At 56.4% G+C, this 69,688-nt stretch overlaps 4 protein-coding genes across 5 annotated transcripts in view; 2 read left to right on the top strand and 2 right to left on the bottom strand.

Moving 5' to 3' along the window:
- The window catches only part of KDM1A (lysine demethylase 1A), a 39,353-nt gene extending 36,829 nt beyond the window's left edge, over positions 1-2,524 (top strand). The window contains 5 exon segments of the mRNA XM_038757603.1: positions 62-249; positions 359-473; positions 1,626-1,753; positions 1,856-2,002; positions 2,136-2,524. Coding sequence (XP_038613531.1) covers positions 62-249; positions 359-473; positions 1,626-1,753; positions 1,856-2,002; positions 2,136-2,321 — 764 coding nt within the window. The 3' untranslated portion in view covers positions 2,322-2,524.
- Positions 2,525-2,638: 114 nt separating this feature from the next.
- On the bottom strand, positions 2,639-37,810 carry LUZP1 (leucine zipper protein 1). 2 transcript variants are annotated; one of them, XR_005454309.1, is made up of 5 exons: positions 37,776-37,810; positions 17,840-17,926; positions 8,265-11,387; positions 4,960-5,147; positions 2,639-4,118 (listed from the first exon to the last, which is right to left on the bottom strand). XR_005454309.1 is itself a non-coding variant. In XM_038757602.1 (4 exons), the coding sequence occupies exons 3-4, from the start codon at positions 11,241-11,243 to the stop codon at positions 5,046-5,048; spliced, it is 3,081 nt and encodes a 1,026-aa protein (XP_038613530.1). In that variant the 5' UTR covers positions 11,244-11,387; positions 17,840-17,926; positions 37,776-37,810; the 3' UTR covers positions 2,639-5,045. The 2 variants fall into 2 exon arrangements, 1 of the variants encoding a protein (XP_038613530.1); XM_038757602.1 differs by having other exon boundaries at positions 2,639-5,147.
- Positions 37,811-55,307: 17,497 nt separating this feature from the next.
- On the top strand, positions 55,308-56,891 carry LOC119938755 (fibrous sheath CABYR-binding protein-like). Its single transcript, XM_038758657.1, has one exon. It carries the CDS (start codon positions 55,308-55,310, stop codon positions 56,889-56,891), a length of 1,584 nt encoding a protein of 527 aa, XP_038614585.1.
- A 9,973-nt stretch (positions 56,892-66,864) lies between these two features.
- Positions 66,865-68,960, bottom strand: HTR1D (5-hydroxytryptamine receptor 1D). The gene has a single exon (XM_038758306.1). It carries the CDS (start codon positions 68,538-68,540, stop codon positions 67,446-67,448), a length of 1,095 nt encoding a protein of 364 aa, XP_038614234.1. The 5' UTR covers positions 68,541-68,960; the 3' UTR covers positions 66,865-67,445.
- Between the last annotated feature and the right edge of the window lie 728 nt (positions 68,961-69,688).

Here is a 69,688-nt window from a genome sequence, read left to right as displayed (position 1 = left end):
CGGCCCCGCGCTCCTCAGCCGGTGCCTCCCCCCAAGCCCAGGCCCGCTCTCCTCCCCGCAGGATGCGAGGTCATCGCGGTCAACACGCGTTCCACCAGCCAGACCTTCATCTACAAGTGCGACGCGGTGCTGTGCACCCTGCCCCTGGGCGTGCTGAAGCAGCAGCCGCCGGCCGTGCAGTTTGTGCCGCCGCTGCCCGAGTGGAAGACCTCGGCCGTCCAGAGGATGGGCTTCGGGAACCTCAACAAGGTGGGGGCCCCGGCCGCTCATCGGGGTGGGGCGGGGCGGGGCGGGGCAGGGGGTGGGTCCCGGGGTGGCCCCACTGGAGCGGCCTGCGGCTCCGTCCCCTCCCTCCCAGGTGGTACTGTGCTTCGACCGCGTGTTCTGGGACCCCAGCGTCAATCTGTTCGGCCACGTGGGCAGCACCACGGCCAGCCGCGGGGAGCTCTTCCTCTTCTGGAACCTGTACAAAGGTAACCCTGTCCGGCCGCCCGGCCCCCACCTGGGCCCGCGCCCCCGGGGGTGGGCAGGTTGGGGGCCGTCAGCGAGGGGGGTGCGCGGAACAAGCGAGTGGAGGCTTGAGGCGGGCGGCGCTGAGGAGGAGGAGGAAAGCGTTGGGGAAGGCGGAAGATGAGGGAATGGGGCCCCCAACCATAAGCTCCCTTCCCCCCCCAACTCCCTCCGCCCTACCTCCTTCCCCTCCCCACAACACCGGTGTCTATTTGTACATATTTATTACTCCATTTATTTGAGAAGCAGCGTGGCTCAGTGGAAGGAGCCCACTGTTGGGTAGGGACTGTCTCTATATGTTGCCAGTTTGTACTTCCCAAGCGCTTAGTACAGTGCTCTGCACATAGCGCTCAATAAATACGATTGATGATGATGATGATGATGAAAGAGCCACTTAGACTGTGGCCTTTTAGACTTTAAAGACTTAAAGAGCCTTTTAGACTGTGAGCCCACTCTTTTAGACCGTGAGCCCACTATTGGGTAGGGACTGTCTCTAGATGTTGCCAACTTGGACCTCCCAAGCGCTTAGTACAGTGCTCTGCACACAGTAAGCGCTCAATAAATACGGTTGATGATGATGAAAGAGCCCAGGCTTTGGAGTCAGAGGTCAGGGGTTCAAATCCCGGCTCTGCCAATTGTCAGCTGGGTGACTTTGGGCAAGTCACTTCTCTGGGCCTCAGTTCCCTCATCTGTAAAATGGGGATTGTGAGCCCCGCCGTGGGACAACCTGATCACCTTGTAACCTCCCCAGCACTTAGAACAGTGCTTTACACATAGTAAGCGCTTAATAAATGCCATCATTATTATTATTATTATTTCCCGCATGCCCCGGGTGCCTTCCCTTCTGCTCTCCCACCTTCCCCCCGAACCCCCAGACCCATTTAGGGGGATCCCCGCCTGCTCCCCCAATAAGTTTGGACCTCACCCGCCTCTCCGGACGGCCCTCCGACACTGCCCTTGGGAGCCGCCGGGGCCAGGGGAAGGGGTGAGGCCGGACCCACGGCTGTCGCCCCCGGGCTCCCGCCGGACGTGAACCAGAGCGGGGCAGGAGTGAAGTGGCCACCCTGCCTGTCCGACGGCGGGGAGGTGCAGGCGGCTCCGGTTTCTTCCCGCAGCACCGATCCTCCTGGCCTTGGTGGCGGGGGAAGCCGCGGGCATCATGGAGAACATCAGCGACGATGTCATCGTCGGTCGCTGCCTGGCCATCCTCAAGGGCATTTTTGGCAGCAGCGCCGTGCCCCAGGTGACGTGCGGCGGCCGGAGGGGTCCGGGTGGGGTGGCGGGGTGGGCGGCGCTCCCTCCTCCGACGGCCCGGCGCGACCTCCGGCCGCCTCCCTCCTCGCAGCCCAAGGAGACGGTGGTGTCGCGCTGGCGGGCCGACCCCTGGGCCCGGGGATCCTACTCCTACGTGGCCGCGGGCTCCTCGGGGAACGACTACGACCTGATGGCCCAGCCCATCACACCGGGCCCCGCCATCCCCGGGGCCCCCCAGGTGAGAGCCTGTCCCCCTTCCCCCCCACCGCGGATGCTGGGGATGTTGAGGGCAGGTTGGGGGGAGGCGGCAGTGTGCTGAGCGCTCTGGGCTTCCACCCCAGCTTCTCATGCTCCTTCCGCCTCCCCCCCAGCCTATCCCCCGCCTGTTCTTCGCTGGCGAGCACACGATCCGTAACTACCCGGCCACCGTGCACGGGGCGTTGCTGAGTGGGCTGAGGGAGGCCGGCCGCATCGCCGACCAGTTCCTCGGCGCCATGTACACCCTCCCGCGCCAGCAGTCGGCCGGGGCCCCCGCCCAGCAGTCTCCCAGCCTGTGAGCGCGGCTGGCATGGGGCGGAAATGTCCCCCCACGGGGGGCCCAGGTGGGCAGCCGGACGGCCGGGGACAGCTGCGGGGGGAGAGGGGGCGGGCCCGGCCCCGCTCGGCTTCCCCGGGGTCAGCGGAAGGAGTCGCGACGGTCGGTGTTGTTTGGTGTGATGATGTTTTTTACGCTTGGGAAAGTAAAGGTTCCTACAAAAGACTGGACCTGTTTCCGTGCCCCAGAGCGGGGTCGAGCGGGCCTCCCGGCACCTCCTCCGCTGCCTGTCCACGTTACGCCGCCACCACCCCCCACGCTCACACACGACACAGCCCGTACAAATTAGAGCGCTTTATTGGTTACATACTGTGTGTGCCGTCGAGCAGGTCAGCACCAGGGCCGGAGGGGACATGCAGACGTCTGGGTTTCACCTCAACATGCGGCCACGGCCCCCCTCGCGGCCTGGTCCGAGTCCAGCTCGCCCCCGCCCCCGGCCTCCTGGCGATGTGCGGGGAGGGAGGGAGGGTCGGTGGGCCCGTGGGTCAGAGCCTCTCCGGCCGTCCGCTTCTTGCCCCGGCGGAGTCGCGGCCGCCAGTGGCCGGGGGCCGGAGCGGGAGAGCCAGTTGCCCCTTCCCGCCCACCAGCCTTTTAACAATACAAAAAAATATATTTTATTCTTTTAAAAATACATTCCATACAGTTCGGGCACGGCGCTGCCCGGCGAGGGGCCCCACGCCAGCCCGGGGGCAGGGAAGCGGCGACCCTCCGGCCCATCCTCATCCTCTCCCCGGCAGAGCAGCCATGCCATTTGGTCACTTTCTCACTCCCCGGGGATGGAGGATTCGGGCCCAGGGTCCCTGCTGTAGCCATCTCCGCTTCCCCCGGCCCCAACCGTCCCCTCCCCTGTGGGCCAAGAGGGCGGGTGAGGAGGGTGGGGGGCAGCGCCACAGTTCCTCCTCCGGCACCTCCCTCAGCCAGAGCGGGACCCAAACATCACTCATCTTAACTTTGAAATTTCCGGCTCCCCCGGGGCAGGCCCGCATCCGGATCCGAGCCAGGCCCCGCGGAGAAGGTGAGTGTTTAAAAGAAAAAGCGGCAGCCCGCTCTCTGAGTGTGCAAGGTAGGAGAGGCGGAGCCACCCCAAGCCCTCCTCCGCCCTCCGATCGGGCCCGATGAGGGAAGCGGGGCAGGAGGGCAGCACCCGTGGGCTCCGGCCCCGGGGTAGGCCGCGACTTGGCGGTGTCGGGTCGGGGGCGAGGTCACCCCACACCGGCCTCTCCAACTTCACCTGCCGTAGTGGTGGCGGTGGCAGCAGCAGTCTCTCCTGGGAGAGTCTGGGGCCCTGAGGGGCCCCTGAGGTGCCAGGTGAAAGGCAGGGGGAGGTTGCATGGTGACGGGGAGTGGAGGAAAGAGAGGGAGAAGGTGGGTCAGCTCCCGGCCAGGGGGATCCCCGGGGGTGTGGGAGAGCACAAGGGGCTTTGAACTAGCAGAACAAGAGGTGGGGAGGGCATTTGGGACGAGGCCCCCAGGTAGATGGGTTGCAGGGGCAAGCCTGCCCCTGAGTAAGAGAAACAAGCACGTGCCCGGTGCCACGGCAGCTCCCAGTGCCACTCTGGGTGACGGGAAGGGACGCAGGAGGGGCAGGGCGGGGAACCAGAGCGGCCCAGCCGGCGGGCCGGCCACGGCGGCCGGGACAGCTCGGGCAGGGCGGAGTTGGGCTAGACCAACAGGCGGTAGCTGCAGGAGCAGGAGGGAAGCGGGGCTGGGGGAGAGGAGGGGGCGGCTGGGAGATGAGCCAAGCGGAGCGGGAACAGGCCTGCAAGACAGACAACAGCCACGTTTGGGTCGGGACAGGACTGGGGGTGGGGAGCCGGGCGGCGGAGGGGGAGCCCTGTCCGCTCTCTGGGCTGGCACACAGGTCAACCTGCCTACTCTCTCCGCTATCGGCAAGTTCGACCCAAGGCCCGGATCTTTGTCCTCCTCGTCATCAAGGGTTTGGCAGCGGGCCCTACAAGGTGACTACCACGGGTAGGGCACCAAGCTGTGCCCGACGGGAGCGGAGCAGCGAAACGGGTCCGAGGGGAACCGCCGCGGAATTCTTCCCCCGAGGGGGTAGGGGTGGCATTCACGCAGCGACATTTGGCTGGGGGACTCCCACAGAACTGGGCGCAGGATGGGGGTAAGGGTCGGTCCCTGCCCTCACGGAGCTGATGGGCAGACGCAAGCCACCCGGCAAACGGGTTCAAATATGGAAGCAGAGATGCCCGTGGCAAAAGCCAACGTCACCAACTCCCTAAATGAGCCTGTCAAAAACGACGCATGGGCACATACGCAAACAAGGGGAAGGAGCTGGGAGAAGGCAGGTAGCCATCCCGGCGTGCCCAGGCCCCCAGAACAACTGGCCCTCGCAGCTGAGTAACGGCCGCCTGGACCAGTCCCTCTCTAGATGGGTGTCCCAGCCCCCCCAGACACGTCTCACCCCTCCGGTCGAGGCTGTCCCAGGTCTAGGGACGGAGTAGCTGTGGGGGCACAACGGACGGAAGGCCGAGCCTCCTCCGTACCCCGGCCCTGGCCCTGGGCAGCCCTAGGTCGGGGTCGGGGGGAACCTGGGGGAAGGGAGGCTGGGCCGGAGCGTGGGATGGAGCGGAGTGTCTCACCCCCGTCGGCTCAGTTGTCTTCGGGCCGACGCCTGGGTGGCCGTGCTCGCTCCTGGGCCCGCCCGGCCACGGGCTCCGGTGCTGGCTCACAGTTGTTGCAGGACGGCTTCTGGGGGGGGGGGCTCCGGGCGCTCCGCAGAGCGGTGCCTCCTCCGCCGGGGCCCGGGGGGTCCGTCTCCGCCTTCCTCCTGTGCCAACGGGACCAGAAGAGGAAGCTGTTAAGGACCGGGAGGAGAGCCAGGCATGGGTGATCCCCTTCCGGGCACCGGTGAGCCGGTCCACACTGGTTTCCCTTCATCATCATCATCATCATCAATCGTATTTATTGAGCGCTTACTATGTGCAGAGCACTGTACTAAGCGCTTGGGAAGTACAAATTGGCAACATATAGAGACGGTCCCTACCCAACAGTGGGCTCACAGTCTAAAAGGGGGAGACAGAGAACAAAACCAAACATACTAACAAAATAAAATAAATAGGATAGATATGTACAAGTAAAATAGAGTAATAAATATGTACAAACATATACATATATACAGGTGCAGTGGGGAAGGGAAGGAGGTAAGATGGGGGGGGATGGAGAGGGGGACGAGGGGGAGAGGAAGGAAGGGGCTCAGTCTGGGAAGGCCTCCTGGAGGAGGTGAGCTCTCAGCAGGGCCTTGAAGGGAGGAAGAGAGCTAGCTTGGCGGATGGGCAGAGGGAGGGCATTCCAGGCCCGGGGGAGGACGTGGGTCGGGGGTCGATGGCGGGACAGGCGAGAACGAGGTACAGTGAGGAGATTAGCGGCGGAGGAGCGGAGGGTGCGGGCTGGGCTGGAGAAGGAGAGAAGGGAGGTGAGGTAGGAGGGGGAGAGGGGATGGATGGACAGCCTTGAAGCCCAGGGTGAGGAGTTTCTGCCTGATGCGCAGATTGATTGGTAGCCACTGGAGATTTTTGAGGATTCCCTTGAAGCGGGCTTCAGCTTAGAACCGGAGTCGGCCCGGTTGCGTCTCCGTTGGGCCGCGGAAGGAACCGGCCCCACCCCGCCACAGCTGCGGGGCTGAGCCCTGGCCTGCCGAGACCGCTCCCGGACAGCAGTCAGCTCCCCATCCTCCAGGGCCGGCTGGTGCCACGGGCCTCTCGGGCCCAAGCTAGAGGAGCCTTTGGTTTCCCCGACGCTGACTGAGTCCTGGTCCCACCCGCTGCAGGGCTCGGCCCTGTCCATCCCTCTGCTCGTCGGCGGGAACGCTCGGAGACTCGGCCCCGGCAGCCGGGAAACTGACGCTCCATCACCCAGGCCCGAGTGGACCGAACCCCGCTACTCAGGGGCCGCCGGGAGGCCTGGCGGAGCAAGCAAGGCTCCGCCAGCTGGCACCGGAGGCGGGCTCAGCCTTGCCAGGCTAAAGCGTGGCTCCGGGTCTACCCACTGGGCCTCACCAGCCCTCAGCCAGAGGTCAGGCCACCGTTGCTAGGGCTGCAGCTGTCCTGGGCCCGTCCCACCCCCGGCCGAATCGGACCTCGGGGGTCACGGATGGGAAGGGAGCAGCCACTGGGAAGAACAGACGGGACAGGGATCGGGCCTGAACGGATGATCTTGTACCCGCCGCGGCGCTTGGCCCAGAGTAAGCACTTAACAAATCCTACAATCCTCATCACCCCGCGCCGGATCACGGGGGGCAGAAAGACACAGGTGAAGGGAAGCCCGTAAAAGTGAGAACACACTAGACCTCCAGCCCTAAGCAGCAGTGGCAGTGACTGAAGTCCGGCGGAAAACGGGGAGGGGAAGAGGGCCCCGGGCAGGGAGTCCGGGGACCAGGGTTCTAATCCCCTTTCTGCCCCTGCCCTGCTGGGTGATGCTTTTTTTTTTTTTTTTAACGGTGCCCGTTAAGCGCTTACTATGTGTCAAAACTGCTCTATGCGCTGGGATAGATACAAGCGCATCTGTTTGGACACAGTCCCTATCCCGCATGGGACTCACGGTCTAAGAGGGAGGCTAGGAGAACTGAGGCGCGGGAAAGTTAAGTGACTTGCCCAAGGTCACGAAGCTAGCGTTTGTCAGAGCCGGGATTAAAACTCAGGTCCTCTGCCAGGCCCGTGCTCTTTCCACTTGGCCACGCTGTTTCTCCTGGGGTAAGTTGCTCACCCTCTCGGGGTCTCGGTGTACAGCCACAACTGTAAAATGGGGCCGAGATTCCCCCCTCTCCCTGCCTCAGACTGAGCCCCAGTGCTTAGCACAATTGATAAGTGCTTGGCAGACACTGTTATTGAGCGGAAAAGGCACAGGAGAGGACACTACTGAGAGCTCAACTCCTCCAGGAGGCCTTCCCAGACTGAGCCCCTTCCTTCCTCTCCCCCTCGTCCCCCTCTCCATCCCCCCATCTTACCTCCTTCCCTTCCTCACAGCACCTGTCTATATGTATATATGTTTGTACATATTTATTACTCTATTTTACTTGTCCATATCTATTCTATTTATTTTATTTTGTTAGTATGTTTGGTTTTGTTCTCTGTCTCCCCCTTTTCGACTGTGCCCACTGTTGGGTAGGGACTGTCTCTATATGTTGCCAACTTGGACTTCCCAAGCACTTAGTACAGTGCTCTGCACACAGTAAGCGCTCAATAAATACGATTGATTGATTGACACAGCGGATTTCCGATTAGGCTGACGCTACTGACCGGAATTGGCCCCGGGGCATAGCCCCTGTGAACTGACCTCGTATCTACCCCGGCACTTGGAACAGTGCTCGGCACACGGTAGGCGCTTAACAAATACTACAATTACAATTATTATTATCGTTTGCTTCCGCCGAGGGGATCTCGACCCACTGAATCTCCTGTGGGACTCTCCCATCCTCCCCGCAGCCCCCAACTCCAGCCATAGGAAGGGTGCGGGGGCAAAGGCAGAGGTTGGGCGGATAAGAGAAGCAGCGTGGCTCAGTGGAAAGAGCCCGGGCTTTGGAGTCGGAGGTCGTGGGTTCAAATTCCGGCTCCGCCAATTGTCAGCTGTGTGACTTTGGGCACGTCACAACTTCTCTGTGCCTCAGTTCCCTCATCTGTAAAATGGGGATTAAGACCGTGAGCCCCACATGGGACAACCTGATCACCCTGTGTCCCCCCCCAGCGCTTAGAACAGTGCTTTGCACATAGTAAGCGCTTAAATACCCACTGTTGGGTAGGGACTGTCTCTATATGTTGCCAATTTGTACTTCCCAAGCGCTTAGTACAGTGCTCTGCACATAGTAAGCGCTCAATAAATACGATTGATGATGATGACGATGATACCATCATTATTATTATTATGAGACGCGGGCACGGAGAGAGCTCACCGTTGCTGGTGGGCGACTCCAGGCAGCCACAGGGGTGCCGTCCGAGATCCCGGGGCGGCCGGATGGCAGCTCGGACGCCGTGAGGCTGCTGTGGGCCCCGCGCGGGGAGACCTCGAGGGCGTCCCAGGGGCCGTCGGGCCCGGCCCGCTCCAGGTCGAAGCCGTCCGTGGTCGCCCGCTGGGCTCCCGGGGAGGCGACGTCCCACTTGGACTTCCAGGCGCTCCTGACGGTCACGTGGCGGCCGCCGTCAGCCGGGCCGCCTTCCGGGGGCGGCTGGTGGCTCTTCCACCGGATGGTCTCCGCGGGGGGCTGGCCGCCTCCGCCCTCGGGAGCCGAGTCGGAAGGCCTGAGGGTGAAACTGCTCCGGGAGACGACGGTTTCGGGCCTGGGGCGCGGGGAGGCGTCGCCGGGCCTCTCGGCCTCGGCCAGCTGCAGCGTGAGGTCCGTCTTGTGGATGGAGATCTCCACGGGGGCGTGGACGTGGCCAGCGGCGGCGGCGGAGGGCGGCTCGGCCGGGGCCACGCGGATGTTGCTGGTGGACGTGTGCCGTTCCCGGGGGCCTTCGCCGCCGCCGCCGTCGGACGGGTAGATGGTTATGCTGCTGGTCACCTTGCCGGCCCCGGGCCTCGGCCCGACCCGTGGCTTCTCGAGGGGCCCGTCGGCCACGCCGCCGCCGCCGCCGCCGCCCATCACCTCCTTGACGTCTTTCTCCACGATGACGGGCTGTATGTGGCCCCGGGACCACAGAGCCTCGCGTGGGCTGTAGGGCCTCCGGGCCTTACCGGGGGCGTCGGGACCCTCTGGAGGGCCAGAGGGGACCCTGGCGGGCCTGGCCACCACAGGCTCCGCCTCGGGGTCCCGGTCGCCGTCGGGCAGGGCGGCGGCCCGCGCGGCCCCGCGGGACCGTCCCGGGGCCCGGGCGCCGGGCTTTTTCGTGTCAGATTCGGGAGTGACCGTGGTGGTCACCAACGTGGCCGTGACCAGCAGCGCCGTGTCCTCCTCGGCGTCAGGTTTCTCCCGACTGCCCGGCCTGCTGACCCTGCAGCGCAGTGTCTGGTGCGGGCAACTGCCGCCTCCGCCGTCCGCTCCGGTCGCTGGGGACGGCCCTCCCGCCTCCCTCCCGGGAGGGGGACAGTCCGGGGGCTCACCTTCCTGGCCCCGGGGGTTCGGGGGCGCCCCGGGGTCGGCCTCGGGGCCGTGGCCGGGCCGCCTGCCCTTGGGCGCCGGGCCTTCGGAGAGCGGCCCCCCGGTCGGGGCCGGCGCCCCGGGGGCCGGGGAGCCGCCTCTGCTGCCCCCGAGCTCCAGGGCCGGGCCGGGGGCGGCTCGATGGGCCGGGAGGCTCCTAGGCAGCGGGGGCTCGGGGGACGGGCCCAGCGCCTCCACCCGGGTGGCCCGAACGGCCCTGGGGACGGCATCTGCCGCGGCCACCCTGCCGGGCCTCTCCTCGGGCACAAGATCGCCGAATACCCGCGCGGCCTTCTCCGCCCGCCCCTTGAGGCCACCCTCGGGCCCCGGCCTGGCCGGGCCGCGCCAGGCCCTGTGCTCATGGGCGGCCGGTGGGTAGCGGCTGAGTACGGGTGGCTGCTCTCGGGCCTTCTTCCCCTGGCCCTGGGCCGGGGCGGGCGGACAGGGGCCCGGCCCCGGCCGCTCCTCGGCCCTCCCGGGGTCCGGGCCCTTGGCGGCCCTGCGTCCGGTGGCACCGGGGCCGGGGCGGGCGCCTTGCGAAGGGGGCGGTTCGGCGTGCGGGGCCGGTTCGGCGTGCGGGGCCGGCTCCTTGGGGCGCGGCCTCTCCCGCCTGGGCTGCGGGGAGAGCTCCAGGGCCTTGGCCCTGGGGGGCGGGGGCTCGGCGGCCGGGCCCCGTCCCTTGGCGCGCTCGGGCCTCCCTCGGCCGGCCGGGGAGGGGTCGTCGTCGCCACCGCCGCCCGCCTCCCCGTTCTCCAGCTCCCTCCGGTTCTGCACCTGCAGCTTGATCTCCTCCAGCTGGCCGGCCAGGAGCCTGTTGCGGTTCTGCTCGCTGAGGAAGCTGTCGTGGAGGTCGTTGTTCTTGGTCCTCATCTTCTTCAGCTCCTCCTCCAGGGCCTCGTAGCGCTTGAGCTGCGCCGTCAGCCTCTCCACCTCCTGGCGCAGGGCCTGGACCTTGTTGTCCTCCTGGTTGCGGTTCTTGTCGTTCTCCGCCTGGTTCCTGGTCTCGTTCTCCACCTGCTTGAGGTAGTCGGCCAGGGCGCCCTTCCTCCGGGCCTCCTTGGCCGGGGGCGTGAGGCCGTCCTCGATCCTCAGCTCGCCCCTCTCCCGGAGGCCGGCGGCGATCCTGTGCTTCAGCTCCAGCTTCCGGGTGAGCTCCTCGATCCGCCGCGCGTGCTCCTTCTCCCTCTCGCTGAAGAGGCGGCGCTCGCTGACGAAGCCCAGGGTCAGGGCCTTGAGCCGGTCCAGCTCGGCGGCCAGGCTGCGCTCGGTCCGGCCCAGCCGGTCCTCCGAGGCCTCCAGCTCCCTGACTCGGAGGCGCAGGGCCTCCAGCTCCGCGGTGATCTTCTTGGTCAGGTTGCGCTCCTCGTGCAGGCTCAGGCACAGCTGGGTGCAGTCGTTCTTGCTGCGGCCGAAGGCCTCCTCCAGCTTCTCCAGCTGGGCCATGCGCCGCTGCAGGCGCTCCATCTCGCTGCGCAGCCCGCGGCTCTGGCCCTCCTCCTCCTCCAGCTTGGCCCGGAGCAGCTGGCACAGGCCCTCGGCCCTCTGCAGCTCCTCGTCCTTGCCCTCGATCCTCAGCACCCTCTTGCGCAGGGCCTCCACCTCGGCCAGCAGGCCCGAGTTGCTGCCCTCCGCCTGGGTCACCTTGTCCTGCAGCTCCAGCAGCTCCTCCTCCGCCTTCTGCAGGTTCTTGGTGGCCTCCTCCAACTCGTCCAGGCGGCGCCCCAGGCTCTGCACCTTGAAGCGCAGGTGGCGGCTGGTGGCCGCGTCCTTGTACCCCGACGCCACCTCGGCCATCTCGGCCCCGGGCGGCTCTGGGCTCCTGCCCCTCCTCCTCCTCCTCCTCCGCAGTCTGGCTCGGCGGGGATGGGCTTAGGCCGCCCTCTTCCCCCGCGGGGCCGCTATTCTGGGTCGCTCTGGGGGCCAGAGACGGTTGTCCACCTGCAGGGACAGACAGGGAAGGAGGGGACAGGGCTGGTTAGAACGTGGCTGCTGGACATTTCCTCCCCACCCTCCTCCTCCTCCTCCGTCACAGGAGACCTCCGCCCTCTCCCAACTTGCCTCTTGACCCTCACGGCCCTGGCGGACACCGGCCCTGCCATCTCCCGGCCCCAGGCTCCTCCCCCCGGGGCCCGGCCAGTGTGACCGCGGAGGGGCCGGGCCGCCCCTCCCCGTTCAGACCGTTGGCCCGGTGGTTGGGGGCTTCCTAGCCCTGAGCACTGCTGAGAGCTCACCTCCTCCAGGAGGCCTTCCCAGACTAAGCCCCTTCCTTCCTCTCCCCCTTGTCCCCCTCTCCATCCCCCCCATCTTACCTCCTTCCCTTCCCCACAGCACCTGTATATATGTATATATGTTTGTACATATTTTTTACTCTATTTATTTATTTATTTTATTTGTACATATCTATTCTATTTATTTTATTTTATTAGTATGTTTGGTTTTGTTCTCTTGTCTCCCCCTTTTAGACTGTGAGCCCACTGTTGGGTAGGGACCGTCTCTATATGTTGCCAATTTGTACTTCCCAAGCGCTTAGTACAGTGCTCTGCACATAGTAAGCTCTCAATAAATACGATTGATTGATTGATTGAGCACACCGGATGTGAAGGTGTGGGGGCCTCCTGGCCCCCTGTGTCACCGAGCCCCAGTTTCCCTGGAATGCTTGTACAGCTGAGGCTGCTCCTGCTCCTCCGCTGCCAGGAAGGTGAGGCCCGGGTGCCAGGCTCTGAGGAAGGAGGCCCTCACCCTGCCCCCCAGCAGGCATTCTTTTAGACTGTGAGCCCACTGTTGGGTAGGGACTGTCTCTATATGTTGCCAACTTGTACTTCCCAAGCGCTTAGTACAGTGCTCTGCACGCAGTAAGTGCTCAATAAATACGATTGATTGATCGGGTGGAGGGGGGGGAAGGCAGGCGAGCGGGGAGGTGGGAGCAGCCTCTGGGGCGAGGGGACAGAACGCCACTGTCCCGGTCCGCTGGGTGGCGGTGGGCAGGAGGGTGACCTCACCCATGCCCTCAACTCCCCCCTCGCCCCCTCCGGCAGTGCCTAGCTCCACCCCCTCTCCGGGCACAGGACCTGAGCTGCCCACTCTCTCCCACCCGAGCCGGAGTCGGGGTGAGCTCCGACCCGGCTGTCTCCGGGGGCCTCCGACCGTGCTCCGCTCTCAGCCTCCGGACCCCGGACACCCAGGCTCACCGTGGCCCCTAAGGCCAAACGGTTCTGACGGCAGGCAGCCCCTGCTGGAGAGGAGCCGGAGAGGAGGTGGGGAGTCGGGGAGCGGGGTTGGAGGGAGGGGCCAGTGCTTCCTCCCCACCTCTCCCCATCCCCACTGTGACATCCATCATCCCGGCGGGCTGGAGCCCGGGGCGGAGAGCTCGGGAGCCTGGCTGGGGTGGCCGGACAGCTTCGGCCTCCGGTCGATGGGATGGATGAGGCACCGGCGGCTTGGCGCATCCCCGGGCCGGGCTGGCAGGGCCTGTGACCAGCAGAGGGACCCCGTGCCCAGGTCATTCATTCATTCATTCATTTTCAATCATATTTATTGAGCGCTTACTGTGTGCAGAGCACTGTACTAAGCGCTTGGGAAAGTCCTAGGCAAAGGCGGGCTCGGTTGTCCCAGGCGAGCACCATGAGGCCGGGCTCCTTCTGCTGAGACTGGGGGTCCAGGGGAGTGCGAGTTGGGTCCCCCCAGGCTGCTTCTCCTCCCCTTTAGCCACGCCTGGCTCTGCCCACCCCCCCATCTACCAGCAGAGGAGGGCAGGCCTAGAGGCCCCAACCCCTAGTCACATCCGTATCCATGTCCCCCCAGCATTGTTCCTCGCTCGCCTGCTCCTTCCCTCCATCCCTCCCTTCCCTACCCTGGATCAGTCAGGGGCCTCGGCCGGGAGCCTTTATCCCCTGTCCTCCCTCCGACCTCGTACGGACTTCCGCGTACCATTCACTCCCGACAGGTCAGGGGCTCCATCTTGGCTGCCGCCCACTCCAGCCTGCCCAGGTGCCCCCATGCCCAGCTGCCCCAACCCCTGCTCCCCACTTGCCCAACAGCCCCATTCCCTTGCCCGGGCTAGGCCCTTTGTGCGAGCCCCACCCTGAGCAGGGCCCCCCTTTTACACCACCTCGCACCAGCCCACACCCCCTCCGAGGTCCGCTCCCCCGGCCTTGGGCATCCCGTGTGGGTCGGGTTGTAAGGGTGCCGTCTGGATGGCAAACCTCCGACCCCGATCCGCTCCACCTTATTAAAACACTCACCTCCTCCTTTCTTCCCTGTCTCCCTCCCTGACCGCTGAGTTCAACTACTCACTCGCCAATGGCTCTTCCCCTCAGCTTTCCAACACTGCCACGTCTCCCTTATCCTAAAAAACACCTCGGCCCCAGTTGTCTCTCCATCTCCCTCCTACCGTTCCTTTCCAAACTCTTCTCATCAGTTGCCTGCATCTGCTGCCCCCCTCCAGTCGGGCAGTGAATCCCCTTCACTCCACAGAAACTCTCCTCGCTAAGGCCACCGATGACCTCCTTCTTGCCTCTATCTTCTCTTTCCTAATCCTCAGTCTCTCGGCTGCCTTCGACACTGTGGTCCACCTGCTTCCCCTGGAAACGTGGTCTAACGTCGGCTTCATCGTCACTGTCCTTTCCTGGTTCTCCTCCTACCCCTCTGGCCTCTCCCCGGTCTCTTTTGCAGGCTCCTCGGCCTCCCACCCCCTCACCGTGGGAGTCCCTCGAGGCCCAGTTTTGGGTCCCCTTCTGTTCTCCACCTACCCCGGCACCCTTGGAGAACTCATTCACTCCCACAACTTCAACTACCACCTCCGCATGGATGAATCCCAAATCTACCTCTTCATCCCTGACTTCTTTCCTTCTCTGCAGTCTCCCGGTTCCTCCTGCCTTCAAGACATCTCTAGTTGGATGTCCCACCGACACCCTAAACAAAGTAAGTCCAAAACAGAGCTCCTCATCTTCCCATCCAAATCCTGTCCTCCCCCTCTATCACTGTAGAAAACACTACCATCCTCCCTTTCTCCCAATCCCTCACCTTTGGCATTATTCTTGACCTCCCTCTCTGATTAAGCGCTTAGTACAGTGCTCTGCACACAGTAAGCGCTCAATAAATACGACTGAATGAATGATTCAAACCGCACAATTCAGTCTGTCGCCAGATCCTGTTGGTTCTTCCATCACAACATCGTAACATCACAACCCCAACTGCGACAGTGCTGACCTCCCTCCCTGCCTCCTGACTCTCCCCACTCCAGTCCACACTTCACTCTGCTGCCCAGATCATGGTTTTAAAAATCCGCAGAGGCTCACGTCTCCCCATCCATCTCCAGTGGTTGCCCGTCCACCTCCTTATCAAACGGAAACTCCTTACCATCGGCTTTAAAGCACTCGATCAGCTCTCCCTCCTCCTACCGTACCTCAATGAATCAATCGATCATATTTACTGTGTACAGAGCGCTATTCAGAGTGCTTGAGGGAGTACAAAAGAGAAGCAGCACAGCCTAGTGGAAAGAGCACAGGCCTGAGAGTCAGAGGATCTGGGTTCAAATCCCAGCTCTGCCATTTACCTGCTGCGCGACCCTGGGCACGTCACTTAACTTCTCGGTGCCTCGGTTCCCTCCTCTGCAAAACAGGGATTCGATTCCTGTTCTCTTTCCTACTTAGATTGTGAGCCGCTTGTGAGACCTAGCTTGCATCTACCGCAACACTCAATACAGTGCTTGGCGCATTATAAGTGCTTAACAAATGCCACCATTACAATATAACGGAGTTGGTAGACATGTTCCTGCTGATTTTTCCACTACAAACCAGCCCACATGCTTCACTCCTCCAACGCCAGCTTGCTCACTGTATCTTGATCTCACCTCCGCCACCAACCCCCGATCCGAGTCCCCTTTCTAACGCCCTTCTCCCTTCACAGAGGACACACCATCACTCTCTGCACCTTCAGAGCCCGAATAAAATCACACCTCCTCCACTGAGCCCTCATTTCCCCTTCTCCCCTCACCCTTCTGCGTCGCCTACACACTTGAATCCATCACCCCGTTTCTGGCCTCACAGTGCTTATGTACATACCCATAATTTATTTTAATAGCTGTCACCCCCTACCCTAGCCCGTAAGCTCCCTGTGGGCAGGGGATGTTTCTGACAACTCTGCTTTATTGTACTTTTCAAGTGCTTAGTACGGGGCTGGGCACACAGTAAGTGCTCAAGAAATACCATCAACTGACTGACTGATCCAAGCACTCATCATATTCCGCCTCGACCACTGCATCGGACTCCTCCCTGCCTTCCCTGCCGCCAGCGGCTCCAGTCCGTACTGTACTCCCCTGTCTGGATCATTTTTAAAAATATCATTCTGCACACATCTCCCCACTGCTCCAAAACCTCCGGTGGTTGCCCATCCATCTCTGTCCTCCCAGTAGGAAAAGAAGTCCAGTTGGTTGTTAAGTTCTTACTATGTGCCAGGAACTGTCTAATAATCATCATCATCATCATCATAATGGTATTTGAGTGCACAGTATGTACCAGGAGCTGCCTAATAATAATAATAATGATATTTGTTAAGCCCTTACTATGTTCCAGGAACTGCCAAATCATAATAATAATAATAATGACTGAGCCCCCTCCTTCCTCTCCCCCAGCCTTACCTCCTTCCCCTCCCCACAGCACCTGTATATATGTATATATGTTTGTACGGATTTATTACTCTATTTTATTTGTACATATTTATTCTATTTATTTTATTTTAATATGTTTTTAAGCGCTTAGTACAGTGCTCTGCACATAGTAAGCGCTCAATAAATACGACTGATGATGATGATGTTTTGTTTTGTTGTCCGCCTCCCCCTTCTAGACTGTGAGCTCGCCACTGGGTAGGGACCATCTCTATATGTTGCCAACTTGGACTTCCCAAGCACTTAGTACAGTGCTGTGCACACAGTAAGCGCTCAATAAATACGATTGAATGAATGAATGAATAAATACGACTGACTGAATGAATGAATGAAAATACCAGGAACTGCCAAATCATAATAATAATAATAATGACTGAGCCCCCTCCTTCCTCTCCCCCAGCCTTACCTCCTTCCCCTCCCCACAGCACCTGTATATATGTATATATGTTTGTACGTATTTATTACTCTATTTTATTTGTACATATTTATTCTATTTATTTTATTTTGTTAATATGTTTTGTTTTGTTTTCTGCCTCCCCCTTCTAGACTGTGAGCCCACTGTTGGGTAGGGACCAGCTCTATATATTGCCAACTTGGACTTCCCAAGCACTTAGTCCAGTGCTCTGCACACAGTAAGCGCTCAATAAATACGACTGAATGAATGAAAATACCAGGAACTCCCAAATCATAATAATAATAATAACTGGGCCCCCTTCTTCCTCTCCCCCTCCCCATCCCCCCACCTTACCTCCTTCCCCTCCCCACAGCACCTGTATATGTGTATATATCTTTGTATGTATTTATTACTCTATTTTATTTGTACATATTTATTCTATTTATTTTATTTTGTTAATATGTTTTGTTGTTTGTCTCCCCCTTCTAGACTGTGAGCCCGCCATTGGGACCGTCTCTATATGTTGCCAACTTGGACTTCCCAAGCGCTTAGTACAGTGCTCTGCACACAGTAAGCGCTCAATAAATACGACGGAATGAATGAATGCATTGGAGAGAAACTCCTGACAATTGGCTGTAAGGAAGTCATTCTGCTCTCTCCCTCCCACCTCTCCTCGTTCCCCTCCTACGACAAGCCCGCCCACACACTTTGCCCCTCTAACGCCAACCTACTTACTGGGCCTCAATCTCATCTCTCACACTGACTCCTTTGCTCAGGCCCTCCCTCCTGTCTAGAACGCTCTCTCCCTTCACGTCTGACAGAGCACCACTCTCCCCATCTTCTCAAATCACATTTCCTCCAGGAGGCTTTCCCTGTCTAACCTCTCCTCTCCGGCCCCCCTTCTGCTTCCCCTAAGCACTTGGGTCTATAACCCCTAAGCGCTTTGATACGCACCCTACCCCCAACAACATCGTCACTGTCCTGTCCTGGTTCCTTCCCCTCTCTGTAATTTATTTTAATGTCCGCCTCCCCTATTAGACTGTAAACTCCTTGAGGGTGAAGGAGTACAGTGCTCAATCACCTGTGATTGTCTGATGGATTAGTTCTTCTCCAGCTGGGGACAGGCCAACCTGGGCAGGGCTGGCAAGCATGTGCTCGGTTGGCAGTAGTGGGCAGGGCTCATCGTGACCCCGATCCTGCCCCTTGATTGTCTCCCATTCAGCTGCTACCAACTCTGGGGCCGTAGCGATACACCCCACCAACCCCAAGAACCCCCGTGCCCCGAGAGCCCCCCGCCTTTTCCGCGAGGCCCCTGTCCTAAGAATGGCTTACCTGGCAGGACATGGAGTTTCCCCCACGAGTTTCCACACCTGGCACCGCTGCCAGCCACTCCCGGGGTCACCCGAGATGGGGCTGGACCTGGGGGGGAAATCACAGGGAGGGGCCGGGTGTCAGAGCTCAGCGCAGCCCGGCAAATGCCCAGCCCAGGGCCCGACGGGTGCGGGTGGATTCGCCCACCTGGGGCAGAGAGAGGGAGAACCCGGGCCTCCAGGCGGCAGCCCACTGCCCAAGATAGATTTCCTTTTCCTCTCGTTAAGCCAATGACCCCACAGTTTCCCTCCTTCCCCATCTGGCCTGGGACTTTGTCTCCAGGGAGAAGCGGGTGGGGCCAGGGTCCCAGGCTGCCCCTTCTCCCGGGCTCCACCCCATCTCTCCCCGGTCGGCTGGCAGCACTGCCCATCTGGGCACAACCTGGGCACCTACTGACCCGTGGTGAGGAAAACAGGAGCAGGCCCCATCCCAGAATTAGGGAAAAGGCATCTGGGTTCCAGGGTCCAGTCCACCCCAGGGCAAGCACAGGCCTTTCAGGTCACCGCGGCCCCCAGGGGCCTGCTCAGCCTCTTCCTGCACAACAGGAAGTCATGTTCTGTGAGAGTAAACACTCTTGAACTCCAGAAGGCTGAGACGGTTCAGAAACTCAAAGGCCCCTCCTGATGTTTGCCTGGAAACCAAGTGAATGGGGCCCTAGGGTTCATCATCATCATCAATCGTATTTATTGAGCGCTTACTATGTGCAGAGCACTGTACTAAGCGCTTGGGAAGTACAAATTGGCAACATATAGAGACAGTCCCTACCCAACAGTGGGCTCACAGTCTAAAAGGGGGAGACAGAGAACAAAACCAAACATACTAACAAAATAAAATAAATAGAATAGCTATGTACAAGTAAAATAGAGTAATAAATATGTACAAACATATATACATATATACAGGTGCTGTGGGGAAGGGAAGGAGGTAAGATGGGGGGATGGAGAGAGGGACGAGGGGGAGAGGAAGGAAGGGGCTCAGTCTGGGAAGGCCTCCTGGAGGAGGGTTCGTCTTAAACATCCGACCCCACCCTCCACCTGCCCTGCCGCACTCTGCTCTGCGTCGGGGGGGCTAAGACCTCCTGGAGCTTACTGCCCCCCACCAGCCGGGCCCCCTGGTTGCCAGCCTGTCTCTCCCCCTGGGCCCCACCTCCACCTTACAGCTCCAGTTTCCAGCTCCCTGGGGCCCGAAAGGGAATCACAGCAGGGGGATTTCGTCAGGGGCTCCCTCTGAACCGGCCCACTAGACTGCATGCTCCTTGAAGGCAGGGATCTCCTCATGCCCATCATGTGTCCTAATAATAATAATAACAATAATGATGGTATTTGTTAAGCAAGTCCTACTCTTCTATGTGCTCAGTACAGTGCCTCCACACCCACAGCAGGCACTAAGAAACTAATAATAATAATAATAATGATGGTATTTGTTAAGCAGTATGTGCTAAGCACCATTCTAAGCGCTGGGGTAGATACAAGGTCATCAGGTTGTCCCACATGGGACTCAGTCAATCCCCATTTTATAGATGAGGGAACTGAGGCAGAGAGAATCGACTTCCCCAAAGTCACATGGAAAACAAGTGGCGGAGCCAGGATTAGAACCCATGACCTCTGACACCCAAGCCCTCTTTCCACTAAGCCACGCTGCTTCTCTACGAATTGCCTGGTCGACTGATTAAGAGAGGTTGGCACCAGAGCCCCTTGTAACAGGTGGGAGTCACCTCCCGTGGCCAGCAGAACTGTGCCCGGCTGTGGGCCGGCCCCTCTCGTCCCCTGCCCACCCCGGCCACATAGGGCCTGGCAGGCAGAGCCCGTTGGCAGGGCTTGAGTCGGTAGGGAAGGGGCGAGGGGAGAAGGAAGGGAAGAGGGGTGGGGAGGGTGCCCTGCCGAACCCCCACTGGGGAACAAGGTTTCGGCATCCCTCGCCCCCCACCCCCTGGGGAGGAGGCTCAGACCTTCCCCCCCCGCCGTAACCTTCCCAGCCAGGAGCCTGGGTCAAAACCAGGAGCGTCCCCTACTTCCCCAGCCCCAGCCCCACCTGACCGTCCATGGTGAGACCCCCACCCCCGGCCAGGCCTCCTCTGCCCTCCCCAAAGGCCTGCCCGGGCCCAGCTCTCCCGGATCGGGCCGTTCTGCCAACCCTGTTGGCAGCTCCTACCCTCGGGGAGCAACGCGTCCCCAGATGAGGTCTGCCCTCTTCCTGCCCCCCCGCGGTCCCGGGCCCCTCTCCCACCACCCTCGAAACGACTGCAGCCTCGGCTGGTCAGCCGCGCACCCCCCTCCCCAACTCTGCTTCCTCTCTGCAGCCTCTCGGGCCTCCCTCCCGCCCTCTCCCTTCCTTCCCAGATCATCCCTGTTTCTCTTTCTGTCTCTGCCAGTTTATCTCTCTCTCTGTCTCTGTTTCTCTGCCCTCTCTCTCTCTCCATTTCTCTATTTCTTCCTCTCTTTGTCTGTTTCTCTGCTTCTCTGCCCTCTCTCTCTCCATTTCTCTATTTCTTCCTCTTTCTCTGTCTGTTTCTCTGCCCTCTCTCTCTCCATTTCTCTATTTCTTCCTCTCTATCTCTGTCTCTGTTTCTCTGCCCCCTCTCTGTTTCTCTCTCCATTTCTCTCTTTCTCCATTTCTCTATTTCTTCCTCTCTTTCTCTGTGTTTCTCTGCCCTCTCTCTCTCCATTTCTTCCTCTTTCTCTGCCCCATTTCTCTCTCTCCATTTCTCTATTTCTTCCTCTCTTAGTCTGTTTCTCTGCCCCGTTTCTCTCTCTCCATTTCTCTATTTCTTCCTCTCTTTCTCTGTCCCCTCTCTGTTTCTCTCTCTCCATTTCTATTTATTTTATTTTGTTAATATGTTTGGTTTTGTTCCCTGTCTCCCCCTTCTAGACTGTGAGCCCACTGTCGGGTAGGGACCGTCTCTAGATGTTGCCAACTTGGACTTCCCAAGCGCTTAGTACAGTGCTCTGCACACAGTAAGCGCTCAATAAATACGCTGATTGATTGACTGATTGATCCCCAACGACTTTCCCGCTCCAGCATTCAGCCCGGGCCCCACTGGGGAGGCGGAGCTGGAAAGACAAGGAAGAGGAGGAGCAACCTGAAGCCGGGGAGGGGAGGGGGAGCGGCCCTTGGACTTTGGACAGTCCTGCTGCTGTTATCCCGGGAAGAGTGTCTTCTCTGGGAGCCTGGGGAGGGGGAACCGAGGCCCTTTCCCAAAGCCCAAATCCTTGGGCCCCTGCAGGCGACTACACCCCCTCTACTGCCTGCCCAGCCCCAGCCGGGGAATCAATCAATCGTATTTATTGAGCGCTTACTGTGTGCAGAGCACTGTACTAAGCGCTTGGGAAGTCCAAGTTGGCAACATCTAGAGACGGTCCCTACCCAACAGTGGGCTCACAGTCTAGAAGGGGGAGACGGAGAACAAAACCAAACATATTAACAAAATAAAATAAAGAGAATAGATATGTACAAGTAAAATTAATAAATAAAAGCGGGGACCGGGAGGGCGAGGCCACTGGGGTCCCGACTGTGTGACTTTGGGCAAGTCACTTCACTTCTCTGTGCCTCAGTGACCTCATCTGGAAAATGGGGACTAAGACTGTGAGCCCCCCGTGGGACAATCTGATCACCTTGTAACCTCCCCATTGCTTAGAGCAGTGCTTTGCACATAGTAAGCGCTTAACAAATGCAATCATTATTATTATTATCCCGGACCAGCAGTCGGGTTGGCAGGAAGCGGGCAGGGGAGGGGCATCTCCACCACAGTTTCCTCCATTAACTATTAACTCCCGGTCTGAGGGAGGCGGCTGGGGGAGGGAGAGGAGACAGACAGACAGACAGACGGCATGCAGGGACCATTAGCAACTGCTTCTGCGGGCAGAGAGCTGCTCCCGATCAATCAATCGTATTTATTGAGCGCTTACTGTGTGCAGAGCACTGTACTAAGCGCTTGGGAAGTCCAAGCTGGCAACATATAGAGACGGTCCCTACCCAACAGTGGGCTCACAGTCTAGACGGGGGAGACAGACAACAAAACCAAACATATTAACAAAATAAAATAAATAGAATGGATATGTACAAGTAAAATAGAGAAATAAATATGTACAAACATATATACAGGTGCTGTGGGGAAGGGAAGGAGGTAAGACGGGGGGGGGATGGAGAGGGGGATGAGGGGGAGAGGAAGGAGGGGGCTCAGTGTGGGAAGGCCTCCTGGAGGAGGTGAGCTCTCAGTAGGGCCTTGAAGGGAGGAAGAGAGACGGTGGAGCCCTGGGGATGCAATTCCCGGCGGCTCTGCCACCTCCCAAATGCTTCGGTGACTCATTTTGCAGGGACCATTCATTCATTCGATTGCATTTATTAAGCGCTTACAGTGTGCAAAGCACTGTACTAAGCACTTGTGAGAGTACAAACTAGTACCTGGCTCCTGTAAGTTAGTTAACCCCACCCATGGGCGGACAGGTCACTAATTTTTTATAATAATAATAATAATGATGGCATTTATTAGGCGCTTACTATGTGCAAAGCACTGTTCTAAGCACTGATGATAATAATAATAATGGCATTTATTAAGCACTTACTATGTGCAAAGCACTGTTCTATGCGCTGATGATAATAATAATAATAATAATGGCATTTATTAAGCGCTTACTATGTGCAAAGCACTGTTCTAAGCACTGATGATAATAATAATAATAATAATGGCATTTATTAAGCGCTTACTATGTGCAAAGCACTGTTCTAAGCGCTGGGGAAGTTACAAGGTGATCAGGTTGTCCCCGGGGGGCTCACAGTCTTCATACCCATTTTACAGATAAGGGAACTGGGGCCCAGAGAAGTTAAGTGACTTGCCCAAGGTCACACAGCTGACAATTGGTGGAGCCGGGATTTGAACCCATGACCTCTGACTCCAAAGCCTGGGCTCTTTCCACTGGGCCACGCTGCTTCTCAACAAATGACGATGCATTTGTTAAGCTCTTACTATGTGCAAAGCACTGTTCTAAGCGCTGGGGAGGATACAAGGTGATCAGTTTGTCCCACGGGGGGCTCACAGTCTTAATCCCCATTTTACAGATGAGGTAACTGAGGCATAGAGAAGTGAAGTGACTTGCCCAAAGTCACGGCAGAGTCGGGATTCGAACCCATGACCTCTGACTCCCAAGTCCGTGCTCTTTCCTCTACGCCACGCTGCTTTTATGGTACTTAATAATAATAATAGTAATAATAATAATGGTATTTGTTAAGCGCTTACTATGTACCAAGCACTGGGGTAGATACAAGATAATCGGGTTGTCCCACGTGTGGCTCACAGTCCTATTCCCCATTTTACAGATGAGGTAACTGAGGCACAGAGAAGTGAATCAACTTGCCCAAAGTCACCCCGCTGACAAGTGGCGGAGCCGGGATTAGAACCCATGACCTCTGACTCCCAAACTCAGGCTCTTTCCACTAAGCCACGCTGCTTCTCCTAAATTAAGCGCTTACTGTGTGTCACTCACTGTGTTCTAAGCACTGAGGTGGATACAAGCTAGTCAGGTCAGACACGGCCCCAGTCCCACAAGGGTCTCTCGGTCTAGGGGAGAATAGGGATCGAATCCCCATTCCGTAGTTAAGTAAATGACTTACCCAAGGTCATATGGCAGGAAAGTGGTGGAGCAGGGATTAGAACCCAGGCCCGTACTCTTTCCATCATCATCATCATCAATCGTATTTATTGAGCACTTACTGTGTGCAGAGCACTGTACTAAGCGCTTGGGAAGTACAAGTTGGCAACATATACAGTCCCGAGCCAACAGTGGGCTCACTCAGCTGACAACTGGCGGAGCCGGGATTTGAACCCACCACCTCTGACTCCAAAGCCTGTGCTCTTTCCACTGAGCCACGCTGCTTCTCACGCCTTCAGCCCCATCCCCTGTCCTCGGTCCAGACCGGGCGCAGGGTGACCTGGACACTCCAACTAGCTGGAAGCAACAGTTTCCTCTTGAACTACTCTCTTCGGAGGCAGGCAAGGCCCCAAATCAATCCAAACAACGTCCCCTCAGAGGGCCGAGCTGGAGGCTTCTGGCGGAGTTTGAATAAACCCTGGCTCCTCCATGCTACGGCTTCGGGCCGGACCCCAAGAGGGAGGTCTTGGGGATCCTCGTTAATTGACTGATTAAGCGCTTCCTTTGTGCCAAGCACTCTCCAAAGCACCAGGCTGGGTACGAGAGGTCAGACACGGTCCCTTCCCCACATGGGGCTCGCAGTCTAAGTAGGAGGGAGAACAGGCACTGAACCCCCAATTTACCGAGAAGGCAACTGAGGCACAGGGGTCCCACAGCACGCTCCTGATGGAGTTGGGATTAGAACCCAGGTCATCATCATCAATCTGTGTGCAGAGCACTGTACTAAGTGCTTGGGAAGTACAAGTTGGCAACATATAGAGACAGTCCCTACCCAACAGTGGGCTCACAGTCTAGAAGGGGGAGACAGAGAACAAAACCAAACATACTAACAAAATAAAATAAATAGAATAGATATGTGCAAGTAAAATAGAGTAACAAATATGTACAAACATATATACAGGTGCTGCGGGGAAGGGAAGGAGGTAAGATGGGGGGTGGAGAGGGGGACGAGGGGGAGAGGAAGGAAGGGGCTCAGTCTGGGAAGGCCTCCTGGAGGAGGTGAGCTCTCAGTAGGGCCTTGAAGGGAGGAAGAGAGCTAGCTTGGCGGATGGGCAGAGGGATTGGGGGCATTCCAGGCCCGGGGGAGGACGTGGGCCGGGGGTCGATGGCGGGACAGGCGACAACGAGGTATGGTGAGGAGATTAGCGGCGGAAGGTGCGGGATGGGCTGTAGAAGGAGAGAAGGGAGGTGAGGTAGGAGGGGGCAAGGTGATGGACAGCCTGGAAGCCCAGGGTGAGGAGTTTCTGCCTGATGTGCAGATTGATTGGTAGCCACTGGAGATTTTTGAGGAGGAGGTCCATCCTCCTTCCACTAGGCTATATTGCTTCCAATCATCCTCATCCTGCCACGGGGTCGTTCTCCTCAGCTGGGGGAGGGGGGGTGAGGGAGCACGGCTGCCGGCCTGCCCTTTACGAGGGGGTCTGGAGCTACAAATGACTGGCAGGATGGGCGAGGTACCCGCCTACAGGAGGCAGAGGCTTCCAGCATGGAAGCCTCCCACAGAAGGGCCATGGCGGGCGGAGCACCTGGGCAGAGCCTGAAGGAAAAGCTCACAGCTGGCGACATAGAGCCAAGGCAGGTGGATGGTGGCTTAACCCTAACCCATCAGGTCAGCCTGTCTGTGCCAAGCGGGAGAGGGAGACCCGCCTGCCGGGTTCTCGGGTAGGGGGTCCCTAAGGCCCCCTCGGAGGGAGGGTAAGTCTGACAGACAGTCCTAGGCCAATACTCCTGGGGTCAGTCACTGGCTCTCAGGAAAGAATCCCCCCACTGAGCAGTGGCAACCGTGGAGAACTTGACCACCAGCAGGGTGGGGCTCTGTGGGCATGGCTGGGGGGCAGGACCGGAGGTCCAAGCTGGGGTTCCCACAATCCCGCCAGGGGCTTCAGATAACTCCTGGGAGGATGACAGCCTGCCCCAGAAGCCAAGAGATTGTGAATCCTGCACAGTCCCCACCCACAGAGCAGGAAGACAATTATCCAAACAAGCAGAGGCCAGTTTAGCAGACCTGGGCAGGTCAGTGGTGCCCAAACAGCTCAAACTCAAACCTTGCCTAAAACTCACTTCCTCATCCTTTCCCCAGGACCCCACTCCTCCTCCTCCTCTTCCTCCTCCAACTTTCCCTTCTCCATCAACAACCCCACCATCCTCCCACTCTCAGCAGCTCACAATCTCAGTATCATGCCCCACAGCGTACTGCCTTTCCCTCTCTCGCCACCCATTCGGCCCACGCGTCACCTCCCCTCCTCCCTGCTTTCTCTCGGCCCCTTCCTTCCCCAACAAGTGGTCCCAGCACGGGTCATATTGTGGGTAGTATGTCGGCCGGCCTCCTCACGGGCCTCCCTGCCTCCGGCCTCGGCCCCCTCCGATCCGCCACCACTGCTCTGATCATCATGCCAGCCCCCATCTCTCCTCTCATCAGAACCCACTTCTGGATCCCTATATCGCTCAACAACCAAAAACTCCTCACAGTCGACTTTTGGGGCCTCCACCAGCTGGGCCCCTTTACCTGTGTTCCCCAACTGACTTTCCTTACTTCTCCCAAGCCAACCATCTAGCTGGATCTCGCTCTCGACCCTCCCGTCTCCATCCCCTGGCTCAAACTGTTTCATCTTTGTGGAACTCCTTCCTCTACTCAAAGTCTTCCTCAAATCCCACCTCTTCCAACAAGCCTTTTCCAACTGATTTCCCAAACCTCTGAGTCGACTCTAACCCTTACAAACTTTTTCGCACCCATCCTTCACACTCCTGAACGCATAGGGACCGTCTCTATATGTTGCCAACTTGTACTTCCCAAGCGTTTAGTACAGTGCTCTGCACACAGTAGGCACTCAATAAATACGCTTGAATATTTATAACAATAACTGGAGCACAAAGGCAGGGAACACCTACTGACTCCGTTTAGTTATAGTGTACTCTCTCAAGCTCTTAGTACAGTGCTTTGCACACAGTAAGCGCTCAATAAGTAGGACTGATCGACTGAATTTAAGCACATATTATTTATTTATTATTTATTTTATTTCGTTAATATGTTTTGTTTTGTTCTCTGTCTCCCCCTTCTAGACTGTGAGCCCACTGTTGGGTAGGGACCGTCTCTATATGCTGCCAACTTGGGCTTCCCAAGCGCTTAGTACAGTGCTCTGCACACAGTAAGCGCTCAATAAATACGACTGAATGAATGAATGAATATTATGTGCCAAAGCGCTGTACTAAACACTGGGATAGATACAAGGTAATCACAACAAACACAGTCACTACTCCACATGGAGCTCCCCGTCTTAGAAGGGAAGAAAGATACTGAATCTCCATTTCACAGATGAAGAAACTGAGGTTCAGAGAAGTTAAGTGACTTGCCCAAGGTCATGCAGCAGGCACGTCACAATATCATCATCAATCGTATTTATTGAGCGCTTACTGTGTGCAGAGCACTGTACTAAGCGCTTATACAACTACAATATACAATATACAATATTGTACAATATACAATGTATATAATTGTATACAATTATAATGTATACAATATAATGTATACAATTGTATAGATATACAATTGTATATAAATATACAATGTACAATATACAACTGATTCGATTGTATGTTTTGATCCCTCTAGTTGTAGATTTTTTTTTATGCTCATCTCCCCTATTAGAGTGGGCAGGAGATGTGTCTATCAACTCTATTATATTGTACTCTCCCAAGTGCTTAGTACGGTGCTCTGCCCACATTAAAGCACTCAATAATACCATTGATTGATCGACTAATTGCAAGCCCCCAACTGTCCCAAGGACTAACCTCCTCCCCAGTGCTCAGAAGCAGCATGGCCTGTGGATAGAGTCCGGCCTGGGGGTCAGAAGAACCTGGGTTCTAAATCCCGGCTCCACCACCTATCTGCTGTGTGGCCTTGGGCGATCACTTAACTTCTCTGTGCCTCAGTTACCTCATCTGTAACATGGGGATTAAGATGGTGAGCCCCCATGTGGGACACGGACTGTGTCCGACCTGATGAGCTTGTATCTCTCCAGCGCTTAGTATACTGCCTGGCCCATAGTAAGCACTTAACAAATACCATTAAAAAAAATAAACAAATAAAGCCTGAGCGAAGGCCAGCTGAAGGGGTGGGGTGGAGTGAGGCCAGTGGCTGCAGAGCCCACACTCGTGAAGCCCCCAGTCAATCAACCGATCAATCAATCGAATTTATTGAGCGCTTACTGTGTGCAGAGCACTGTACTAAGCGCTTGGGAAGTACAAGTTAGCAACATATAGAGACAGTCCCTACCCAACAGTGGGCTCATAGTCACAAAGAAGCCCCCAACTGCGAAGCCCTCTGCTGCAAAACTCCCACCCAACAGCCCTCGGCGGGTGGGCAGGGGGTACACAGGGTATCCCACCAGAGGAACCTCCCACTGTTCATTCCTCCCAGCCTTGCGCCCTCGCCACGGGCCGAGGAACGCGAGGATGTGAGCGCGTCCTCCTCCCCGAGGGCCACCCGAGCTCCATTAATCCTTCCTGCTCTCCTTCTTGGAGCCTCAGGCCCACAGAGGGCTGGGGTCCGCTCCCTGACTTCCAAGCGCTCGGGGGCAGGATCAGATACCGGCACCCTCCCAACTCCCCGGACCTGTGTTCCTTTGGGCGGCTGTGGGCCGGGCTGAAGCGTAGGGAGCGGGGCCGAAGGGGAAAGGAGAGCCCAAGGGAGAGGCTGGGGCCACCGTCAGACAGAGACACAGCGTGGCTCAGTGGAAAGAGCACGGGCTTTGGAGTCAGATGTCATGGCTTCAAATCCTGACTCCGCCCCTTGTCAGCTGTGTGACTTTGGGCAAGTCACAACTTCTCTGGGCCTCAGTTCCCTCATCTGGAAAATGGGGATGAAGACTGTGAGCCCCCCGTGGGACAACCTGATCACCTTGGAACCTCCCCAGCATTTAGAACAGTGCTTTGCACATACTAAGTGCTTAATCAATGCCATGATTATTATTATTATTATCAGCGACCAAGGCTCCAAGCCGTTCCCCCAACCAGCAACTCGGAGGCCATGCTCCATCCTGACCTCTCTGAGCAGAGCCCTGTGCCCCAGGTCCCCGGGGCCCCGCCCACCCACCCGACACAGCCAGTGCTCCTTCCTGAGCCCCCTGCCCCTCTAGTGCAGCCGAGGCTGGCCACTGCCCCAAAGTCACACCACCCACCACAGCTCCCCAGTTCCAGGACTCGCACCCGCTTCTGACCTCTTCCAGGGCAGGGGGGCCTTGGGCCAGGAAGGGGCAAGCAAGACCAGTCTGAAGAGAGCATGGGAGGAGACACCAATGCAAGGTGGGCCTGTTGCGGGGTGGGAAGGGGCTCACGCTTCCAGCCCCACCCCACTTAGTCCCTAGGCTTACACTCTGCTGCTTCCCCTATCTGCAACTGATTTTCACATCTGTATGCAGCCCATCTAGACTGTAACCTCCTTGAAGACAGGGATTATGTCTATCAACTCTATTGCGCTGTACTCTCTCAAACGTTTAGTACAGTGCTCTGCAGAGTAAATCCTCCATAAAGACCACACTGACTGATTGATTGAGGGAGGAAAGGCAGACCAAGCCTCCTCCAGCAGTCTGCAGCCACCCACACTGCCCCGAATGTTTCCATTCCTGAGCGCAGCCAGCGTCTCCCGCTCAAGGGAGGGCCGGGGCTGGGGCCACCAGACCCTCCCTCAAACCCCGAGAAAAGACTACGGTCCAGGCAGGCCAGCCCTTATCGGGGGGCTGGAGATTGACGGTGCCCCTCATGCTCCCACCTGTCCTCTGCAACTCCAAATCTAAAGATAAGGGGGTGGACACAAAAGGAAAGATGAAATAATAATAATAATGATAATAATAATGATAGCATTTATCATTTATCATTTAGACTGTGAGCCCACTGTTGGGTAGTGGCCGTCTCTGTGTGTTGCCAAATTGTACTTCCCAAGCGCTTGGTCCAGTGCTCTGCACACAGTAGGCGCTCAATAAATACAATTGAATAAATGAATTTATTGAGCACTTACTGTGTGCAAATCACTGTTCTAAGCGCTGGGGAGGTTATACGGTGATGAGGCTGTCCCCCGGGGGGCTCACAGTCTTCATCCCCATTTTACCGAGGAGGGAACTGAGGCCCAGAGAAGTTAATATGGTATCCTGTATAATATCCTGTACATATGTATATACGTTTGTACATATTTATTACTCTACTTATTTATTTTACTTGTACTTATCTACCATATTTATTTTATTTTGTTAATACGTTTGGTTTTGTTCCGTCTCCCCCTTCTAGACTGTGAGCCCACTGTTGGGTAGGGACTGTCTCTATATGTTGCCAACTTGTACTTCCCAAGCACTTAGTACGGTGCTCTGCACACAGTAGGCACTCAACAAATACAATCGATTGATTGATAAGAACACACAAACAGAAACGACAAGGGCAACGATAAATCCGCCAAGAGGGATAAGGAACCGAGGCCCGGGGCTCCGGGCTCCTTGGGACTCACAATCTGGCCATCAAACAGCCAAAGCCACAGCCACTGTCAATGCCACAGCCACCGGTGCCACCAATGTCTCAGCCCCAGCTTTCCCAATGTTCGGAAGGTTGAGGAGGTCTCAGGCTCTGGCTGAAGCCTCAGCTCCAGCCCAGGGAGGGGAAGAGGAGAGGTGGGGAAACAGCATCGGCCGGGGGTACGGGGCAGAGGCAGGAGAGACCAAACGTGTCCCCTTATTCTGTAGTTCGAGGGGAACAGCAGGCACCAGGAGACTCACAGAGAGATGCTCCGCCCTGATCTCTCCACCCTCCACCGTGGTCTGCAGGTCAGGAGCCAGGGTCTTCTTGTACCCCCATTCCCCAGTGATTCGAGCTGGTGTATTTCTAAATTCCCTGAAACTGTTCTCACCCTAATTCCATCGTTATTCTTATTAATAATAACAATAATTCCTTTTCTTGACCCAGTCCTTTTAGTCTGATGATCCACACATCATCCCAGGAGCCATGAAATGAATCTCCCCATTAGGAAGGTGGAGAATCTGAGCCCCAAAAGAGGGGAAGTGTCCGGTCCAAGCTGGCCCTGACAACACTGGGAGTCTCAGATCTTGAGCTCCCTGAGGGCAGGGGATAATCATCAACCAATCAATGCTATTCATTGAGTGCTTACTATGTGAAGAGCACACTTACACATGTGTCAAACACTTACAATCAATCAATCGTATTTATTGAGCGCTTATTGTGAGCAGAGCACTGTACTAAGCGCTTGGGAAGTCCAAGTTGGCAACATATAGAGACAGTCCCTACCCAACAGTGGGCTTACAGTCTAAAAGGGGGAGACAGAGAACAAAACCAAACATACTAACAAAATAAAATAAATAGAATAGATATGTACAAGTAAAATAGAGTAATAAATATGTACAAACATATATACATATATACAGGTGCTGTGGGGAAGGGAAGGAGGTAAGATGGGGGGGATGGAGAGGGGGACGAGGGGGAGAGGAAGGAAGGGGCTCGGTCTGGGAAGGCCTCCTGGAGGAGGTGAGCTCTCAGTAGGGCCTTGTGTGACACTTACACATGTGTCACACACATGTGTCAAGCAATTTTCTAAGCATTGGGGTAGATCCAAGATAATCAGGTTGGACACAGTCCCTGTCCCAGATGGGGCTCCCAGTCTAAGGAGATGTGAGTCTTGCTTCGGACTGTGCTCTCCCACAGGTGCTCAGTCCAGGGATGGCATGATCCTAGTTTTGGGGGTCCCTGGAAGGAAGCCTGGTTTTCTGAGAAAAGGTCTTTCACCCCAGGCTGCTGCCTCTCCAGCCCCCACAGGCCCAGGCTCGGCTCCTTCTCTGGTCAAGAGCAGACCAGGCCCAGACCCCGGGTGATGGCCAGTCCAGAGAGCCTGGGGCCTTGGATCACGATTCCAGCCCCTGCCTCACCCAGCCACCCCGGCCTCCGGCACAGGGAAGGAGTCGGTCCGGTCGGGACCAAAGGTTAGGCGGAAGTGAACCCACCACCTGACACCTTCCTGGCGCGGGCCCAAGCTGCTTCAGTTACAAGCATCCCTGCAGAATTCCACTATGCGGGTGAAAGCGACTCCTTTTCGGCAGCCTAAAAATAGCCCATTTATCAAAACAAGAACATTCCGCACATGTTTCTGCCCCGTCAGCCCCAGAAACCCTTCAATCTGGAGTTTCTCACTGGAACCAGAAGCCCCTCGCCCTGAGCCTCTCGGCCAGGGAAGCGGCTGAGAGAGACCCGAAAGCTTTGTTCTACTTAGGCATCTTGGGTTTCTTTTCAAACGGCTGAAAGCACAGCGGCGGGGGGGACGGTGGCCCCAGGTGCTGGTTCTGGGCACGGGCTCGGGCCTAGTGTGAAACCAACACAGGAAGGAGGGCCGGGGAGCAGCGTGGTAGCAGCAGCGTGGCGGTAGCAGCGGAGGCAGCGGCCGGGCAGAGACGTGGGGCAAGACAAGGCATGATCGGCAAGCAGGATAACCGCCTCGGGCCCAGGCAGGAATGAAGGACCGCACCCACCCACCAAGCGGGAGTGCGAATGGCAGCCGGAAAACACTTGCGGAGAGGGGGCCGGGGGAAGGGGACCCCTCGTCCTCCAGGGAAACAGGGACCCACCAGTGGGCCCTCTTCATGGGCCCTCTGCTGCGCTTTCTCTCTGCACACAGTTCTCTGGGCCTGCCACCCCCGTGCCCTATCTACACACATCGACCTCTAGAGAACCAGTTCATGATCTATGGTCCTGGGCAAGGACCCCCAAAGTCTCCCAAGCTGTGTCTTGCTATCATGGGGCCCGGGCCTGGCAGCTTATTCTTGGCAGGACCGAGGCTGTGGGCCTGCCTCGTGCCCACTTCGTGCCCCCTTCTGCAGAGCACCCCATCGGCCAGCCCACGGCTGGGCACATCCTCTCCCTGGACAACAGGCTGGCATCGAGACAACCTACCCTCCGTGCCTCATTCTCGATTCTCCCACCCGCAACCACTGGTTCATTCATTCATTCAATCGTATTTATTGAGCACTTACTGTGTGCAGAGCACTGTACTAAGCGCTTGGGAGAGTACAATACAACAATAATCGGACACATTCCCTGCCCACAACGAACTTACAGTCTAAAGGAGGGAGGGCCTTGTCCAAGGCCCCTGCCATTTCCCAGAATAAAACAAGATTCAAGACCCCCATATATCCCTCCAAACCAAAACAGCCAATATCAAATTCAAAGGAGTTGGGTATGGAAAAAAAGCTAAGACCAAAATAAGGCCACTAACAAGCCCTTCTTACTTCACGTCTCCGGCACTTCTCCAAATCAGACACATGGGACAAAATCTGAAGCTTACTGACACCCTCCCTCCTTCCTGGAGCTCCCTCCCCCTTTACATCCTGCAGGCCACAGCTCTCCCCATCTGCTAAGCCCGCCTGATAGTCCGTCTCCTCCAGGAGGGCTTCCCTGGTTCATCTCTCATCTGCCTCTCCAACCCCCACCACTGTCACTTTGGCACTCACCCCCCCCGGCCACCACACTGGTGTACACCCTATTAATCCCCCTACCAGTGATTTATTTTAGCGTGGCTGCCTCCCCAGCTAGAACTCTACTGTCTTCTCCAAAGCAGCTACTATGGTGCTCTGTACAGAGCAGGTGCTCAAGAAATACGACTAATGAATTGATTTGGTGGGTTGGTGAGCAATGGGGATAGCCACAGGGCCCACACAGCTGCCTCTGGGTGGACAGAGGCTGACCAGCCCCAGTCCAGGACCAATCCGAGGATGGGTACAGCCACTCGGCACCTTCACACACACAGGCCCACTCCTCCTCCTCCTTGGGTTAACTACCTCCTTGAACTCCTCCCAATCCTGCCCGACTTCCTTACCCCACTTTCCCCCTCCCTGGAGAGGAGACAAAAAGTCAGACCTTTTCACTGTCTTGTACAATTGGGGCTGGTGGGCCCAGCTCTAGAGTGTTTGACCCCCCCACCCACCCCGGGCAGACCCAGGAGTCAGAACTCACTGCTTCCCACCGCCAGGGAAGACGGAGCTGGCAGCGGGGCTGGGCAGGCTGGCGGCCCTGGAAGCAAGGGAGCTGAGAGGGATGAGGGAGAAGGAGAGGGAGGGGGAACAGCAGATAGATTAGGTTCAGTGCTTTTCTCCCCTTGGACAGGCAATCGATCAATGGTTTCTACTATTTTCTGTGAGAACAGCACTGTATTATGTGCTTGGCAGAATACAAGAGAGTTGGTAAACCCGATCCCTGCCCACAAGGAGCTTGACGGACATTGAAATAACGCCCTCCCTCCTCATATTAGACAGATAATTGCTCTCCCCTACTTCAAAGCCTTATCCAAGGCACTTCTCCTTCAAGAAGACTTCCCTAACCCCTCCCCTCTTTTCCCACTCCCTTCTGCTGTTGCCCTGACTTGCTCCCTTCGTTCAACCTCTCTCCCATCCCCACTACACATATGTATAGATCTGTAATTTATGTATATTCATATCTGTCTCCCCCTCTAGACTGTAAGCTCATTGTGGGCAGGGAATGTGACTGTTTATTGGTGCAATGTAATCAATCAATCGTATTTGAGCACTTACTGTGTGCAGAGCACTGTACTAAACACTTGGGAAGTACAAGTTGGCAACATATAGAGACAGTCCCTACCCAACAGTGGGCTCACAGTCTAGAAGGGGGAGACAGAGAACAAAACCAAACATATTAACAAAATGAAATAAATAGAATAGATATGTACAAGTAAAATAAATAAATAGAGTAATAAATATGTACAAACATATATACATACATACAGGTACTCTCCCAAGCATTTTGTACAGTGCTCAGATCACAGAAATCACTCAATATGATCGACTGAATGAATGAATGATGCAGAAGGGCGAGGGAGAAGAGGAAATGAGGGCTTAGTTAGGCAAGGCCTCTTGGAGGAGATGTGATTTTAATAAGGCTTTGAAGACGGGGAGAGTGGTGGTCTCTCGGATTTGAAGCGGTAAGGAGTTCCAGCCAGAGGGAGGATGTGGGCAAGAGGACTGTGGCGAGACAGACAAGAGCGAGTTAGAGGAGCAAAGTGAGCAGGCTGGGTTGCAGCAGATGAACAAGGTGAGGTAAGAGGGGGTGAGCTGATAGACTGTTCTCCTGCCTCTGGCCCAGCAGCCCCATGAAACCCTCCAACACCCCGCCCCCCATGCCAGACTCCCCTTCAGCCCTACTCTTCCGCCAAAGTTGGTAGGGTCACACTTGGCCACGGGGGAGCGGTTCAAGCTCCCCCTTGCCCCGACCCACCCACCACCCCGCCCAGGCATGATCCCAACTTGCATTAAATGACCATTCTCCCCAACCACATGAGATGTGAAAGGGGCTATTCCAGGTCTGCCCCACTGCTCACAGCCCCAGGTCTCCATCTCCAGCAGCAACACCATCCCAACAGGGGAGTCGTGTGCTGGCTACCCTCCTGGACACCATCCTAAACCCCTGACTCTCCCCCCTCAGGGATCCATCAAGGACCATCCAACACCCCTGACTCTTCCCTCTCCAACCCTGGCTCTCCCCTAGTGACCCAGCAGAGACCAATCAACACCTCTGCCTCTTCCCCCAGTGACCCAACAAGGACACCTCAACACCCCTGACTCACCCCACAGCATGAACACTTTCCAACCTTCTGGGTACTGGGTTGATATTTTTGCCCAGACATTAATCCCATTCTCCTGAACTAGCTCCCGTCTTCCCCCCTCACCTCCTGAATGCTCGGAATTCACAATTCCTAAATCTGCTGGGGAACTCTGCAGCCCTCTGGGATTCCACAGTCATTAACTTGAGTCACATCCGAGGCTGCGCTTTTCTTTTCTCAGTGACTCATGAACTGTTTCCTCTGCATAACCCTTTGACCCTGTTTACACTGACCAATTAAACGAAGCGACCAAGGAAATCTGTTTGTAGACTAAGGGAACATCTGGCCCAGTCAGTGCTCAAGTGGGGCCACACTAGTTCAGAAAACCTTGCCTAGAATGGGGTCCGCCCCGTCGAGCCGAGCAATGGCTGCCATAATGGGTTTCCGCTCCAGGTTTTGGCTGGAACGCGGTGGCTGCGGATCCCGGGAGCGCTCTTCCCATGGTGGCGCTGCTTGGAGGCAGCGTCCCGAGGGGTCAGAAGGAATGATAATAATAATAATAATGTTGGTATTTGTTAAGCACTATGTGCCAAGCACCGTTCTAAGCACTGGGGTAGATACAAAGTAATCAGGTTGTCCCACATGGGGCTCACAGCCTTCATCCCCATTTCACAGATGAGGGAACCGAGGCCCAGAAAAGTTAAATGACTTGCCCAAGGTCACACAGCAGACAAGTGGCGGAGCCAGGATTAGAACCCACGACTGCTGGCTCTCCTGCCAATGCTATTTCCACTGAGCCACGCCGCTTCTCAAAGAAGAGCTGGAGCACATGTGTGTGGGCCCGGCTGCAGGGTGACTGCTCCAAGGCGAGTTCCCTTAGCGCGGACTTCCGCCATGGAAGCAAGGCAGGTACTGCGGGAATAATAATAATAATAATGATGGCATTTATTAAGCGCTTACTATGTGCAAAGCACTGTTCTAAGCGCTGGGGAATTTACAAGGTGACCAGGTTGTCCCACGTGGGGCTCACTGTCTTAGTCCCCATTTTACAGAGGAGGTAACTGAGGCCATCAAGGAGGGAACAGCGGCAAGCCCTCGGGAAACGGAGAGGAATGGACCCAGAAAGGAGGCACGAAGACAGAGAGAGTCATGCGGTTCAGCCCACCACCAGGCAGAGCAGATGACTCCGTGAGCATGGCCGCCTGGGAGTCCGAAGGACCTGGGTTCTAATCCCAACTCTGCCACTTGTCTGCTGTGTGACCTTAGGCGAGTCATTTCAATAAATACGACTGAATTAATTTCACTTCTCGTGCCTCCTCTACCTCATCTGTAAAATGGGGATTGCGATGATGAGCCCCACAGGGGACAGGGACTGTGTCCTACCCGACTTGCTCGCATCCACCCCAGCGCTTTGTAATAATAATGATGGCATTTGTTAAGCGCTTACTATGTGCCAAGCACTGTTCTAAGCACTGGGGTAGATACAAGGTTATCAGGTTGTCCCATGTGGGACTCACGGTCTTAGTCCCTATTTTACAGATGAGGTAACTGAGGCACAGAGAAGCCAAGCGACTTGCCCAAAGTCACACGGTTTTTAAGTGGCAGAGCCGGGATTAGAACCCACAACCTCTGACCCCCAAGCCCAGGCTCTTTCCACTAAACCGGCACATAGGAAGCGCTTAACAAATACCACAATTACTATTATGAGGTTTCCTTCTCCCCTTCCTGTCGCCCCGACTCACTCCCTCTGATCTAACCCCCTCCCCTCCCTACAGCACTTGTATACAAATGTACGTATTTATTATTTTATTTCATTAATGATGTATATATATCTATAATTTTATTTACTTATATTGATACTACTGATGCCTGTCTACTTGCTAGATACTTGTACATATCTATTCTATTTATTTTACTTTGTTAGTATGTTTGGTTTTGTTCGCTGTCTCCCCCTTTTAGACTGTGAGCCCACTGTTGGGTAGGGACTGTCTCTATATGTTGCCAATTTGTACTTCCCAAGCGCTTAGTACAGTGCTCTGCACATAGTAAGCGCTCAATAAATACGATTGATGATGATGATGATGAGCCCGTTTTGGGGCAGGGATTGTCTCTGTTGCTGAATTGTTCTCTCCAAGCGCTTAGCCCAGTGCTCTGCAAACAGTAAGCGCTCAATAAATACGATTGAATAAAAATGAATGGTCAAAACCCAGCGCTCTGGGGGACACAAAACAAGTCCCTGTCGTCTCCCCCTCCTCCCCCCATCTCCTCCTCTTCCTCCTAAAATGGGGGCAAACCGAAACCACCGCCTCTAAATGAGCTGTAATAAGCATGACTATAAAGCCCAGTAGTGTTATGTAAATGCCCCCACCCGCCCCTGGTAGGTGGTCTTCCAGCCAGAAGGACACGGAAGGGAGACTTCAAAGGGTCGGGTCCCCCTCCCCCAGTCGGCAGGGTCCGGCTCCCAAGGAGGGAATTGATGCCACGGCTTTCCCCAGGGAACCCACTAATGCCAAACCCCAAAAGTGAACCCCTCCTCCCTGCCCCGTTGCCCACCCTAGGTTTGGGGCCCTCCCTGCCACACCCTACACCAACTTCGGTTTCTGGGTGAACCCGGGCCCTCCAATCAGTCAATCAATGGTATTAACTGGGTACTTACCGCAGTGTGCAGTTCACTGTACACAGCACTTCGGAGAGCAAACAAAATAGAGAAGGGAAGCAGGGTAGACTAGGAAAGCAGCATGGCATAGTGGATACAGCACGGGCCTGGATTCTAATCCCGGCACCGCCTCTTGTCTGCTGTGTGGTCTTGAGCAAGTCACTTCACTCCTCTGTGTCTCAGTTACCTCCTCTGTAAAATGGGGATTGAGACCGTGGGCCCCACGTGGGACAGGGACTGCGTCCAACCCGATTGGCTTGTATCCACCCCAGCCTTAGCACAGTGCCTGGCACATAGTAAGCGCTTAACAAATACCATTTAAAAACAAAAAACAAACCCCGGGAAGAGGTAAAGAGCAGGAGGCAGCGAACTTAGAACACGGGCGACCTGGAAGCAGAAGCTGAAAGCCAAAGCCCCGGGCAGCTCCTCAGACTTTCAGAATCGGGGAAGGGAAAGATAGCCCCCACCCCGCCCCACTCAATATCTCCCTGGCATCTATCTTCTTGCCACGAGGGCTTCCACGGGAAAAGATGGTGGCAAAGAGTCCTTTCCCAGCTCTTCCTACTATGCCACTCCCCACAAGGTAGCCCTTCCTGCCCCACCAACTCCCAGGCCCAATAAGAAATCTCAAAGCCCCTCTTTTCTCCCATTCCTTCCAGGAAGTTCCCCTCCTCCCTCCCCCTTCTTCCAAATCAAAAGCAGCTTCCCAGATCTCCCCTCCCCCGCCAGTTTTCTTAGAACAAACTGTGTCCTTCCTCCACCTCCCCACCCCTTCCAGCACTTCTCCCCCACCCACCTGGACCAGCAGCTGGCAGACTGGCCACGCCTGGCCAGAGGCCTGGGGAGCCACCCCTTGGCCTTCGGCTGGGGGCTCCTTTACTGCTGCTTGACTCCAAGCAGTGTGTTTTCCCCAGCCCAGTCCCCGGCTAGCCAACCCTGCCCCTCCTCATTCCCACCCTCCATTAACTCCCCATTGTTCCCCCTTCCAGCCCCCTCCCAGCCCTCACCTGGGAAACCGGCCTGGGGCCTGATGGGAGCTGCCCACACCAGGTCGCCCTCCTCAATGCCACTTTTTCAGACCGTTGGGGCTGTGAGAGGCGGCCTGAGCCTTGGGCTGGCAACCTCAGGCCCCCTCACGCCCACCTCACCTGGCACTGGGCACAGTTTAAAGCAATCTTCCCTACCCCCTCAGTCTCTCACCTGCTCTCCTTTGTGGACTGTATTTGTTAAGCACTTGCATTTTGTGCCAAGCACTCCCCCCTCTCCAGATAGTAAGCCCACAGTGGGCAGGGAATGTCACCCTTTATTGTTGTATTGCACTTTTCCAAGTGCTTAGGATGGTGCTCTGCATGCAGTAAGCATTCAATAATGATTGAATAATGAGTGAATGAATGAATCCTGGCTCCGCCACTTGTCCGCTGTGTGACCTTGGGCAAGTCACTTAACTTCTCTGTGCCTCAGTTACCTCATCTGTAAAATAGGGATTAAAACTGTGAGCCATGTGGGATTGTATCATCAACCCCAGTGCTTAGAACACTGCCTGGCACATAGTAAGCGCTTAACAAATACGTTAAAAAAAAAGCACTAAGCACTAGAGTTGATAGTTCATTCATTCATTCATTCAATCGTACTTATTGAGCACTTACTGTGTGCAGAACACTGTACTAAGCGCTGGGGAAGTACAAGTTGGCAACATATAGAGACAATCCCTACCCAACAACGGGCTCACAGTCTAGAAGGGGGACTAGTTGATACAAAATAATTGGGTTTTACATGGGGCTCACATTCTAGGGTATTGAAGCCCCATTTGGCAGATGAGGAGACTGAGGCACAGAAATTAAGTAACTTACCCAAGTTCACATAACAGGTACAAGGTGGACCTGACTCCCATTCCATCCTTTCCACACTGAATCCTGGGGGATGGGGCAGCTGCCCATAAGAGGTCCTGGGAAGAGGGAGGGGGGCTTTTCAGACCAAATCCTCAGGCTCCGTCCCAGAGGACTGGAAGCTCGCTGTGGGCAGGAAATTGTCTGTCTACCTCTTCTAGACTGTGAGCCCATTGTTGGGTAGGGATTGTCTCTATAGGTTGCCAACTTGTACTTCCCAAGCGCTTAGTACAGTGCTCTGCACACAGTAAGTGCTCAATAAATATGATTGAATGAATGAATGTGTCGTCAACTCTGTTATACTGAACTCTCTCAAGCATTTAGTACAGTGCTCTGCACATAGTAAGCACTCAATAAATATCACTGATGATGATGATGAGGAGGAGGAGCTTCTGCCTGGATCTCGGCCAGAAGAGAGGTGCCTAAGGGGTGGGGGGCCTGAGGGGTTAGTCAGATTTTTTTCCAACATTGTGGGATGCTGGTGTGGGAGAGGTGGCTTTGCTCCTCAGTGTCGCCACATACCCAGAGGCCCAGAGAAGCAACGTGGCTCAGTGGAAAGAGCATGGGCTTTGGAGTCAGAGGTCATGAGTTCAAAACCCGGCTCTGACACTTGTCAGCTGTGTGACTTTGGGCAAGTCACTTAACTTCTCTGGGCCTCAGTTCCCTCATCTGTAAAATAGGGACTAAGACTGTGAGCCCCCCGTGGGACAACCTGATCACCTTGCATCTCCCCAGCAGCTTAGAATAGTGCTTTGCACATAGTAAGCGCTTAACAAATACCATCATTATTATTATTATACCATCTGGAGACCCAGAGATGGTCATCAATATCATCATCATCAAAACAATGATAATGAATTATTGGGGAATTATTGTGAATTTGTTCAGCACTTTACTATGAGCCACGTACTGTATTAAGCACTATGGTAGATTAGCCAGGCATGGGTCTAGGAGTCGGAAGGACCTGGGTTCTAATTCCGGCTCCTCCGCTTCTCTGCTTGGTGACCTTCACTTCTTGGTGCCTCAGTTACCACATCTATAAAATGGGGATGAAGACTGTGAGCCCCACGTGGGACAACCTGATCACCTTGTAACCTCCCCAGCGCTTAGAACACTGCTTTGCACATAGTAAGCGCTGAATAAATGCCATTATTATTATTATTATTATTATTATCTGTAAAATGGGGATTAAGACTGGGAGCCCCTCGGGGGACATGGACAGTGTCCAACCTGATGAGCTCCTATCTACCTCAGCACTTAGAAAAGTGCCTGACACATAATAAGCGTTTAAAGATGGCCATAAAAAAAGGACATAGAATAGGCAGATCAAACACAGTCTCTCTCTCTCAACACTCACGTACCCACACACACACACACACATAACAGAGCTCCCTCTAGAATGTGAGCTCGTTGTGGGCAGGGGATGTGTCTGTTGGTTGTTGTACTGTACTCTCCCAAGCGCTTAGTACAATCAATCAATCAATCGTATTTATTGAGCACTTACTGTGTGCAGAGCACTGTACTAAGCGCTTGGGAAGTACAAGTTGGCAACATATAGACAGTCCCTACCCAACAGTGGGCTCACAGTCTAAAAGTACAGTGCTTTGCACATAGTAAGTGCTCAATAAATACAATTGATTGAATGAATTAATTAATGAACACACACACACACACAAACCATTTAAGAGAAGCAGCGTGGCTCAGTGGAAAGAGCCCGGGCTTTGGAGTCAGAGGTCATGGGTTCAAATTCCGGATCTGCCCATTGTCAGCTGTGTGACTTTGGGCAAGTCACTTAACTTCTCTGTGCCTTAGTTCCCTCATCTGTAAAATGGGGATTAAGACTGTGAGCCCCTTGTGGGACAACCTGATCACCTTGTAACCTCCCCAGCGCTTAGAACAGTGCTTTGCACATAGTAAGCGCTTAATAAATGCCATTATTATTATTATTATTAAGGTGGGGGAAGAACATATATTGAATCCCCATTTAACACAGGAGGAAACTGAGGCACAGAGCTGTGAAGTGACCTGCCTAATCACACAGTCGAGTCACGGAGGCAGGATTAGAACACAGGTCCCCTAGCTTCCAGGCTCGCGCCCTTCCCCCGACCAAGCCACGCCACTTCTCAAGGTTGCAGCTTCAGGAGGATGGGCTTTGGCGGGGGCACAAGAAGCCGACCCTTCTGCCTCTGAGGACTCCCATGGGCGTCCTGCTCCCACTCCCCCCCACCCGAGTGGTCCCAAGCCCACCCACCTGCCAGCCAGCCAGGTAGGGGAAAGAACAGTGGAAAAACTGGAAACCCAGGTGGGGAACAGGGGAGTGACGCTCTCTGCAGACCCCGGCCCTGCTCTCTCAGAGCGGGGCCAGATCAGGCCCGGAGCAGAGCGGAAGGAAAGCTCTCTGCTGCCTGGGACGATCCAGACGGGGGTGGGGTGGGGGCTGGAGAAGCATCTTCTCCAAGAAAACAAAGCCAGGCAGAGATCTTGTTGCAGCATGCAGAGCACATGCAGCACTGCAGCAAAACCAGGCGGCACGGCTTGGAGTCGTTGTCAGTCTGCGGCACGCAGCCCTGCTGCTGGCCAGAGCCTCAAGGGCAAGCGGACCTGAGCCCCCACCAGCCCATTTGGGCCAGAGGACTCCTTTGTCCTGGCCCACCCAGGGACGGCGGGCGAGCGGGTGGGCACCACGGGAGGACAGGGCAGATTCAAGACCATTAACATAGACCTGCATTATGCTCAAGGGCACACACTCCTTTTCCTTCCATCTTCTCACTTTGAAATGGGAAGCTGCTCTCTCAATTCACAGTCAGCCTGGTCCTCAAAAAGAAGGTTTCTCAACATGAGGGCTGATGTGACTGGCAGCAGCCAAGGCTGGGGAGAGTGCAGGGGGCAAGGAAGAGAGGGTCTGTGACCACACCAGCCCCTACCCCCAATCCCTCACCCCCGTGGACTGGTCAGCCACTGCTGTCCTGTCCTCATTCATTCAATCGTATTTATTGAGCGCTTACTGTGTGCAGAGCACTGAACTAAGCGCTTGGGAAGTACAAGTTGGCAATATATAGAAACAGTACCTACCCAACATGGGCTCACAGTCTAGAAGGTCATCCAGCGGGAAGGTCAACTTGCCCAGCTCCAAGATATGACCGACTGTCCCACGGGGTCCTCGGGAACCCATTCCTATGCTCCCCGAAAAGAAACCGTTCCTTTCACTTTACCTGAATCTTTAACCTGTGGCTTAACTGCATTTCCTGTTGTGCTAGCCTGCGTGGAGATGGGCGACAACTGGTCACTCGCCTCTGGGTAAGAACGGGAGAATAAATAACAGTAATAATAAATAATTATGGTATTTGTTAAGTGCTTAACTGTGTGCCAGGCACTGTACTAAGCACTGGGGTGGACACAAGCAGATTGGGTTGGACACAGTTCTTGTCCCATGTGGTAACTGAGGCCCAGAGAAGTTAAATGACTTTTCCAAGGTCACACAGCAGACAAGCGGCAGAGCCGGGATTAGAACCCATGTCCTTCTGATTCCTGGGCCTGTTCTCCACCCACTACCCCAGGCCATCCTGTCCACAACAGGGGAATCGGGGCACATGGAGAAACAGGGTGCTGGTTGCCCCCCAGACACCCGCTTCGTGGTTAAGGACCAGCCACCTGATATCCCTTAATGCTCAATCAACCAATCAATTGTATTTATCGAGTACCTATTCGGTACAGTCACTGGCAGAGTAGAAGAGTATTAAGGAGACCCGATCCCTGCCCTCAAGAAGTTTATAATACAGCAGGGAAGGCGGGACACTGAAGTGATTTACAGAAAGGAGGAAGAAAGAAAGGGGAATATGTATATTCCCTGTCCGTCCCTGAGTCTGTCCCAGAGGCCCAGCACTGACCATCCAACAGCTCTGGCTCACTCTCCGGTGACGTGGCATGGATCACCCAACACACTTCCTTCTCCATCCTTGAGTCTTCCTTCAGAGTTCCAGGAAGGACCATCTAACACCTCTAACTCTCTCCTCACCATGCCTGACTCTCCCCCAGTGACTCGGCACGGACCACCCAACACCCCTGCCTCTCCCCCTAGTAAACCATCACGGACGACTCTTAAACCCCACCTGAACCTACAGGTAACTCCCGATGGAAACTAAAGTTGTGCGCTTGCTTCCTTTTGTTGGTTTTGAGCCTACCGCTTTCCAGCCCCAAAAAGCGGCCCCTCTCCTGGTGCTGTGGGGTTTGGGACTCCCCGTTTCCAGGTTGGACCTGTCCACTACCTTCAGGATCTGTAACCTTCAACCCTGTCCACTCTCAGCCTCTATCTTTCCAGACTCAAGAGTCTTCACTCTTTCAGCCCACACCCATAAGGCAGAAGCTTCTCCACCACCCTGACCATCGTGCAGCCTTCTCCATTCTGTCCTCAACTCCGTTCTGTCCTTCAGCTTTCTCGAGGCCTCAGAGACTGGCAGAATCACCGCTCGGCTGTCTCTCCTCCAGGTTGAATGGTCTCTGCGGGCCAGGGAAGGAAGAAGGCTCCCAGCCCACAGCCAATTCCCCTCCTACCCCTGCCGCCGGGCATCCGTGACCTCCCAGTTTCACACCCGTCAGCGCCGCCAAAGTCATCTGAGCCGAGGGAAGTCCAGGGAAGCACCACCAGCATCTGGAGTTGTGGAAAGCAGCGACGCAAATCTTTTTCCACCACCGTTCAGTTCTCCAAAGGAGGAGTTGAATCCCCCAGCCCTGTATGCCTCAGCCCCAACTCCTCCTTCCCGACTGTCTGGGGGACACGGGATGGGCTTCTGCTTGCACGACTGCCTGAGGCCCCCCCCACCCTCCATCTGGCTTCCTGGGGACCACAAGCCAGACTGGAGGAAAACGGAGCAGAGAGGTTTCTCCCTGAGCGGGATCTTGGATGGGAAGGGAGGGTGGGAGGACCTATGCCTATTTACCCAACGACTCGAAGAGTAGATTGGCCTAAGGAAACATGGGGAGTCCAGAGGGACCATTCCCGTCATCGGCCGTTGGGAGACCCAGTCCAGATGCAGCCCGCAGAAGGGGCAGGGCGGGGCCGTGGGCGAAGGGATGCCAACCTGGCAAGCGAACAAGTCCCCCAGGATGCCGAGCCAACCCCCTACCAGACCCAAAGGACATCAGCCTGGCCTACCCCACACATCCCAACCAGGGCGGCACTGGCCCCCGGCCCTACATCGATCCACCCATCAGGCCGTCATCGCCTCCATGGGTCACCTACTCTGGGCAGAGCACCGCACTGAGCACTTAGGGCAGTACTCTGGAGTAAGTGGACACCATCCCTGCCCTCCATGAGCTCACATGAATGACTACTTAAGTAATCCGCTGTGTGACATTGGGCAAGTCACTTAACTTCTCTGTTCCTCGGTTTCTTCATGTGCAAAATGGGGATTAATTATCTATTCTCCCTCATCCGTAGGCTGTGAGTCCCTTGTGGGATAGGAACTTATGTCCGAACTGAATATCCTGCATCTATCCTAGCGCTCAGCACTTGATAACTGTGGCATTTGTTAAGCACTTAATTTGTGCCAAGCACTGTACTAAGCACCAGAATTCCTTGCAATGCAGTTAGATTGGACACCATTCCTTTTCCATTTGGGACTCAATCTAAGCGGGAGGGAGAAGAGGCACTGAATTTCCATTTTACAGATGAGGAAACCGAGGCCCAGAGACACTTATTGACCGGCCCGAGGTCACCCAGCAGGCAGGTGCCACATTGGGATCAGAATCCAGGTCCTCTCTCAGGCCAATCCTCTTTCCACTCACCATTATTATTATTAATAGGGTTTGTAAGTCAATATGTCCATAAGTACAGAAGTGCTGCAGATGATTCTGAGTGCAAAAGTGCCTAGTTGAGGCAGAAGGGCTGAGGTGGAAGCTGTGTAGAAAAATAACTGTGCCCAGACCCCCACCTCAATTGAAGACTACGCTGGCCCCTTTTTAACTCAACATTTTCCTTACGGAGTCTAGTTTGCTACTCAGGGTATTCAGCGCGGACTACATGTCAAGCACTGAGCTAAGCGCTGGGGTTGATATGAGGTAATCAGTCCCTACCCAAGGCTCACAATCTAAGAAGGCAAGAGGGTAGGTTATCTTATCCCCATTCGACAGATGAGGAAACTGAGGGGGGGAGAGGGGGAATGAGTTGCAGTGGTACAGCCAGGTACCCTCTGAGACCTCTCCACCTCCTTAATGGCATGGGTCTCAATCCCAGGGTGGCATTCTGAAATGCCATTCTGAGCTCACATCTCCTCCAGGAGGCCTTCCCTGATTAGTTTCTTTCCCCCAGACTATACCTCCCCGCACACCGACCAACCACAAATCAATCAATCAAAGGTATTTATTGAGTGCTTACTAATAATAATAATAATAATAATGATGGCATTTATTAAGTGCTTACTATGTGCAAAGCACTCTTCTAAGCGCTGGGGAGGTTACAAAGTGATGAGGTTGTCCCACGGGGGGCTCACAGTCTTCATCCCCATTTTACAGATGAGGGAACTGAGGCACAGAGAAGTTAAGTGACTTGCCCAAAGTCAAACATCTGACACTCGGCGGAGCCGGGATTTGAACCCATGACCTCTGACTCCAAAGCCCAGGCTCTTTCCCACTGAGCCACGCTGCTTACTGTGTGCAGAGCGCTGCACTACGCACTTGGGAGAGCACAATACAACAAAGTGGATAGTCAAGTTCCCACCACCCCTTAGCACTTCTGGGCTCGCTAGGCCTTTGGGGGACACCCAACCCGGCCGTACCACTTCTGCCCATGCCCCCCGTAATCCCCCTACTCCGCTACTCCTTCGGCCCTGATTCACAAACATGTATCACCTCTCCCCCATCCTTCTGCCTCCTGTATGTGAATAATTCTGGGTCTGTCTCCCCATTAGGCCATAAGCACCACGAGGGCAGGGACCAAATCCACCCAATCTATTCTCCTCTCCCAAGCACTGGGGTCAGCGCTGTGCACCCAACGGGTGCTCGGGAAGCACTGTTCCTGATCTGGTGGGATTGATTTTGCCCTGGAGGTTGGGGGCTCTGCGGGGAGCTCAGCAGAACCACCCCACCACCAAGCAGAGGGCTGGACACACCCGACTTCTTCCCCAAAGGGCCCGCTGGCATCTTCAGACACATACATCCATGTGGGTCCTGGGCTGCTGCCCCAGATCAGCGGCCCCCACGTCTGCCCTCGGTCGCCACCGGGAAATACGGGGGCTCCTCGAGGTGGAATAAGGCTGAAGCGAGTCTGGGAGAGACGGACGGGGGGAGCTCATCGGCCCTCCAACCTTAGGAGTACACGACAGCAGCCGTGGCCCGTGTCAACTTCTCAAGTCTGGAAGTGGCCAGACTTGGAAGGAATAAAGATCCAAATGACAACTCCTAGGCCTAGGGTGGCTCCAAATCGGCCAGCTGCTTGAGGTGGGAGAATGCCTGTCTCCCCATCACCTCCGCTAGACTGGAAGTCCCTGGAGAGCAAGAATCCTGCCGGGGAACTCTACTGCCCTCTCCCAAACACTCGGTTGGGCTCTCTGCAAAGGGGACGGAGGACAGAAGGACAGCGCTTGAGTGGTCGAACCTCCCGATGCTGGGTGCTCGGGACCCCCGGGGGAGAGCTCTTGCTTGGCACCGAGCCCCGACGGCCGCTCCTCCGGGGACGGAGAGAGGCCAGAGCCAGCCGGGGAGCGCACCCCAGCCAGAGAGGCCAATGGCCCAGGAAGGGAAGCCCAGACGTCTCCCGCCTCTAACCGAATGCCCTTGCACCGCAGAAATCCTGCCCGATGCAGTGCCTGGCTTCTAAGTGGGTCAGGAAAATAACATCTCTCCCAGGGAGATGGCAGTGCAGTCTGCTTCTGCACAAAACTGCCTCCATCAGCAGAGACTGTGGCTCTTCCTTCTCTCCTTCAAACAGCAGTACTTACTGAACATTGACTGTGGGCAGCGCACTGGACTAAGTGCTTGGGAGAGTACCCAGAATTGGTAGGCATGGTCCCCGCCCACCCACCCCCACTTCTCCATGCTCAGAGGAAAAGAGGGACTTCTTATTAATCCCCCGAAAGTATTCTTGAGATGGCCAGCTAGCAGCAGCAGCTTCTTCCAAAGCAGGCTGACCCCCGAAGCCACCCAGACAACCATGTGAAATAGCATACCTCACCTAGACCACCTCCATTGGCTTCCCGTGTGCCTCGGCAATAAGCCAAATCTCCTCACGCTCAGCTTGGAGGCTCTCTGTGTACTTGCCCTATCTTACCTATCTGCTCTCTTTCCCCGCCACCCTCCGAAGCTCGCTCTCGTCCTGCCTCCCACACTGACCTCCCAACCGGACCTCATTCTCGTCTCTCCCGCTTCCGTCCCCACGCCCCGGAACTCCTTCCCTCCCCAAATCTGTCAGATCACAACTTTCCCCGCATTCCGAACCCTCCTAAAACCCCACCTCCTCCACAAAGCCTTCTCCGATTAGCATCCAGCATCCCAAATCGGGCCAACCCACAGGTTACGTCTCCAGCACATTTACTGCTAACACACCTCAGCCTTTGCGGATCTATGTCTACTCAACCCTACGTTCAATTATTTCCTTTCATCCCTCCTCTTGTAGTTACCTTCATGCCTGTCTCCCCCAGTAGAATGGAAGTTCCTTGGGGCCAGGGAACATCTCGCTTCTCTGTGTTGTCCTCCCCAAACGCTCACCACAGCACATTGCTCCATGCAGGCATTCGATGGCTACTGTTAACTGCTCCTCCCATGGCACTGGGGGAACCCTGTCTTTCTGTATTTGCCTGGGGAATTGGTGGAGTGTGGGGGCTCACCCTGATGGCACTGATGCTGTCAGTGGCCCCCGGCCTCCTTTAGAAAGCTCTCCTCAGGCGCTGGTTCTGGTCAGCTGGGCTCTCCCAAAATAGAGGACTTCAAAGGATTTGAAGGCAGGCAGCGAGGCCTCAGAGGGAAGTCAGGGCCTATCTTTCCTTGCAGACGCATCCTGCTCTCGTCTCTGTGGCCGGGCCCTTTGCCTGATGGCTCGGCCCAGGAGGGAAAAGGCTGAAAAATCTCCGGCTTGAAATTCCAGCCCTGCCTCGGGGCCATTTTCCTTCCCTCCGTCCACCTGAGCCGAGCCCAGCAGAGCCGAATTAGCTGCCCACCAAAGCTCCTAGTAGGATCCGAAAAAATTCAGTCTCGCCAGAGGAAAACCAAAACTGCATTCTACAGAGATGAGTCCCCATCAGGGTGGCGGCGTGGCAAAAGGGCTGACTGAACAAGGAAACCAATCACAGTCTTCCACACCCAAATTGCTGGGAAAGGGGTAACGTGTGTTGCGGGGGGAAGTGGGGGGTTCCACATTGGGCATGGGGAGACCCTGGGGTGGCTGTCACCCACAGGGCACCACACCACAGGGCAGAGTCCCCTCTGTGGGAGGCGGGGAGCGGGGAGGACTTTGTTTTGTCCCATGCTGGTTACCCCAGCCCGCCCAGGCTCTACCCCCGACACTAGCTAGGCCCTGGAGGAACCAGCCAAAGTGGAAGGAAGCTCGCACACAGACAGAAAGACAGACACCAGACCAAAAATCAAGCAAAGCCACGGGGGAGGAAGGGGATGATGAGTCAGGGCCAGGGCCTGAATGAAGTCAGGAACCCTGGGCTCTCGGCCAAACCTTGACTCCCCTCTTGGTCCGGGATGAGCGCCCGTCTTCTGGGCCTCTATTTCCCCTGCTGAGGCCCACGGAGCTTTCAGAACATTGGGATTGCGGCGGCTGCGGAGGCTGGACTCAGAACAGTCCAGCCTGGGCGGTGATGAGCCCAAAACCGCTCTTCAGCCACTGGGCTCCTCTGGTCCTTGTCTTTTTCTGTTGTTAGTTAGTTTCTCCATCTGGCACCAGCCCCCGCCCATTCCTTATTCTGAGATCAGGAGCCCCTTGAGGGGCAGAGCCTGAATCAAATTCTTCTCTGTGGACATTTTCCCAGAGCTCGGTACAGTGCTTTGCACACAGAAGGCACTTAGAAAATTCTATTCCCATTCCCTCCTGGGAGAGAGACTAGCTAGTGACCCATCAGGCTGAAGCTCCCTGAGGGGAGAGACTGTGTCTCTTTCCCTTCCACTGCCCACTTCTGAGCCCCCACCGGTCCGGAGACGCTCAGTCCACATGAGGGGTGGGGTGGGAGGGCAGGTTGGAGGGGGAGATAATCAGGCACTTGGCGACTACAGGAAACTCGACAGAGGACACTCACTGCCACTCTGGCTCCCATTCCCACTATTCAGAGCAGCAACAAGCAGATAGCCAGCGGAAATCGCATATCCACAGCCAAGGTTTCGCCGGGAATAAACTGCCGTGTCCACAATTTCCCGGTCTGCTGGATGGGAGAGGGGTGATAGGGGAGCAGCCTGGCCTGACGACAGAAAGAACATAGGCCTGGGAATCGGTGGACCGGGCCCCAACCCCGGCTCCGTCGCTTGCCTGCTGAATGACCTGTGTTTCAGTTTCCTCATCTGTACAGTGGAGACTCAATACCTGTTCTCCTTTCCCCTCAGACTGTGAGCCCCAAGTGGGACAGGGGCTGTGTCCTCCTTGATAGTCCTGTATCTGCCCAGCGCTTAGTACAGAACTTGGCATGTGTAGTGAATGCCTAATGATGCAATTATGTCTTTTTATTACTGTTGTTATTATTGTTATTTTTATGAGCCAAACCAGGCACGTAACTCCCCAATTTCACACCTGGATGAAGGCACTGACTGGGTCCTTCCCTCTCCGCCCCACCCACCCCAGCCCAATATTACCGCTTCACCCCTCTTCCCAGACACCACAGATGGGAAAGAGGAAGAGGAAGGAAGGTTGAGGGTCCCTAGGCTAGAGGGAAGTGTGGAGGCTCCTCTGTCAGGGGACCGCCGCTCCCAGTCAACCTCTGGCCACCAGGCTGCAGGGCTCCATCCCAGGGGCTTTCCCCAAGCCCGGGGATGGGGGGAGAAAGCAGAGGCTGCTCCCTTCCTGCTCTCTGCTTCCCTGCACCCAGGGAGAGGGGAGCTTTGGATACAGCTCCAGGGATTGAGATGGGCACAGGAAAGACCCTCCTGGGGCCCTTTCTCCAGCCTGTGCCTGCTGTGCCTGGGGAGGCCACCGCAGCTGCCCCCCCTCCCACCTCCCCACGTCCTGTTACATCACTGCCTCAATATGTCAGAAATGTGACCTGGGGACTGGCTTAGCAGCAGTCTGCGTTTCCCAAGCTGGGCCAGGGCTTTTCTTGCAGCCGACAATGCGGTATGCGCCGAAGTGGATTGGGTTTCCCCTCTGCCACCACAGGCAGGCAAGGCAGGGTGATGCCGATGAGGCCGCGCGGCATCCCAGAAGCCCGCCCCGAGAGCACCTCTCCCGGCATCCCAGAAGCCCGCCCCGAGAGCACCTCTCCCGGCTCCTTGGGTACCAGCTGCACAAACTAACTGGAGAGGACAGGCTCGGTTGGCACCCGCTCAAGAAGCAGGATAGGCTCAGCCTGCTCATTGGCAGGTCTGGGTGGGGCTGACTGGGCTTACTCGATTTAGAGGGCTTCCGGCTGGCATCCAAAGTGAGTGCAGCTCTGCAGTGCGCACCGCGGGGACTCCTGCCGGGGCCGACATCTATCCACCGCCCGGGGTTGAACGTCCCCAGCACCCTTCCCCGGAGGGACACGCGGCACTTCGTGCAGCTTGAGCTCTCAGACTGCTCCACAAGCAGCCCTGGGACTCAGGCCCCCCAGAAAACCCAGCCCAAAGAGGGGCCACAAAAGGGCCAGAAGAACACGCGGCTGTGAGTTGGGCAACCCAGGTCCTAGCCCCGTCGCGGACACCTGCCTGCCATGAGGGACCCTGGGCGAGTCTCCTCTCCTCCCGGGGCCTCGGTTCGCTCACTCATAAAATGCGGATGCGACAGTCGTCCTCCCTCCCTCTCCGACTCTCCGGGGACAATTAGCACAGTATCCGAAGCACAGAAACCACTGAATAAATGCCATCCTCACGATTAGGGTAATTATGAGGGCCAAGGTCATCCTAAGTCAGGAGCAGAAAGGAGGAGCAGAAAGGAGATCTCGAGTGCCACCCACCAAGCGCTCATCACTACATCAACTCCCTCAAGGTGACGGGGACACGGAATGACAAAAATCAAATGCGGTCAGAGCCAGCCAGCAGGGTGTGCATTTTACAAAGGCTGCAGACTGGGCTTTTTTGGGAAAGGGCCCACGGTCACCTGAGCATGTCGCATGCGTCCCTTCCTCCCCCCACAATCTCATTGAATCCCTGAGGAGACCGGGCCGGTAAGTCCTTTCTCTCCCTGAACCCGCCCTCGAAGTGTGGGGCCACTGGGTGGCTGAGCTCCAATCCAACGGAGCCCTGAGCCACTGCAGTCCCTCGTTTGCATTCGCCTGCAGAGAAAAGGCGACTCTCTAGGCTTTTGGGATATTCAGGAAAGCGAGGTCAGGCTGCAGAGCGCGGAGAGGAGAGAAGAGGACCTCTAAATCGCAAACAACAGAGCCAAACCATGCTCATTTCCCCAGTAAACCGGCCTGCACCGATTCGCCGGAGCCCCCGGCTTCTCCCAGTTTCCTCCAACAGCTTTAGTTACAACGTTTAGGAAAATGGTTTAGTTTTAGAAACTTGGAAAATTCCTCAGAGTAAATTGAGCGAAAACATATCTGCCCTGGGGGAAATTCTGATCAAAATAATTATTTCTGACACAGAAGAATTTGCTACTTGTTACTTCATTTAACCATTTCAAACCCCATGTGACCCTGCAGGACCAGGGGGCCAAAAGCTGTGCTTACGAACGGTGGAGGGTCATCACCCCCCGGGGGTCCCCCCCAACCCCGGGTCTCGGAGAATGGCGGCACCAGACCCCCGGAGGGGGTCGCCTTCCCCAAGGTCACTGCGCTAACCGGGGAGGTGCTTCCCCCGCCCCCCTTCCCGCTGCCTCTCCGTTAATGATGGCATTTAATGATGGCATTTATTAAGCGCTTACTATGTGCAAAGCACTGTTCTAAGCGCTGGGGAGATTACAAGGTGACCAGGTTGTCCCACGTGGGGCTCACAGTCTTAATCCCCATTTTACAGATGAGGTCACTGAGGCCCAGAGAAGTGAAGTGACTTGCCCAAAGTCACACGGCTGACAAGTGGCGGAGCTGTGATTTGAACCCACGACCTCTGACTCCAAAGCCCATGCTCTTTCCCACTGAGCCACGCTGCTTCTCCGTTAGGGGGTGGGGGCTGCCCTGGAGCAGGGCAGAGCGTATATGTTGCCAGCTTGTACTTCCCAGGCGCTTAGTACGGTGCTCTGCACACAGTAAGCGCTCAATAAATACGATTGATTGATTGATTCTGGGCCAAGAGCCGGATGGTCCCGGGACCTGGGGAAGGGGTCCGGAGAAATCCCTAACGGCAAGTTAGGGCCCACCGCCTGGGCCCCCCTGGGGAGTTGGCAGGAGAAAAAGCCACCCCTGGAGCTGGGGCGAGCCCCAGGCCCAACTTGGCCGGTAATTAGCCCCCACCCCCCACCCCACTCCCCCGACTTTCTTTTTCGGATTCCTTCATTAATTAGGTTGGAGGACTGTCTACTGGCAACTTCAACAAAGCAAATGCCTCGCATTCCTTCTCAGCCCATTGGTCTGGCAGGAGCCGGCATCGCCCAGGAAGGCCGGGAAGCCGGGGCGGACAGCTGCTAAGGCGGCGGCGGCGGCGGCGGTGGCGGGCCCTGGTTCCCCTGCCCTCCCGTGCCCGCTCGCCTCTGGCCGCACCCACTCCGGGCCGCGCCGAGGGGCGGGATCGGGGCAGGGGAGGGGGGCAAGGACCGGCCGGCCCGCTCCCCGGGCCTTTCCCTTTCCCAAACCCTCCCCCCCGCTCCTCCTCCTCCTCCTCCTCCTCCTCCTCCTCCATCTCCCGGCTCTTCCTGTCGGAGCACTTCCTTCCTCCCGGGCGGACGGGAGGCCGACGGGGGGGCGGGCAGGGAGGCAGAAATCGCCTCTCCCCTCCCCCCGTCCCTCCTGTGGAGCCCCCTCCCCGACGCCAAGGCGCCCTGAGGCCCCCGGGGCTGACTCTCCCTCCTCTTCCTTCTCCTCCTGCCCCGGCCCCCGACCCAGCCGCATCGCCCTCTCGCCTCGGAGACGATGCCCCCCGTCAGAGATCTCCCCTCAGAGATGCCCCCCGTCAGAGACTTCCCCTCAGAAACGATGGCCCCCCGTCAGAGACCTCCTCTCAGAGACGATGGCGCCCGTCAGAGATCTCCCCTCAGAGATGCCCCCCGTCAGAGACGTCCCCTCAAAGATGGCCCCGTCAGAGATCTCCCCTCAGAGGTGCCCCCCCCGTCAGTGACCTCCCCTCAGAGACGACGACCCCCCCCGTCAGAGACCTCCCCTCTGAGATGATGGCCCCCGTCAGAGACTTCCCCTCACAGATCTCCCCTCAGAGATGGCCCCCGTCAGAGACCTCCCCTCAGAGACGATGGCGCCCGTCAGTGATCTCCCCTCAGAGATGCCCCGCCGTCAGAGACCTCCCCACTGAGATGGCCCCCGTCAGAAACTTCCCCTCAGAGATCTCCCCTCAGAGATGGCCCCCGTCAGAGATCTCCCCTCAGAGATGCCCCCCGTCAGAGACGTCCCCTCAAAGATGGCCCCGTCAGAGATCTCCCCTCAGAGATGCCCCCCGTCAGACACGTCCCCTCAAAGATGGCCCCGTCAGAGATCTCCCCTCAGATATGGCCCCTCCGTCAGTGACCTCCCCTCAGAGACGATGGCCCCCCGTCAGAGACCTCCCCTCTGAGACGATGGCCCCCGTCAGAGACCTCCCCTCAGAGACGATAGCCCCCCGTCAGAGACCTCCTCTCAGAGACGATGGCCCCCGTCAGAGATCTCCCCTCAGAGATGCCCCCGTCAGAGACTTCCCCTCAGAGATCTCCCCTCAGAGATGGCCCCCGTCAGAGACCTCCCCTCAAAGATGGCCCCCGTCAGAGATCTCCCCTCAGAGACGCCCCCGTCAGAGACCTCCCCTCAGAGATGGCCCCCGTCAGAGACTTCCCCTCAGAGATCTCCCCTCGGAGATGGCCCCAGTCAGAGATCTCCCCTCAGAGACCTCCCCTCAGAGACGATGGCCCCAGTCAGAGATCTCCCCTCAGAGACCTCCCCTCAGAGACGATGGCCCCCGTCAGAGACTTCTCCTCAGAGATCTCCCCTCAGAGATGGCCCCCGTCAGAGACGTCCCCTCAAAGATGGCCCCGTCAGAGATCTCCCCTCAGAGATGCCCCCCGTCAGAGACCTCCCCTCAGAGACGCCCCGCCGTCAGAGACCTCCCCACTGAGATGGCCCCCGTCAGAGACTTCCCTCAGAGATCTCCCCTCAGAGATGGCCCCCCGTCAGAAATCTCCCCTCAGGGACGATGGCCCCCGTCAGAGACTTCCCCTCAGAGACCTCCCCTCAGAGACGATGGCCCCCGTCAGAGACGTCCCCTCAAAGATGACCCCGTCAGAGATCTCCCCTCAGAGACGATGGCCCCCCGTCAGAGACTTCCCCTCAGAGACGATGGCCCCCGTCAGAGACTTCCCCTCAGAGACGATGGCCCCCGTCAGAGACTTCCCCTCAGAGACGATGGCACCCGTCAGAGACTTCCCCTCAGAGATCTCCCCTCAGAGACGATGGCCCCCGTCAGAGACGTCCCCTCAAAGATGGCCCCGTCAGAGATCTCCCCTCAGAGACGCCCCCCGTCAGAGACCTCCCCTCAGAGATGCCCCGCCGTCAGAGACCTCCCCACTGAGATGGCCCCCGTCAGAGACTTCCCCGTCAGAGACCTCCCCACAGAGATGGCCCCCGTCAGAGATCTCCCCTCAGAGACTTCCCCTCAGAGATGGCCCCCGTCAGAGACTTCCCCTCAGAGATCTCCCCTCAGAGATGGCCCCCGTCAGAGATCTCCCCTCAGAGACTTCCCCTCAGAGATGGCCCCCGTCAGAGACGTCCCCTCAAAGATGGCCCCGTCAGAGATCTCCCCTCAGAGACGCCCCCCGTCAGAGACTTCCCCTCAGAGATGCCCCGCCGTCAGAGACCTCCCCACTGAGATGGCCCCGTCAGAGACTTCCCCTCAGAGATGGCCCCCGTCAGAGATCTCCCCTCAGAGACGATGGCCCCCGTCAGAGACGTCCCCTCAAAAGATGGCTCCGTCAGAGATCTCCCCTCAGAGATGCCCCCCCGTCAGTGACCTCCCTTCAGAGACGGTGGCCCCCGTCAGAGACTTCCCCTCAGAGATGGTCCCCGTCAGAGACGTCCCCTCAAAGATGGTCCCGTCAGAGATCTCCCCTCAGAGACGCCCCCCGTCAGAGACCTCCCCTCAGAGATGCCCCGCCGTCAGAGACCTCCCCACTGAGATGGCCCCCGTCAGAGACTTCCCCTCAGAGATCCCCCCTCAGAGATGGCCCCGTCAGAGATCTCCCCTCAGAGACTTCCCCTCAGAGATGGCCCCCGTCAGAGACGTCCCCTCAAAGATGGCCCCGTCAGAGATCTCCCCTCAGAGATGCCCCCCGTCAGAGACCTCCCCTCAGAGATGCCCCGCCGTCAGAGACCTCCCCACTGAGATGGCCCCCGTCAGAGACTTCCCCTCAGAAATCTCCCCTCAGAGCTGGCCCCCGTCAGAGATCTCCCCTCAGAGACTTCCCCTCAGAGATGGCCCCCGTCAGAGACGTCCCCTCAAAGATGGCCCCGTCAGAGATCTCCCCTCAGAGACGCCCCCCCCGTCAGTGACCTCCCTTCAGAGACGATGGCCCCCCCGTCAGAGACTTCCCCTCAGAGATGGCCCCCGTCAGAGACGTCCCCTCAAAGATGCCCCCCGTCAGAGATCTCCCCTCAGAGATGCCCCCCGTCAGAGACCTCCCCTCAGAGATGCCCCGCCGTCAGAGACCTCCCCACTGAGATGGCCCCGTCAGAGACTCCCCCTCAGAGATCTCCCCTCAGAGATGGCCCCCGTCAGAGACGTCCACTCAAAGATGGCCCCGTCAGAGATCTCCCCTCAGAGACGCCCCCCGTCAGAGACCTCCCCTCAGAGATGCCCCGCCGTCAGAGACCTCCCCACTGAGATGGCCCCCGTCAGAGACTTCCCCTCAGAGATCTCCCCTCAGAGACGATGGACCCCCGTCAGAGACGTCCCCTCAGAGATGGCCCCCGTCAGAGACGTCCCCTCAAAAATGGCCCCGTCAGAGATCTCCCCTCAGAGATGCCCCCCCCGTCAGTGACCTCCCCTCAGAGACGACGGCCCCCGTCAGAGACGTCCCCTCAGAGACGCCCCGTCGGAAACCTCCCCTCAGAGCCGATGGCCCCGGTCAGAGACCAGCCGGCTGTCTCCTCAGAGACTCTCTCGCCCCCCGGTCTCCCCTCGGCGTGCCCGTTCTCCGCCAAGGCCGCCCCTCGCCCCCGGGGGGGGGGGACCCGATCTCTCTCCTCAGAGACTCTCCCTCCGGGCCGGCTCCCGGACGAGGCGCGGGGCCAGGAGGGAGCGTTGAGGTTCCCGCGCTTCCCGCCGCCGCCGCCGCCGCCGCCGGTACCTCGGAGGTGGGGGGGGGGGGGGGGCGCCGCCGCCTTCGGCCGGTCCCTGCGGGGGCGGGGGGAGGGGTGTCCTCGCCGACTTCCGGTGGCGGGGGCCTCGGCCTCGTGTCCCCGGTCCCCGTGGCTCGGTGGCCTCGGTGGCCCCGGGAAGGCCGGCGCGGCGGGTCGGGCGCCGCGGGACTGACAATGCGGGGCGGGGCGGCCGGGCCGCGGGGCGGGGCGGGGCCCTGCTCCGGACGTCACAGCAGGGCGGGCGAGGGAGGGGGATCGATCGATCGATCGATCAATCAATCAATCAATCGTATTTCCTGAGCGCTTACTGTGTGCAGAGCACTTTCTTGAGTCAATCATCGATCAATCAATCGTATTTCCTGAGCGCTTACCGTGTGCAGAGCACCGGACTAAGCGCTTGGGAAGTCCAAGTTGGCAACATCTCGAGACAGCCAATCAATCATCAATCAATCGTATTTCTTGAGCGCTTACTGGGTGCAGAGCACTTTCTTGAGTCAATCGATCAATCAATCGTATTTCCTGAGCGCTTACCGTGTGCAGAGCACCGGACTAAGCGCTTGGGAAGTCCAAGTTGGCAACATCTCGAGACAGCCAATCAATCATCAATCAATTGTATTTATTGAGCGCTTACTGGGTGCAGAGCACTGGACTAAGCGCTTGGGAAGTCCAAGTTGGCAACATCCTGAGACAGTCCCTACCCAACGGCGGGCTCGCAGTCTAAAAGGGGGAGACGGAGAACAAAACCAAACCTGCTAACAAAATAAAATAAATAGAATGGATATGAACAAGTAAAATAAATAAATAGAGTAATAAATATGTACAAACATATACCGCCAGCGTGGCTCGATGGAAAAGAGCCCGGGCTTTGGAGTCAGAGGTCGTGGGTTCAAATCCCCGGCTCTGCCAATTGTCAACTGGGTGACTTTGGGCAAGTCGCTTAACTTCTCTGGGCCTCGGTTGCCTCATCTGGAAAATGGGGGTGGAGACTGTGAGCCCCACGTGGGACAACCTGATTACCTTGTAACCGCCTCAGCGCTTAGAACAGTGCTTTGCACATAGTAAGCGCTTAATAAATGTTATCATTATATTATTATTATTATTATACCACCACCCTAAACCAATCAATCAATCAATCGTATTTATTGAGCGCTTACTGTGTGCAGGGCACAGTACTAAGCGCTTGGGAAGCACTTGGTGCGGTATATACCTGTATATATGTTTGTACATATTTATTACTCTATTTATTTATTTATTTTACTTGTACATATCTATTCTATTTTATTTTGTTAGTAGGTTTGGTTTTGTTCTCTGTCCCCCCTTCTAGACTGTGAGCCCACCGTTGGGTAGGGACTGTCTCTATATGTTGCCAACTTGGACTTCCCAAGCACTTAGTACGGTGCTCTGCACACAGTAAGCGCTCAATAAAAACGATTGACTGTCTCTATATGTTGCCAACTTGGACTTCCCAAGTGCTTAGTACGGTGCTCTGCACACAGTAAGCGCTCAATAAATACGATTGGTTGATTGATTGATTGAATGAATTTGCAGCATGGCTCAGTGGAAAGAGCCCGGGCTTTGGAGTCAGAGGTTGTGGGTTCAAATCCCAGCTCTGCCAATTGTCAGCTGTGTGACTTTGGGCAAGTCACTTAACTTCTCTGTGCTTCAGTTCCCTCATCTGTAAAATGGGGATTAAGACTGTGAGCCCCACGTGGGACAACCTGATCACCTTGTATTCCCCCCCCCCCAGCACTTAGAACAGTGCTTTGCACACACAGTAAGCACTTAACAAATGCCATTATTATTATACAAAGGTGATCAGGTTATCCCACATGGGGCTCACAGTCTTAATCCCCATTTTACAGATGAGGTAACTGAGGTCCAGAGAAGTTAAGTGACTTGCCCAAAGTCACACAGCTGACAGTGGCGGAGCCAGGATTAGAACCCACAACCTCTGACTCCCAAGCCCAGGCTCTTGCCACTGAGCCACACTGCTTTGTCTCCTGCATGACCTTGGGCAAGTCGCATAACTTCTCTGTGCCTCGGTGTCTCCGTCGGTAAAATGTGGATTAATAGTGTGAGCCCCATGTGGGACGTGGACAATGCCCAACCTGATTAGCTTTTATCCATTCCAGAGTTTAGTGCACGCCTGGTGCAGAGTGACTAACAAATACCCTAAATTTTTTAAAAAAGGGCAGAATGGCACAGGCCATAATGTCATGGGTTCTAATCCCGGCTCTGCCACTTGTCTGCTGTGTGATCTTGGGCAAGCCACTTTACTACTCTGAGACTCAGTCACCTCATCTGTACAATGGGGAATCAGACAGTGAGCCCCACATAAGGCAACCAGATTACCTTGTATCTACTCCAGCACTTAAAGTACTTAACAAAGTACTGTAATTATTATTGTGACCTCAGGGCCACAATCCTCCCACTGGGTCCTGGGGCCCATTAGGGGAGGAGAGAGAGAACCTCTACCCTTTCACACTTATGGACATATCTGTAATTTATGTATTTATATTAATGTCTGTCTCCCTCTCTAGACTGGAAGCTCTTGTGGGCAGGGAACGTGTCTACCTACTCTCCCAAGGGCACAGCGCTCAGTAAGTGCCCAATAAATATGACATTGATTGTAGCTAGTGCTGGGCTCATAGTCTGGGCAGGCCTTCTGTGCCCCTTTTTCCAGGGAGGTGTCCCCAGGATACACACCTCATCAGCACCCCCTTGCCCAAACTATACTGGGGTCTGGTTCAGCACCCCGAGGGACCGGGACCGTGTCTCCATCCTCCTCCGTCCCCCCTCCAATGCCAGGTATCGGGGCTCGGTTATTCCAGCTCCTCACCCCAGCTCTAAAGCCTCCTGCCCCACCCGGGAGACATCGAGTCACCCGGGAGTCATCTTCTACTTGCCAAGCCCCTCGCCCACCCGGCTCACTGACCTAAACCCTGGGTGTCTTGGCCCTATCACCCCGGCCACCGGACTCGCATTCCCAAATCCCGCCCCACTTCAACAGACTGGGTGGTGGAAGCTACTCTGGGTTTCCCCAGCTCTCAAACATCCAGCTATGGCAGGAACCCAGCACGCCTAGGCCGCTGGCCCAGTGTCTCAGCAAGAAGCTGCTGGCTTTAGTAATAATAATGATGGCATTTGTTAGGCGTTTATTAGGTACCGAGCACTGTTCTAAGCGCCGACGGACTCCCACCCGGTGTTCACCGCACAGGCTCCTGGTACTTTTCCGCTCCGCGTCCTCAAGTCCTCGCATCTGGGAGTCGCTGCGGAGCCCGCGCTGCATCAGCTGCTGCCGTTTGCCGCAACACTGCGGGCTCCTTCCCTTGCTCCCTCCTGCAGAGGGGCCAGCGGGCAGTGAAGCAGCCGGAGCCCAGGCCTCTCTAACGACCGACCGCAAGACTGCTGTTCCTGGAAGGTGGAAATCAAGTCTCGGCTTTGTAGGGCCACTGTCCCTGAACTTCTGAAAAAGGGCCGGGGCTTGTCTATGGCTACGAATCTTCTCTATAGGGATGGGGCTTCCCCTAGGAAAGCAGAGGAGTTAGTTGGGGGATCTCTGGGGATTCGAAATCACTCAGAAGCTGCTTAGTAAATGTCAACCTTTACATAGGGAAAGTGAACACATCCTTCTAGACTGTGAGCCCACTGTCGGGTAGGGACTGTCTATATGTTGCCAACTTGTACTTCCCAAGCACTTAGTACACTGCTCTGCACTCTCAGTAAGCGCTCAATAAATACGATTGATTGATTGATCCTGGAAGACGGGAGGCAGGGAACTCCAAATGGCTGCCCTGCTTCATGCCTGTCCCCCCTCCCCTCCCCTCAGAGCCACCTGGTTTAAGACCCCGGGCCCCACCCACCCCAGCCAGCCCTGCACCCCCCGGGGTTTTGGCTGGTTGAAGTTTCCAGAAAGTGTCTCCTTTTCTCCCTTCTTCCCCCGACCCCAATCCTCCCTCCCTCCCTCTCTCTCCATCCCCACGTGCTTCCAGAGCCCGCCCAGCCCCCATGAAACCCGAAAGAGTCTTGCACCAAAATCCGCCGTGGGCGTTTCCTGCAGGGGCCAGGGGCCCGTTTTCCCCCACGATGGCGGCGACCGGTGGCCCTAGCACGATTCTAGACTGTGAGCCCACTGTTGGGTAGGGGCTGTCTCTATATATTGCCAGATTGTACTTCCCGAGCGCTTAGTACAGTGCTCTGCACACAGTAAGCGCTCAATAAATACGATTGATTGATTGATTGATTGATTGCCTTCCCCCAGCCCAGGAGAGCCCCTGGGACCCAGCTGCGTACACACACTCACATACACACAAACACACAATCCCCCCTTCCCCGCAAAAAGTCCCCAAGGGGACAGGGGTCAGGTCTGGTGCCAGGGACAAGGGAGGGTAAGTGCCCCAGGAGGGCCTGCAGCAACAGCAGCAGAAGTAATGGTTATTTATTGAGGGCCGTCCGGGTGCAACGGATTTAGCGGGAAGACGAGGGTCGCGGTGAGGGGAGCGGGAGTTTCCACGGACCCAGCCTGTCCTTCCTCGGCTCGGGAAGCGGGAACAATAACGTGGGGAGCCGTGCTGGGCGTTCCCGGCCGTATTTCCTGCAGACGGGGGCCGGGAGACAGGACACCAGGCTGGGCCGGGCCTGCTCCAGGCCCGTTTTCCCTGCATCCCCGGGGGAGGACCAAGGAGGCTGCGGACCGGAGCCGGAGGGGAAATGGTCGGGGCCTTCCAGAGTGGCTGGTCCAGCAGGTGCGGGACGGACGGATGGTCGGTGGCCTCCCGGTTTCCAGTTCCAGCCCCCCGCCCGGCTCCCGTCCACTCCCCAGTTCCCAGTGCGGTGGTTGGGGGTTAGCGCTCCTCCGTTCCAATTATTCATTCAATCACATTTATTGAGCGCTTACTGTGTGTAGAGCACTGTACAATTATGGGGGCACTGCTTTGCCCCCCCCTCCAATACGGGTGGGTTTCCTGGCCTCCTCCATGCCTCCTACCTACCTCCTGCTGAGTGGGATGGGCTCCTCCTTGCCTCTTTCCAGGCCCCCCAACAACCTCCAGGGGCAAAGATCTGTCACCCAGGGTGGCCCCCCTATTCCCTCAGCTCCACTTGCCCCCGGAGAAGCCCCAGGCCAGTGTGGGCCTGCTCCCCCGGCGGTGGAGGGGCCACGCGCTCGGCCCCGCAATCTGCCTTGGGTCAATCAATCAATCAATCGTATTTATTGAGCGCTTACTGTGTGCAGAGCACTGTACTAAGCGCTTGGGAAGTACAAGTTGGCAACCCCCTCCGCGGGTCCGGATCCGAGTCCACCTGCGCCGGAGGGGGCAGGACCACCCGCGAACCCACCGTGGCTCGGGGGAAAGAGCCCGGGCTTGGGAGTCAGAGGTGGTGGGTTCCAATTCCACCTCCGCCACCTGTCAGTTGGGTGACTTTGGGCAAGTCCACTTCTCTGGGCCTCAGTTCCCTCATCTGCAAAATGAGGATTAAGACCGTGAGCCCCATGTGGGACCACCTGATTACCTTGAATCCCCCCTCCAGTGCTTAGTGAGCCCACTCTTCTAGACTAGGAGCCCACTCTTCTAGGAGGCCTTCCCAGACTGAGCCCCTTCCTTCCTCTCCCCCTCATCCCCCCTCCATCCCCCCATCTTACCTCCTTCCCTTCCCCACAGCACCTGGATATATGTATATATGTTTGTACATATTTATTACTCTATTTATTTTACTTGTACATATCTATTCTATTTATTTTATTTTGTCAGTGCGTTTGGTTTTGTTCTCTGTCTCCCCCTTCTAGACTGTGAGCCCGCTGTTGGGTAGGGACTGTCTCTATGTGTTGCCGACTTGTACTTCCCAAGCGCTTAGTACAGTGCTCTGCACACAGTAAGCGCTCAATAAATACGATTGATTGATAGACTGTGAGCCCACTGTTGGGTAGGGACTGTCTCTATGTGTTTTTTTTTTAATGGCATTTGTTAAGCGCTTCCTATGTGCAGAGCACTGTTCTAAGCGCTGGGGTGGTTACAAGGTGATCAGGCTGTCCCACAGGAGGCTCACAGTCTTCATCCCCATTTTACATGTTATATTTTATATATATATTTTATATGTTGCCAACTTGGACTTCCCAAGCGCTTAGTGCAGTGCTCTGCAATCGATCAATCAATTGTATTTATTGAGCGCTTACTGTGTGCAGAGCACTGTACTAAGCGCTTGGGAAGTCCAAGTTGGCAACATATAGAGACAGTCCCTACCCAACAGTGGGCTCACAGTCTAGAAATCTCTGCACACAGTAAGCGCTCAATAAATATGAATGAATGAATGAATGAATGAATGAATGAATGAATAGAACAGTGCTTGGCACATGGCACAGTGCTTGGAGAAGCAGCGTGGCTCAGTGGAAAGAGCCCGCACTTTGGAGTCAGAGTTCATGGGTTCAAATCCCGGCTCTGCCAATTGTCAGCTGTGTGACTTTGGGCAAGTCACTTCACTTCTCTGGGCCTCAGTTCCCTCATCTGTAAAATGGGGATTAAGACTGTGAGCTCCCCCGTGAGACAACCTGATCACTTTGTAAACTCCCCAGTGCTTAGAACAGTGCTTTGCACGTAGGAAGCGCTTAATAAATGCCATCATCATCATCATCACATAGTAATTGGTTACCAAATGCCATCATTATTATTATTAATTATCCACGTGGGGCAGGCGGCCCCAGTGCATTGTGGGAAGGAAGGCAACCCAGGGTCTGCGGAAGGAAATGCGGCGGCAACGGCTTTTCCCGAGCCCCCCGCGCCCCCTGCTGGCCGGCCCGGGAACGGCCGGGTGCGGCCCTGACCTTCCTCAATCAATCAATCAATCAATCAATCAATAATAATAATAATAATGGCATTTATTAAGCGCTTACTATGTGCAGAGCACTGTTCTAAGCGCTGGGGAATTTACAAGGTGATCATCATCAATCATATTTATTGATTCCAATAAATATGACTACTTCTGACTCCAAAGCCCGTGCTCTTTCCACTGAGCCACGCTGCTTCTCTAAGCGTGCAAAGCGCAGAACTAAGCATTGGGAAAGAAGCATTGGGGTAATAATAATAATAATAATAATAATAGCATTTGTTAAGCACTAACTATGTGCAAAGCACTGTTCTAAGTGCTGGGGGAATACAAGGTGATCAGGCTGTCCCACGTGGGGCTCTACAGATGAGGTAACTGAGGCTCAGAGAAGTTAAATGACTGGCCCAAGGTCACACAGCAGGCATGTGGTGGAGCCGGGATTTGATCCCATGAACTGTGACTCTTTCCACTGAACCACACGGCCAAATGGTATTTAAGGCCCTTCAAGGCCCTACTGAGAGCTCACCTCCTCCAGGAGGCCTTCCCAGACTGAGCCCCTTCCTTCCTCTCCCCCTCGGCCCTCTCTCCATCCCCACCATCTTACCTCCTTCTCTTCCCCACAGCACCTGTATATATGTATATATGTTTGTACATATTTATTACTCTATTTATTTATTTATTTTACTTGTACATATCTATTCTATTTTTAGATTGTGAGCCCACTGTTGGGTAGGGACTGTCTCTATGTGTTGCCAACTTGTACTTCCCAAGCGCTTAGTACAGTGCTCTGCACACAGTAAGCGCTCAATAAATATGATTGATGATGATGATGATGATGATGATGATGATCAGGTTGTCCCACGTGGGGCTCACAGTCTTCATCCCCATTTTACAGATGAGGGAACTGAGGCCCAGAGAAGTTAAGTGACATGCCCAAAGTCACACAGCTGACGAGTGGTGGAGCCGGGATTTGAACCCATGACCTCTGACTCCAAAGCCCGGGCTTTTTCCACTGAGCCACGCTGCTTCTCAAAAATAATGGCATTTATTAAGCGCTTACTATGTGCAAAGCACTGTTCTAAGCGCTGGGGAGGTAACAAGGTAATCAGGTTGCCCCACGGGGGGCTCACAGTCTTAATCCCCATTTTACAGATGAGGTAACTGGGGCACAGAGAAGTGAAGTGACTTGCCCAAAGTCACACAGCTGACAATTGGCGGAGCTGGGATTTGAACCCATGACCTCTGACTCCAAAGCCCGGGCTCTTTCCACTGAGCCATGCTGCTTCTCAATCAATCAATCGTATTTATTGAGCGCTTACTGTGTGCAAAGCACTGGACTAAGCTCTTGGGAAGTACCCGTTGGCAACATATAGAGACGGTCCCTACCCCAACGGTGGGCTCACAGTCTAGAAGGGGGAGACAGAGAACGAAACATATTAACATAGAGAAGCAGCGTGGCTCAGTGGAAAAGAGCCCGGGCTTTGGAGTCAGAGGTCGTGGGTTCAAATCCCGGCTCTGCCAATTGTCAGCTGTGTGACATTGGGCAAGTCACTTCACTTCTCTGGGCCTCGGCTCCCTCATCTGTAAAATGGGGATGAAGACTGTGAGCCCCTCGTGGGACAACCTGATTACCTTGTATCTACCCCAGCGCTTAGAACAGTGCTTTGCACATAGTAAGTGCTTAACAAATGCCAACATTATTATTATTATTATTAGAAGAGGTGGTATTCTAATACCACTCTTACCTCGTCCCAACCCAGCTATGGGCATTTCAGAGAATCAGCCTGGCCTAGTGGATAGCGCACGGGCTGGGGAATCAGAAGGTCATGGGTTCTAACCCTGGCTCTGCCACTTGTCTGCTGTGTGACCTCGAGCAAGTCACTTCACTTCTCTGGGCCACAGTTACCTCAACTGTAAAATGGGGATCGAGACTGGGAGCCCCACGTGGGACAGGGACTGTGTCCAACCTGATTTGCTTGTATCCACCCAATGCTTAGTACGGTGACTGGCACATAATGAGTGCCTAACAAATATTATTATTATCATCATTATTTCAGGCACCTCTAGGCAGGTGTCACAGGAGTCGGTTCTGTCCAGTGTGGGCCACAGCTGCCTGCCCCTGAGACCCTGCAGGCTGTGCTAGTTGTTTGTACAATTCCCGAAATGATCGGGAATCTTCAGGCTGGTCAGACATGGGCTGAGAGGGGGTCAGGGTTGGGATGGACAGAGCCAAAGAGGGGTTGAGTGGGCGGGTTGGAAATGGAAGTGCTAATCCCCAAATCCCATCCCACCTGGCCAGGGCGAGGGGCCCCCACTGGTTCTGGAGGATGGCAGGTTCGGGACACACGGCAGGAAAAGCATCTTCTCCCAGTGCGGGATGGGCATGGGATGTGTCCCCATGGAGACGGCAGTAGGACCGCTGGGTTTTGGATAGAGCCACGGCACAAATGTCTGCGTTTGGGTCGCTGGAGGGGCAGGGCAGGGGGGAGTCAGGGATGGAGAAGGGAGAGTCAGGGGTATGTGCTGGTCCATCCCAAGCCCCGAGGGTTGGTGCCCAGGAGGGCAGCCAGCAGCTGGTTCCTCCACATGCCTCGGTGCCCATGCCGGAGACAGAGCCTTGGGCTGCACAGGCCAGGGAGTTGACCCTTGGGGCTTTGTTTGTAGTCTGATGACCCAGAAGTAGGCTCTCCCCCTGGACTTCCCATCTCTCAGCACCACTCCCTGCCCCCTTAGCTCAGGAGTCAAGTACAGACACCCCGCTCTACCCCCCAGGAATCCTCCCATCTCCGCCAGGAGTAAGCAGCCCAGCCCCATTCCGGCTGCTCCCGTATTTATTGGCCAAAGCCCCCCAAACACACACCAGTTGCTATTGGTAACCCCGTGTTCAAACCGTGGCTGGAGGCTCGCCTCCTGCTCGTCACCCATCGCCCCACCACTCCCCAAGACCCGTCAGTAATCGCTGAGGAAGGGGGCAGTCCCGGTTCAGGCTCCTCCACTGCTCCAACCCCATCCGGGACTCGACGGCCTGTCCCCGGAATTTACTTTCTTCCAGGGTGACCCAGCCAGGAGCCCCATTTCCAGGGGCCTCCAGCAAAACTCCCCTTTGGGCCTGGCCCTCTCTGCCCAACTTGCCTGTGCTCCGGAGGCCCCCTCCAAGGTGCGGAGAAAGGAAACCCTTCACCTCCAAAGCTTCCCGGCCTTTTGGGGGCCAAGCCCTCCGAGTCTTCCCCATGCCTAGGGGGGTCGTCCAGCTGGGTGAGGGAAAGGAACGGTTTGGGTTTTCTTAACTACAGTCAGTTGCATCGGGGACCCCGGGGCCACCCGCCGGGCAGACTCCCTTTCCCCCAAGCCCAGCCTCGCAGGAGAGAGCGCGGACAAGGAGTGACCGCAGTAGGGTGGGGTCGGAGGCAGGACTAGGCCCATTTCCGAAATCGGACGAGTTTCTGGAAGGCCCGCCGGAACTCCTCGTTGAAGGCCGTGTAGACGACGGGATTGATGAGGGAGTTGAGGTAGCCGAGCCAGGTGAAGAAGTCGAAGAGCGCAGTGGGCAGCGAGCAGGCTCCCTGGCAGAGGGGCAGGACCAGCGAGGCCACGAAGAAGGGCAGCCAGCAGCCGATGAAGGCACCCAGGATGACGCCCAGGGTCTTGGTGGCTCTCCGCTCCCGGGCGGACGACAAGCCCCTCCGACCCCGGCCGGCCAGCCGGACCCTGACCGGGCGGGCGGGGCCGGGCCGGCCAGTGGGAACGCCGGCTCTGAGGGTGCACGGGGACGAGCCGGACGAGCTGGCGATGAGCTGGGCCGCGGTGAAGCGCTTCCCCTCCAGGGAGGGCGGCCGCAGGACCCGGCTGCGGGCGGCCGCGTAGATGCGGCTGTACAAGGCCAGCAGCAGCGCCGAGGGCAGGTAGAAGGCGCCGCAGGTGGAGAAGATGGTATAGGAGAGCTGGTCCGTGTTGACCCTGCAGTCGGCCAGCTCGGCCGCGGCCCCGGCCTGCCGCCAGAAGAGCGGGGGCAGGGAGATGCAGATGGATAGGAGCCACACGACGGCGATCATGGCGGCCGCCCGGCCGGCCGTACGGCGCCGGCTGTAGGCCAGGGCGTCGGTGACCGCCCAGTAGCGGTCCAGCGCGATGGCGCACAGGTGCAGGATGGAAGCGGTGCAGCACGTGATGTCCGAAAACAGCCAAACGTCGCACAGGACCTGTCCGAAGGCCCAGCGGCGGCTGACGGTGTAGGCGATGCTGATCGGCATGACCAGGACGGCCACCAGCAGGTCTGTCAGGGCCAGCGAGCCAATGAGATAGTTGGCGGGCGTGTGCAGCTTCCGGGTCCGGGCGATGGCGAGGATGACGAAGACGTTGGCGAGTCCGGTGGCCAGGGTGATGGTCGACAGAACCACGGCCAGTGAGATTTGGAGGCCGTGGACCGTGCTCGGCGTGGCCCAGGGCACCCAGGATGTGTTGGAGGAGTCGTCCGGGGAGAACACGGATGACGTGTTGGAGTGCGGCATCCTGGTGCCCACCGGGCCCCCGGGTCCCGCCCCCAGCTGGAGTCTCCTTCCCAGGCCACCGTCACTAACACCGACCTTGCCACGGGCTCCGGGAATGGCACGGAGTTCTCTACCCTGGCTACATGCCTCGAGAACCAGCTCCGGCTCCTGGCGGCGGTGACGCTGATGGAGGCCACGGTGGGGCCGTCTCAGAGGTGGCCCGTCGCCCGGCAGGCCGGCCCAGTCTGCCCGCAGACAGGCCGGGACCTGCTCCAGGAGACAACACCCGCCGAGTTCACTGGTTCACCGACGACCCGAGAGGCGGGCTGAGCCTGGCACCAAGCTCCGGGAGGGTCCTGCCTCTGGGTTCCGCAGCCACTTGGACTTCTGCTCTCCGACCCCCAGGCTGGCAACAAGAACTCCGACCTCAGGGGTCGGAGGTCGCGGGAGGCCTAGAAAGGCAGTCCTCATGAGATGCAGCATGGGCAGTGTTTCTAGGGAAATAGGACATGTTAGCCGGGAGGGTTCCGCAGATCCCTGTGCCCACCTTCCAACATAGAGCCCAATACTCTGCAGCCAGCAAGTGCCCAGTAAGCAGAATGGAGCAGACGGAGGGTAGGGGTCTGGGATGGCCCAGATGAGAGGGCACTTTCACCCTGACATAGGCGTCTCAGAACCAGTGACCCTCACTTCGGTCCTGAGAAATAGCATGGCCTAGTGGAAAGAGCATGGGCCTGGGAGTGAAGAGGCCTGGGTTCTAATCCCAGCTCTGTCACATGCCTGCTGTTTCCTCACCTATAAAATGGGGATGAAATACCTGTTCTCCGTCCTCCTCGGACTGTGAGCCTTGTGGGGGATCAGGGCTGTAGCTGGTCTCATTATTTTGTAACTACCCTGGTGCACGGCGGTCTTCTAGACCGTGAGCCCGTTGTTGGGTAGGGACCGTCTCTATATGAGGCCGATTTGTACTTCCCAAGTGCTTAGTACAGTGCTCGGCACACAGTAAGCGCTCAATAAATATGATTGAATGAATGAATGAGTGGCACAGTTGCTCCACACTGCACTTGACTGCATTTTAAAAATACCACAGTTGTTATTACTAGACCAATCTCCACCAACTATGGAAACTGATCATGGCTCACAGGGTACCTAGCAGCTCCTGGACAGCC

Source organism: Tachyglossus aculeatus, chromosome 16 (assembly GCF_015852505.1).
Source record: "Tachyglossus aculeatus isolate mTacAcu1 chromosome 16, mTacAcu1.pri, whole genome shotgun sequence".
NCBI classification, from domain to species: Eukaryota; Metazoa; Chordata; class Mammalia; order Monotremata; family Tachyglossidae; genus Tachyglossus; species Tachyglossus aculeatus.
The sequence above is the reverse complement of the archived record's forward strand: the minus strand, read 5'-3'. Positions and strand labels throughout refer to the sequence as shown.

Coding starts and splice junctions, on each gene's coding strand:
- LUZP1 (XM_038757602.1), bottom strand. CDS start 11,243: ATGGCCGAGGTGGCGTCGGGGTACAAGGACGCGGCCACCAGCCGCCAC. Junction 5,148..8,264: donor GGAGTCGCCCACCAGCAACG/GTGAGCTCTCTC, acceptor CCGTTGGCACAG/GAGGAAGGCGGAGACGGACC.
- LOC119938755 (XM_038758657.1), top strand. CDS start 55,308: ATGGCCCCCGTCAGAGACGTCCCCTCAAAGATGGCCCCGTCAGAGATC.
- HTR1D (XM_038758306.1), bottom strand. CDS start 68,540: ATGCCGCACTCCAACACGTCATCCGTGTTCTCCCCGGACGACTCCTCC.